At 44.4% G+C, this 72089-nt stretch overlaps 2 protein-coding genes across 8 annotated transcripts in view; both read right to left on the reverse strand.

Moving 5' to 3' along the window:
- Positions 1–673: 673 nt before the first annotated feature.
- LOC308469888 (uncharacterized protein) lies at positions 674–27905 on the reverse strand. Of its 3 annotated transcripts, XM_080992963.1 has the most exons (5): positions 27886–27905; positions 27171–27228; positions 25177–25260; positions 11159–11242; positions 674–4805 (listed from the first exon to the last, which is right to left on the reverse strand). In XM_080992963.1, exon 5 carries the CDS (start codon positions 4690–4692, stop codon positions 3427–3429), a length of 1266 nt encoding a protein of 421 aa, XP_080849089.1. In that variant the 5' UTR covers positions 4693–4805; positions 11159–11242; positions 25177–25260; positions 27171–27228; positions 27886–27905; the 3' UTR covers positions 674–3426. The 3 variants fall into 3 exon arrangements, with proteins under 3 accessions (XP_080849089.1, XP_080849088.1, XP_080849090.1); XM_080992962.1 differs by lacking the exons at positions 25177–25260; positions 27171–27228; positions 27886–27905 and adding an exon at positions 13168–13278; XM_080992964.1 differs by lacking the exons at positions 25177–25260; positions 27171–27228; positions 27886–27905 and adding an exon at positions 12288–12634.
- Positions 27906–57546: 29641 nt separating this feature from the next.
- Positions 57547–72089, reverse strand: part of LOC308469735 (uncharacterized protein) — a gene marked incomplete at its 3' end in the record, with an annotated part of 109947 nt that continues 95404 nt past the window's right edge. For 2 of the 5 annotated variants that reach the window (XM_080992621.1, XM_080992622.1), the window contains 2 exons: positions 70661–70744; positions 57547–59191 (listed from right to left, as the gene is read on the reverse strand). In XM_080992621.1, the coding sequence (XP_080848747.1) occupies positions 57547–59079 (1533 nt within the window). In that variant the 5' untranslated portion in view covers positions 59080–59191; positions 70661–70744. The remainder of the gene's footprint in view (positions 59192–70660; positions 70745–72089) is intronic. The other 3 variants (XM_080992620.1, XM_080992623.1, XM_080992624.1) reach the window with 2 other exon arrangements.

The raw sequence follows: 72089 nt of genomic DNA on the forward strand, positions 1-72089 counted from the left end.
GTTCAACTCAACTAGAACCACTTCTCCCTCAGGCAAATCCTATCCTCCTCCCCAACTCCCACCTCAAAACAATCCCTCTTCATGTTCTCTCATATCAAACTCTCTCCCTCAGTAACAGCTCCTTTTATTTTCCCTCCAAAAGTGCTGTTGTCCAATCAGAGAGAGGTTCCATCCCTCTGGTGGAATTTCAGGGGGACTGAATGACCAGACTCCGGTCCATCTCTGCCGTCCCTCCGTCACTTCTGCCTGACAACAACCAGTACAGGTCAGCAGTAGGAAATTTCTGTCCCTCATCACAACCACCAGACCTACAAAAGGTCAATACTTTGTAAGGAAAACTTCAGGAATCTGGAATCTCCATGTATCTACATCACCTTTGGTTTCACGATATGGCAGTTCTAAGAGCAGAGGTGGGATAAGCAGGAGTTTGCCTGTGAGAGGAAGAGTTTTGGGCTCCTTGTGAAAGGGGATTCCAGGAACCAGGAACAACTTCAGACAAGGCCTTTCCCAGGATGGAAAGAGAGTGAGGGAAATCTGACACTCCCTTATTCCTTTTGAAATAGTTTATTCCAGGCTTTAAGATACGGGGTAAGAATTTCCTTCCAAACCACCGCTCAGTGGTTCATGGCCAGGGGAAGGAATAACACCTCAAAGAAAAACACAGCCAAGAGAGAGGAAAATTCAACGTCCGGAAGGGACCCAGTTTATTGAGAGAGAGATAAACTATTGCAAAAGCTCCAGTGACCCAAAACCAGGGGTTAATTTTAGTACAACTTTGAGAGGGTTTTTTTGGAGAATGGTACAGGCATCAGCTCATAGAAGTTATACATGTAAGGGAAGGTCAGGGAGCTAAAACTGTTCTTCTGCCCATTATTTTGGGTATCCTGGTGTCTTGCTGTCTTAGGATTTACATTTCACTCATTTATTGTCCATCTCCCTGACAACCAGACCTTTAGAAAGTTCCTAGCTTACCACTCCAATGGGCTCCCAACGCCTGGGTAGAAGACTCAAGGGAAGAAGAGTCGGTCACATAAATTTCCTATTTCTAAACATTTTAAACAATAGTTTGAAAGATAAGCGGGTGGAAGTCGGGGTTGAGAAGTCCACATAGCCTAGAAATTATTAGAGCAGAGACATAGCTTCCATCAGAGAAAGTAAGATGAAGGTATAACAAAGGTACATATGTTTCATTCACTGTTACGTTATATGAATTCTATCATATGCTAAATGGGTTAACTAATTTTACAACATAAACACCAGTTCAGTCTCGACCTGAGAGGTTGCAAAACGAGGGGGCAGATACAGAAGGAAGATCCAGCCCCCCCCAAGAGAAACAAGGCTGCAGCTGATCTAGAACACTTTCCATCTAAGCCGTATTAATGGATCCTTCTCTAGGAGGACTTGGAGGAGCCACAGACCCTTGGGAAGGAGAGAGGAGCAAAGGATGCCCCAGAGCCCCTCTGGATAAGTTATTGACAGCACCCCAAACAGAATCACCCACCCAAGACCATGTTTCTCTCTCTCCACCACCTTCTCTTCCCCCAGTTGCTTTTATTCATCTAGAGGAGCGGGGGAGGGGGTCTCTTTCACACACCCTCTGGACACTCCAGGAACCGTGCTTTCTTCATTCCTCTATTCCTCCTGCCACTGGAAATAATGTTTTATCTGAACATTGTGCCCATCAGAGAACCAAGGAAGAGGAAGGGTTGTAACACAATTAGTGTATCAATTATAAAAACTACAGAAGGGTTTTATACACATAAGGAGATGGCCTCACTCTTTCTGTGTCTTCATTGTTCATTTAGTATAATTACAACAATAGGTGTTATATGGTTGTTCGTATACTACTAATATAACGAACCCTGCTTCCAAAGCATCACAACTTTCACCCTGTAATTTCCACAATGCTCTATTAGCAACCCCAAAACACCAACATTTCCAACTCCCTCTACCAAAGACTGAACTTCAGCCAACTCAAAGAGCATCAACATTGACCACCAGCATTGCAGGTTCACGCTCTCTGCAAACTGCAAACAGTTCATGATGTATGATATTGCATTTACTATTGTGAGATCACCTTCATTACTTGAATACATGGGTACAAATTTACATGCAGACACCAGAACTTCTCATGTACTCTATGCATCTAACGGCTGATGTATATTAAAATCTGCACTCCAACTGAAGCTCCTTCCACACTGACTGAAGCTCTTTCCAGATTCCATATATTTACCGTATTTTTCTCTCTATAACACACAGATTTTTTCTCCTAAAAAGGAAGGGGAAATGTCTGTGCGTGTTATTGAGCGAATGTGTGGTCCCTGGAGCCGAAAAATCAGGCAAAAATCAAATCGCGCAGTCACGGAGAAGGGAAACCTGAAAAGAGGAAGCTGCTGCTTTCCTGCATTCTGCCTCAGGGTCTTACTGCCCACCCTTTTCTGTTTCGTTGCTGTGTTTGCTCAAACAGAACAAAGAGCAGGGAAAGCCCCTCCCCTCCAGGCAAGCAGAGGGGAAAGCAGAGTGTCGTTCCTTCCTCTCTGTGCTCCGTTCTTTCCTCTCTGTGCTCCGGTGCTGCTGAAAACATGCAGGTGGGAGAGAGAGAGAGAGAGAGAGAGAGAGAGAGAGAGCTGGCTGGCTTGGGTGGAACTTTTGCCTTCCTTTCCTCCCTCCCGTTATATCCCACTCCTGCATTCTTAGCCAGCTGCTTCTCTGCACACCCCTCTCGTGCTCCTTGTCCCTTCTGTGTTTTTCCTTCCCTCCCCACTTAAAATGTGGTTAAAAAGCATGGATCCACATGGATCCTCAGGATTTTTGCACTGGGTCACCCCAAATTCACCATCAGAGCACATAGCATGTCCATGGCTACAGCCTGCCCCCCAAAAATCATGCACCCACTGTTGCCTGGGGCTGCAATGGTGCAAAAATGTGGTTAAAAAGCATGGATCCACAGGATCTTTGCATTGGGTCACCCCCAAATTCACCACCAGAGAACATAGCATGTCCATGGCTACAGCCTGCCCCCCCCAAATCACGCACCCACTGTTGTCTGGGGCTGCAATGGTGCAAAAACGTGGTTACAAAGCATGGATCCACATGGATCCTCAGGATCTTTGCATTGGGTCAGCCCAAATTCACCATCAGATCACATGTCTGTGGCCACAGCATGAAGCACAAAAATGATACATCCACTGTTTCATTCAGAATGTTTTTTCCCTTGTTTTCCTCCTCTAAAAACGATGTGCATGTTATGGTCAGGTGCGTGTTATAGAGCGAAAAATACGGTAAATGATTTCTCACTATCAGTAAAGTTCTTGCACACACAATCCTCACATTTAAATGCTTTCCCCCCTGCTGTGAATGTTCTCTGGTGTCTTTAAAATGTCCGCTTTGACCGAGGCTCTTTCCACACTCCTTACATTTAAATGGTTATTCTCTGGTGTGAGTTCGCTGGTGTTTCTTAAGGTTTCCACTTTGACTGAAGCTTTTCCCACATTCCATACATTTAAATGGTTTCTCTTTTGTGTGAGTCTGTAGATGCCTTCTAAGGGTTCCACCATTACAGAAGCTCTTTCCACACTCCATACATTTAAATGGTTTCTCCCCTGTGTGAGTTCTTTGGTGGCTTTTATAATTTCCACTTTGACTGAAGCTCTTTCCACAGTCTATACAGTTATATGGGTTCTCCCCTGTGTGAGTTCTTTGGTGCTGTCTAAGGTTTTTGGTTGAAGTGAAGCTCTTTCCACACTCCATACATTTATACGGTTTCTCCCCTGTGTGAGTTCGCTGATGTGTTCTAAAGGTTACACTATGACGAAAATTCTTTCCACACTCCATACATTTAAATGGTTTCTCCCCTGTGTGTGTTCTTTGGTGGCTTTTATAATTTCCACTTTGACTGAAGCTCTTTCCACACTCTTTGCAGTTATATGGGTTCTCCCCTGTGTGAGTTCTTTGGTGCAGTCTAAGGAGTACACTTTGACTGAAGCTCTTTCCACACTCCATACATTTAAATGGTTTCTCCCCTGTGTGAGTTTTCTGATGTGTTCTGAGGTATCCACTTTGACTGAAGCTCTTCCCACATTCCATACATTTAAATGGTTTCTCCCCTGTGTGAGTTTTCTGATGTGTTCTGAGGTATCCACTTTGACTGAAGCTCTTTCCACACTCCATACATTTAAATGGTTTCTCCCCTGTGTGAGTTTTCTGATGTGTTCTGAGGTATCCACTTTGACTGAAGCTCTTTCCACATTCCATACATTTAAATGATTTCTCCCCTGTGTGCGTTTTCTGATGTGTACTAAGGTTTCCACTTTGACTGAAGCTCTTTCCACATTCCATACATTTAAATGGTTTCTCCCCTGTGTGAGTTCGCTGATGTATTCGAAGCGAGCCATTTTTATGGAAGCTCTTTCCACACTCCATACAGTGAAATGGTTTCTCCCCTGTGTGAGTTTTCTGATGTATACTAAGGTTTCCACTTTGACTGAAGTTCTTTCCACATTCCATACATTTAAATGGTTTCTCCCCTGTGTGAGTTCGCTGATGTATTGTAAGGGCATCCCTACGACCAAAGCTCTTTCTACATTCCATACATTTAAATGGTTTCCCTCCCTTGGGCATTTGTTGATGTTTCCTATGAGTTTTGCTCCAGTTCTGCATAGCTTTAGATGGTTTATCTTCTGTTGAGTTCATTATTGTAAACTCAGTGTGCACACAGACAGAAGAACATTATGCACATTTTAACTTTGTCTTCATTATTCTCAATGAAATTGAAGGTGTCTCCTCAGAATTTGGATCGCCTTCTCCTTTGGGGGAAAGAAAACCATTTTAGGGTTTCATGGAAGAGGGAAAAGGAACTTAACACAGTGAGCCTAATTAACACCACCGTCTTTTTTATTTAAAAGCATCTCCTAGATTCTCTCCTCTCTTCTCTATGTCTCCCTGAGGAAGTATGGCCAGGGAATGGACCACCTGATCTCATGCCCGTCTTGTGATATAGAACTATCCTTGTGGAAATTATCTGTCCAGGACTCTCTCACTTTCCTTTCTCCTTTGAGGTGGGTGGTTAAGCAAATATGTGTGACACTGAAAAAGCTGAATTCTAATGGGAAGACTTTCAGAGGAAAATATCCTTTGGAATAATATACCAATTGCATGTAAGCTGTCAATTGGATTACAAAAGTGGATTATGCATTTCCTAAATGTGGCCAAAAGACTGAGACTGATAAATTAGAGGAATAAAGATATGTTTCACCTTAATTAATTAATTAATTAATATAATATATCATTATTCAAACCCCATCCTTAAGGCTGGGTTTTCCAACCCTCTGGGCAGCTCCCAACAGAATATTAAAGACATGCTAAAACATCAAACATCGACTTCCAGTTGGTCCACAGAGCTGAGAAGAGATGGGACTCAGCCCTTAGGGGAGAGTTCAGCTCTTTGCCAAACAAAGGGGGAGTCTGCAGGGGCGCCGCAGCCCCCCCAAACCCTCAAAAGGATTATTTTGAGGCCACCAGCACCATAAGGACGTCTCTCCGGCGCCGAAAACGCTCCCCTTGGAGAGCGGAAAGTGCAGCGAGATCAAGACGCCAGCGCATGACGCCATTAACTACTCGGAGGATTGAAGTCTCGAGTCTATCCTGCACAGCGGCCAGTTCTCGAAGAAAAAGAAACCTGAATCTGGCAAAAGGTTGGTGGAAAATTTTAATTGAGAAAAGTTTCGGAAGACAGCAGGGATAAAAAAAGGAAGTCAGCCCCGACTGTGATTGATTTACGGTACACTGCATGAATTACCTGCAAAACGGAGTAAGATTCTAATCTCCTACAGCGAATAAAAATAATAAATATCCTTTTTTAGTTCTGAAGGTTTGGTTTACTGAAAGGGAGGTGGAAATCCCTAGAAAATAAACTTATTTGAAACCCTTTGGGAGTTGAAGGAGAATGCTGGAGAAGGAGCTTCCGGCTTTCACTTTCAATTTTAATTTAAACTGCGCAATTTGTAAAAAATATGTTTATGGAGCTATTTTTGCGAGTTAAAATACCAGACCAGCAGAGACAAATATAAAAAGACTGCTAAAGTCTGGTACTGTAAGAAATTTGAGGAGATATTTACAGGAAGAGACTTGGGGACACCCTCCCCCTTTTGGTTAATGAGCATGATGGATTTATTTTCTCTCTCTCTTTTAACTTCACCTTTTTCATTGTTAAGACATTATAATTGTAGTGAATACCTTCCTCTTTTCTTTTCTCCTGGAATATAATGCGGTGGAAGTTGGATTAAGCCACCAAGAGGCGGAAGAATTTGTTTTGTTTTGTTTTGTTGGTACTTGGTTTTGATTTCTTCTTTTTCTTGGGACAGGGACACAGTGGAAAGTGCAAAAAATCTGTGGAAGTGGTGGGAGACATTTTTCTCCTGCTTTCTCTTTGTTTTTGTACAAATAATTATTGGATTATTGCAGCATTTACCCTTTGTCCCCCTCTCAGCTATATACATTTGATATAGAACTGGTTGGAGGCAAAAGGGCCACCTAGTGGTGAAAGAGGAAATAACAGTTTAAGAATGACATCATCACAGAAAAAAGGAGGGGAGGGGCAGCATCAGGAGAGACCCGGAGAGGGTCAAAGCAAGAAATGGAAGGGAAAGGAGATGTTGCAAAAATGTTTGCAGAACTGAAGAAAGATATTAAAGATATTAAACAAAGTGAGAAAAATATGGAAAGTAGATGGGAGCAGATGGACAAAAAATTAGATTTAACTGTGAATGAGGTGAAAGCCCAGATAAAAGATGTGAGCAAGAGAACACAAAATTTAGAGGAAAGATTGAAACCTATGCAACGAAAAGTAAGGAATTTAAAAAAGGAGGATGAGAAAAATAAAAGTGCAGTGTCAGAGCTGAATAAGGAACAGGAGGAATTGTGGGATGCAATTGTGGTGCAGGAATTGAAGCAAAGAGAGATACATTTGAGAATCAGATCTCTCCCAGAAACAGCAGGACAGAATATTTTAGAAGAATTAATTATTGAAATTGCACAATGGCTAGGAATTGGAAAAGATGAATTTGCCAATACAGTATTGAATGCATTTAGGATAAAAGTTAAATCAAAAAAAGGAAAAAAGTTTCCAGGAGATTGTTTGATGATAATTAAAGATAAGTAGATGAGAAATTTAATTTTGCTAAAAAAAAAGAGAAAAGAAGCTCTATATTGAGGCGTTCTGGGAAATGATTTATAATGAACTGAAAAAGGTATTTAAGTATACCTTCACTAAGAAACCAGAGGCCTTTCTTTTGGGTATTGTCGGCCAAGGGGTGGTAAAGAAGGATTGGACATTTTTCATGTATGCAACAACAGCGGCAAGGATACTTCTCGCAAAGTACTGGAAAACTCAAGATCTACCCACACTGGAAGAATGGCAGATGCAACTGATAGACTATATGGAACTAGCTGAGATGACTGGCAGAATCCGTGACCTGGGAGAAGAGAGGATGGAGGAGGATTGGAAGAAATTTAAGAACTATTTACAAAAACATTGCAACTTGAGTGAATGCTAAGCAGGATGCTAGATCATAAATAAATTGAGCACCACTAACTTAGATGTCTTAAGAAAATAAGTGAGATTGAGAAAATATAACTCTTTTTGAGAATTATAAGATTATGAATATATAGAAGGGATATAAGAATGCAAATAAGTTAACAAATTGCTGGTAAAAAGTTATAACGCTGAAAGTGGGAGCGGGAGATGTGAGGAAGTCAAAAAAATGTGAAAGTTTGTTAAGATATTTGTTACAATGCCTGTTACATTTATTTTTATTGTAAACTCCAATAAATATTATATTAAAAAAAAAAAAGAAGCTCTATATTGATAGAGCAATGATAATCATATTTAAGGAAATTCCACTTTGTCAGCTGCAATGACGTGATGGATATAAACCTCTGACACAAGTGCTGAGAAAAAACAATATTGATTTTAAATGGGAGTATCTGGAAGGAGTCTCATTCTACTACAAGGAAAAGTTAAACTGAAAAAGATGAAGTAAAAAAATTCCTCCAGAGGTACAGGGAACTGGATAAAGAGGAAGAAGGGGCAGCAGCAGCAGCAGGAACAGATATCATAGACCAAGAATAAGAAGTAGAAGTAGAAGATAATAAATTAGAAGAAGAAGAGGAGGAGGAGGAAGAACTTAGATATTGTTTTTGAGAGACTCATGTTGCAAGAAAACATAGAAGAATTTTGGTAAAAAAGAAATTAGGAAGTGAATTTATTTCATCAGACAGGAGTAAAAAGAGGGGTGGTGTTGTATATAAAAAATAAATATGAAGCGAGACAAATCTTTGTGGATCAAAAAATAATTATGGGGGACCTGAATGGGGAAATTTCATTGGAAATTGATAGAATGAGAAATGGGAATAGACTAGAAAGAAGGTAAACTACCCAAAACTTTCTTCTCTATGGTAGAAAGCTGCAATTTGATTGATGTGTGGAGATTAAAACACCCATTGGAGAAACAATATACAGTGGTACCTCAGGTTAAGAACTTAATTGGTTCTTGAGGTCCATTCCTAACCTGACACTGTTCTTAACCTGAGATACCACTTTAGCTAATGGGGCCTCCCGCTGCTGCTGCTGCGAGATTTCTGTTCTTATCCTGAAGCAAAGTTCTTAACCCCAGGTACTATTTCTGCTGTTTACCAGCTCCATCTGGTATGCAGGCTGAGACCCTATCTTCCCCCGGACTGCTTCGCCAGAGTGGTGCATGCTCTAGTTATCTCCCTCTTGGACTACTGCAATGCGCTCTATGTGGGGCTACCTTTGAAGGTGACCCAGAAACTACAACTAATCCAGAATGCGGCAGCTAGACTGGTGACTGGGAGTGGCCGCCAAGACCACATAACATCGGTCTTGAAAGACCTACATTAGCTCCCAGTACGTTTCCGAGCACAATTCAAAGTAACCTTTAAAGCCCTAAACAGCCTCAGTCCAGTATATCTGTAGGAGCATCTCCACCCCCATCGTTCTACCCGGACACTGAGTTCCAGCACCAAGGACCTTCTGGCGGTTGCCTCACTGCGAGAAGCCAAGTTACAGGGAACCAGGCAGAGGGCCTTCTCGGTAGTGGCACCCGCCCTGTGGAATGCCCTCCCTTCAGATGTCAAAGAGAAAAACAACTACCACACTTTTAGAAGACATCTGAAGGCAGCCCTGTTTGGGGAAGCTTTTAATGTTTGATGCATTACCGTATTTTAATATTTTGTTGGAAGCCGCCCAGAGCGCCTGAGGAAGCCCAGCCAGATGGGTGGGGTAAATAATAAATAAATAAATAAATAAATAAAAGATGGTGATAAAAATTTCAGCTAGACCCTACTGGCACCATTGGAGGAAGTAATGAACAATATTTTGAAAAAAGGAGAAACACCGGAGACTTGGAAAGAAGCATATATTACACTGATACCCAAACCAGACTCAGACTTATGACAGGTTAAAAACTACAGGCCGATTTCTTTGTTGAACAGTGATTTGCAAATATTAAGGTTTTCTTCCTGGCCGCCAGATGAAGGACAATATAAGGAATATTGTGAATATTATTGAATACCTGATGGCCAGGAATGAAAAACAGGCAGCCATAATATTTGTGGATGCTGAGAAGGCCTTTGATAATATATCTAGGGAATTTAAGATTAAAAACTTAGAAAGGATGGAAATGGGACAATTGTTTATGAGAAGTTTAAAAGCAATATTTCAAGTCAAAAGGCAAAAATTATTGAAAATAATGTATTAACAGAAAATATTGAAATTACAAAAGGGACAAGACAAGGGTGTCCACTATCACCATTGTTATTCATATCGGTTCTGGAAGTTCTCCTGAATAATATAAGGTTAGCAGAAGGAATTAAAGGATTACCAGTCAGAAGGAAAGAATATAAAGTAAAAGCCTTTATGGATGACTTGGTAATAACAATTGAACCAATAACAAGTCCGAAGGAAGTACTAGAAAAAACTGAACAGTTTAGACAAGTAGCAGGCTTTAAAGTAAATAAAAATAAAAAGTTTGTTAAAAATATGGACAAAAAGATAGTGGATCAGTTGCAATAATAAACAGAAACAGGGGTGGTAAAGAAAGTGAAATACCTAAGAATATTGTTAACCCCCCAAAATATAAATTTCTATCAAGAAAACCACAACCAGGTATGGAATAAGATTAAGAGAGATTTGGAAGTGTGGGGAAGGATGAAATTGTCACTTTGGGGAAGGATATCGGTTATAAAAATGAATGTGCTACCAAAATTGTTATTTTTGTTTCAGTCAATTGATGGAGTACACAGAATTAGCTAAGATGACCGGGAGAATCCGAGAACAGCGGGACCAAAAATTCCTGAAGGACTGGAGTAAATTTGTGAATTATTTGAAGGGCAATGGTGTTCAACTGAATACGCTTGTAGGATAACAAGAAGTCTTGTGAAAAATGGAGATAAGAAATATTGTTAATAAGAGTTAAAAGATAGGATGTTAAGATTTTGATTATATAAACAGTAGTAAAGAGACAAATTGTCAACAGAAGAGAGATAGGATGAAATCATTAGAAGGGAATGATGGAAGTCACTGGCTAAAAGTAGCCAAGATGTGTAAGAGATGATAAGATGGATGTTTTGTTTGGAAAGTTTATGTTAAAAATCTTTAATAATAGTAATAATAATAATATAAACATCAAACATCAAAAACTTCCCTAAATAGGGCTGCCTTCAGATGAATTGACAATCTGAGAACACTCACAATGGTTGAATGGACTGCTTATAGACGTAGACTTTGTTTGGATAAACAAGGGCTCTGGTGCCTGTTTATGGACTCTGTGCTTATTTGCAACCATTCAGATGTAATTGGCCAGGACTAAGCCATTCCACTTGAAGTCTGGAATGTCATGTGGATTTATAGCTCTTCTTCGTGCTTTGCTTTCCTACGCTCTGAATGCTGCTGTTTGTGTGAACTCTGTGGAGAGGCCAGTTTGGCGAAATGATACTGGACCCAAGTAGTCAGTGAATTATGAGCAGAATACCACAATTCCTTAACATCCTACAGATCTGGAAGGGCTCTTTCTATGTTCCTACACTCTGAAAGGAAACACACAAAGATACAGTCTCACAGAAAAGTGGAAGTACAGACCTCTCAATTTGTCCAGGACATGTCTCCACGATTTTCTTTTTCAATGCAGCTGATGTCAGACTGGTGTATCAGACTCTGTCCTAACTGGAATAAACAAAACAGAAGTGTTATTGATGTCCTATGTGATTGTTAAAAGTATTCAAAAATATTCATCTTTAGAAGTAGAGCTAACAAAGTATCTAGTGGCCCATTAAAGGCTAATAAAGATAAGATGGGCTTTGGTTTTGGGGGGGCACCAGTCCGATGATGTAGACAAGAAAGCTCAAAATTCCAGGATCCCTATAAACTATAATCCCACCAATTTACCTTGTTTCAGTTTGTAGGATTGACAAGTTGACAAACAATAAAAAAATTCCTTCCAGTGTCTCCTTAGAAACCAACTAAGTTTGTTATTGGTATGAGCTTTTGTGTGCTACTGGAAGCATTTTTTAAATTTTGTTTCAACTATGGGAGCCCAACACGGCTACCTACCTGTATCTAGAATTTGACAGACCTTACTTGTAAAACAAGTGGTACCTTGGTTTGCAAGCAGTCTGGTTTGCATATCTTTTGGATTACAAACACTTCAAACCCGAAAGTCCGTGTCCCGGTTTGCAATTTTTTGGGGGATTACAACCATTTTATTTTATTTTTGGATTACGAATATAAACTTTCGAGATGGACAAGACGACCCTCTTGCTAGCTCAATTTGTGCTTAAGCAGGTAACTGTATAGCAAGAACAACAGAACAGGAATAATAAGGAAGACAACTTCTTAGGATAAAGGAACTCAGTGGTCCCACAGTTACTCTGGAGAACTTCCTAAAGGTCCCTGTAAGGTAGTCCAGGTAGAGAAGAGAAGAAAACCCAGGCAAGGGAGGAAATGAAAGAGAAGGGAGAAGGAGGGGAAGGAGACACAGGAGGATTCTGGACATTTGGGTGGGGGAGTCCCAACCCCCAGGACAACCCTTGTTTCTCTGAATCTGATGGTCTCCCCCTCCACAGAGAGTGAAAAGGCCGCAGGAAGAGAAGAGAGGAAAGAGGAGACAGGAGACAAAGGAGGAGAAAGGGAAGAAGAAAGGAAGATCCCTTCCGAAATGGCGTTCCTGACTTTTCTCTTCTGCCCTCCCTGGAGCTCTCATGCAGCTGACCTGGCCAGGGGGTTGCTCTGCCCACCAGGTCTGCCCTCTTGAAATCTGGACCTCTTGCCAGCACAGAGGTGGGCCAGGACCACCCCCACGGGACCCCCCCTCTGCAATAAACTCGAAGCCTGAGCGAGGGGGGAAGTTTCCGGTAACTTAAGGGAGGGGGTTCATCCCAGAATCTTCCTGCCTTTTCTCTCCAGTGGCTGGACTTGGGAGAAAGAAGCATCCTGGAAAGAACTGGGTGGGGAAATGGGACCCCCCTTTTTTTTCAAGGATGCCTCCCTGTCCCAAGATTTCTTGCCAGGAAGGCAAAAGCCAAGGCAGCCCCTCTGGAGATTCCCCCGCTAGCGCCCAAGATGGAGACATCTCTTCCAAAAGGCCCCGGGTCTCTCTCTCTCCCTCCCCCGCAGGGTTCCCCCCTCCCCCGCCAAGGATGCTTCCATTGATCCCCCAGCCCCCCAACTTCCTATGCCCTCCTCCCTCCGTCCCTGAGACGCCCCTGCGCCCGGAAACCCCCCTTGGCTCCGCTCACCCCTCGCCCCCAAATGCGCGTGGCGAGGGTGCTTCCAAGGAGAAGGCGCCACGGAAACCCGGCAGGGGCTTCCTCTGTAGAAAGGACCCCTGCACCCCCGCCCTTGTGCATGTCCCATAGTGTTATTGTGTTTCGGGGGGGGGGTGATCTTTTGTGGGGGAGGGGCTCCAAAGGAGATCGAGCCACGCAAGTCCTGCAGGTCTTGGGTCCCCACTTCGCAGCGGGATTGCATGGATCCAGACTCTCCTGATGGGCCCCAGTAAAGGCGCTTTTGGGGAAGGTGGGGAGATATGGAGGGGTCTTTGTCTTTTCCTCCCCCCTCCCCGCCCCCCTTCCCCATCCCTGCATCTTTACCCCTTTGTCCTCTCTTCTGCCCCTCCGCCTCCCTTGCTCGCTCTTCCGATGTCTTTTCCTGCAACAGAAAGAGCAGGGCGGGAGGAGTTAGTCCAGCGACGCCCCCCCCCCTTTCTAAAGCCCCTCCCGATGCTCCTTTTTCCCGCCTGCCAGGAAAAGTCCGGCCCATAGAGCTACGGGGCAGAGCAGCCCCTGCCGGTGCTCGGATGGGAACCTGCGCTGAGGATTTTCCCAGGGGTTGCATGGGAGGCCTCTCTATCTCTCTCCTCTCTATGATAGAAGGGGGGGCTGTTCTTCCGTGCTCAGTTCTTCCTATACTGGAGGCTCTGGGATCCTGCACCTCAGCCCGCAAGGCCCCTTTTCTGCGCTTATACCAAGCCTGCAAGGCGGTTCTTTGACCACTTCTTCCCTGCCTCTGCTTTACAGAAAGAGCAGCAAACTCTGCACATGACCAGGGAATACTGTATGAACTCCCACCACGCCTTTACAGTACCAGTTTTAGTTTGCCTAGTCCCAAATTAGAGTTTCCAGCATTGCAGGGGGTTGGACTAAATGACCCTTCGGGGTCCCTGGCAACTCTGCATTTGTATGATTAACCACCGGTCAATAATGCAGGGCTCTTTTGCCTCACGTGGATCACAATCCCGCAGCTCTGAAAGGAAGAGCCTCATACTGTACCCACTGAGCTCTCCCACATTCCGCCCCTAAGGGATCTGGGTCCCAGCCAAGCGTTGCCGCGTCCTGAATCTGGTGAGATCCCACGGCGCGATCTAGATCCTTTCCGGTGCCTTACCCACTTTCTCTGTTGTTGTTGTTATTTAGTCGTTTAGTCATGTCTGACTCTTCGTGACCCCCTGACCAGAGCACGCCAGGCACTCCTGTCTTCCACTGCCTCCCACAGTTTGGTCAAACTCATGCTGGTAGCTTCGAAGACACTATCCAACCATCTCATCCTCTGTTGTCCCCTTCTCCTTGTGCCCTCCATCTTTCCCAACATCAGGGTCTTTTCCAGGGAGTCTTCTCTTCTCATGAGGTGGCCAAAGTATTGGAGCCTCAGCTTCACGATCTGTCCTTCCAGTGAGCACTCAGGGCTGATTTCCTTAAGAATGGATAGGTTTGATCTTCTTGCAGTCCATGGGACTCTCAAGAGTCTCCTCCAGCACCATAATTCAAAAGCATCAATTCTTCGGCGATCAGCCTTCTTTGTGGCCCAGCTCTCACTTCCATACATCACTACTGGGAAACCACTTTCTGTACGGGCAGAAATTCCAGAGCAGCGAGGAAACGTAAGGGTTAAGGGGAGAGAGAGAAAAAAGGCCCCTCTCTCCATCACCCCACTTCTCTTTCCGCTTGTTTTGGGAGGCCTCTGGGGTGGCAAGTCCTTTGGGTGAAGGGGAGGCTCTGGGGTGGCTAGGGTGCAGAAAAGGCTGTTGGGGGGCTAAGAGATGAATTGGAGGATCCCCTGGGTGGGTGGGTGGAAAGGAAACCATGGGACCCAAGTCCTTTGAGGTCCTTGCAACCCCCTGCCCAACCCCCACGAACCCGGGGGGGGGGGAGAGCTCTTTAGGGGGCTCAGAAATGGGTGTCCCTTGAGAAGGGGTGAGGACTCCAAGTGGGGAAAGAGGGTGGGCCCCTGTATTTGGCAGATGCTTTCTTTGTGACCCCTGCATTGCGGAGGGGTTGGACTAGATGACCCTGGGGGTCCCTTCGAGCTCCACAGTTTTATGGTTCTGGGGGGTAGAGGACAGATTGAATTAGTATCACCAGAAAACATTTAAAAACGGAGCTCCTTGTGTGACCTGAACTGTGGGTTCTCACATATGTTAATGTCCAAAATACAGCATTCGATTGACGTTGGAGAGACTAAGTTGAGAAATAAGACCAAGGGTAGATATTGATATTGCAATGTATTAGATAAAATGTAAAGAAATATACAATAAGAAGAGTACATTCATTTGTAAAAAAGGAATATACAGTGGTACCTCTGGATGCGAACGGGATCGTGTTCCGTTACTTCCAGGTGCCCGCGGAATTCAACCCGAAAACGCTCAACCCGAAGCTACTTTAACCTGAGGTACGACTGTACAACGGGATAGACAGCAAGTCTGAAGTGTTGGAATATATATGATTTTGGAATAGTTTTTTTGTCCTTATGTCCCCCCTCTCCCTTTAAGTATATAAACTTTGTATACAAGCTGAAAATTACAGTATAATAAGCCTTGTGATATAATATGATTATGTTAACCGATGTAACATAAGAACATTAATAAATAAATAAAACTGGAAGGTCCACCCCCCCAAGTTTATTATTATTGGGCAAAAAAATTCCTGCATTGCAGGGGTTGGACTTGATGACCCTGGGCGGTCCCTTCCAACTCTGTAGTTCTATGATTAACCACCAGTCAATAATGTGGGGGACTCACCCGCTAACTGCCCCCTATTAAATATACAGTGGTACCTCAGGTTACATATGCTTCAGGTACATACGCTTCAGGTTACAGACTCAGGTAATCCAGAAATAGTGCTTCAGGTTAAGAACTTTGCTTCAGGATGAGAACAGAAATCGTGCCACGCGGCGCGGCAGCAGCTGGAGGCCGCATTAGCTAAAATGGTGCTTCAGGTTAAGAACAGTTTCAGGTTAACTACGGACCTCCAGAACGAATTAAGTACTTAACCCGAGGTACGACTGTAGCGCGCACATCTCACTGTGTGCAAACTACAAAAATCCATACAATTTACCAATAGGTCTTACAGGAAAAGGCAAGGGGTGAGAAGGTGAAAAATGGCTTAGTCATGTATAATGAGATAAGATTCTGTAAGACCTATTGCAGTCGTTAAGAGTCGTCAACAGGCTCATCTCAGCTATCTGCCAATCTCCCATTCCCACCATCCTTCTGAGTAATACCCCTCCCCTTCTTCTCACTATATAGAAGGATCTGGCAACTTCTGTTTCAGTGTATCTGAAGAAGTGTGCATGCACACGAAAGCTCATACCAAAAACTAACTTAGTTGGTCTTTAAGGTGCTACTGGAAGGAATTTTTTCCTTTTGAAATAGTTTACTCCAGGCTTTACAATACGGGGTAAGAATTTCCTTCCAAACCACCCCTCAAGGAATAACACCTCAAAGAAAAACACAGTCAAGAGATAGGAAAATTCAACGTCCGGAAGGGACCCAGTTTATTGAGAGATAAGATATTGCAATACCTCCAGCGACACAAAACTTCATTCATTTTAGCACAACTTTGAGAGGGATTTTTTGAGAAAGGTACAGGCATCAGCTCATAGAAGTTATACATGTAAGGGAAAGTCACAGGTCAGGGAGCTAAAACTGTTCTTCTGTTCATTATTTTGGGTATCCTGGTGTCTTGCTGTCTTAGGATTTACATTTCACTCATTTATTGTCCATCTCCCTGACAACCAGACCTTTAGAAAGTCCTTAACTTACCATTCCAATGGCTTCCAACGCCTGGGAGGAAGACTCAAGGGAAGAAGAGTCGGTCTCATAAAAATTCTATTTCTAAACTTTTTAAACAGTTGTTCGAAAGATAAGCGGGTGGAAGTCGGGGTTGAGAAGTCCACGTAGCCTAGAAATTATCAGAGCACTGAGACATAGCTTCCATCAGAGAAAGTAAGATGAAGGTATAACAAAGGTACATATATTTCATTCACTGTTAAGTTAAACAAATTCTATCATATGCTAAATGGGTTAACTAATTCTACAACAGAAACACCAGCTCATTCTCGACTTGAGAGGTTGCAAAACGTGGGGGCAGATCCAGAAGGCAGATCCAGCCCCCCCAAAGAGAAACTGCAGCAGCTAATCTAGAACACTCTTTCCCTCCAAGCCGTATTAATGGATCCTTCTCTAGGAGGACTTGGAGGAGCCACAGACCCTTGGGAAGGAGAGAGGAGCAAAGATGCCCCACAGCCCCTCTGGAGAAGTTATTGAGAGCACCCCAAACAGAATCACCCACCAAAGGCCACGTTTCTCTCTCTCCACCACCTTCTCTTCCCCCAGGGTTGCTTTTATTCATCTAGAGGAGCGGGGGAGGGAGTCTCTTTCACACCCCCTCTGGACACCCCAGGTACCCTGCTTTCTTCATTCCTCTATTCCTGCTGCCACTGGAAATAATCTTTTATCTGAACATTGTGCCCTTCAGAGAACCAAGGAAGAGGAAGGGTTGTAACACAATTAGTGTATCTGTTATAAAAACTACAGAAGGGGTTTATGCACATAAGAAGATGGCCTCACTCTGCGTCTTATCTGCTCATTTAGTATAATTACAACAACAGGTGTTATACGGTTGTTCGTATACTACTAATATAACGAACCCTGCTTCCAAAGCATCACAACTTTCACCCTGCAATTTAAAAAATGCTCTATTAGCAATTCCGAAACACCAATATTTCCAACTCTCTCTACCAAAGACTGAACTTCAGCCGACTCAAAGAGCATCAACATTGACCACCAGCATTGCAGGTTCACGCTCTCTGTAAACAGTTCATGACATATGATACTGCATTTACTATTGTGAGACATCACCTTCATTACTTGAATACATGGGTACAAATTTACATGCAGACACCAGAACTTCGCATGTACTCTATGCATCTAACGGCTGATGTACATTAAGGTCTGCACTCCAACTGAAGCTCCTTCCACAATGACTGAAGCTCTTCCCATATTCCATATATTTAAATGATTTCTCACTATCAGTAAAGCTCTTTGCACACACAATCCTCACATTTAAAAGCTTTTCCCCCTGCTGTGAATGTTCTCTGGTGTCTTTAAAATGTCCGCTTTGACCGAGTCTCTTTCCACACTCCTTACAATTAAATGGCTATTTTCTGGTGTTGAGTTCGCTGATGTATCTTAAGGTTTCCACTTTGACTGAAGCTTTTTCCACATTCCATACATTTAAATGGTTTCTCCTTTGTGTGAGTCTGTAGATGGCTTCTAAGGGTTCCACCATAACGGAAGCTCTTTCCACGCTCCATACATTTAAATGGTTTCTCCCCTGTGTGCGTTCTTTGGTGGCTTTTATAAGTTCCACTTTGACTGCAGCTCTTTCCACAGTCTATACACTTATATGGGTTCTCCCCTGTGTGAGTTCTTTGGTGCAGTCTAAGGTTTTTGGTTGAAGTGAAGCTCTTTCCACACTCCATACATTTATATGGTTTCTCCCCTGTGTGAGTTCGCTGATGTATTCTAAAGGTTCCACTATGACGAAAACTCTTTCCACACTCCATACATTTAAATGGTTTCTCCCCTGTGTGTGTTCTTTGGTGGCTTTTATAATTTCCAATATGACAGAAGCTCTTTCCACACTCTTTACAGTTATATGGGTTCTCCCCTGTGTGAGTTCTTTGGTGCAGTCTGAGTACACTTTGACTGAAGCTCTTTCCACACTCCATACATTTAAATGGTTTCTCCCCAGTGTGAGTTCGCTGATGTGTTCTTAGGTTTCCATTATGAACAAAGCTCTTTCCACACTCCATACATTTGAATGGTTTCTCCCCTGTGTGAGTTTTCTGATGTGTTCTGAGGTATGCACTTTGACTGAAGCTCTTCCCACATTCCATACATTTAAATGGTTTCTCCCCTGTGTGTGTTTTCTGATGTTTACTAAGGTTTCCACTTTGACTGAAGCTCTTCCCACATTCCATACATTTAAATGGTTTCTCCCCCGTGTGAGTTTTCTGATGTGTACTAAGGTTTCCACTTTGACTGAAGTTCTTTCCACATTCCATACATTTAAATGGTTTCATCCCTGTGTGAGTTTGCTGATGTATTGTAAGGGCGTGCCTACGACCAAAGCTGTTTCCACATTCCATGCATTTAAATGGTTTTTCTCCCGTGTGAATTCGCTGGTGTGTTCTAAGGTCCCCACTTTGACTGAAGCTCTTTCCACACTCAACACATTTAAATGGTTTCTCTCCCGTGTGAGTTCGCTGATGTATTGTAAGGGTGTCCCTACGACGAAAGCTCTTTCTACATTCCATACATTTAAATGGTTTCTCTCCCGTGTGAATTCGCTGATGTGTTCTAAGGTCCCCACTTTGTCTGAAGCTCTTTCCACACTCAATACATTTAAATGGTTTTTCCTTTGTGTGAATTCTTTGATGGATTCTAAGTGCTCCACGCTGACTGAAGCTCTTTCCACACTCTATACATTTAATTGGTTTCTCTCCCTTGGGCATTTGTTGATGTTTCCTATGAGTTTTACTCCAGTTCAAGCTCTTTTTGCACTGCATAGCTTTAGATGGTTTATCTTCTGTTGAGTTCATTATTGTAAACTCAGTGTGCACACAGACAGAAGAACATTATGCACATTTTAACTTTGTCTTCATTATTCTCAATGAAATTGAAGGTGTCTCCTCAGAATTTGGATCGCCTTTTCCTTTGGGGGAAAGAAAACCATTTTAGGGTTTCACGGAAGAGGGAAAAGGAACTTAACACAAAGTGAGCCTAATTAACACCACCGTCTTTTTTATTTAAAAGCATCTCCTAGATTCTCTCCTCTCTTCTCTATGTCTCCCTGAGGAAGTATGGCCAGGGAATGGACCACCTGATCTCATGCCCGTCTTGTGATATAGAACTATCCTTGTGGAAATTATCTGTCCAGGACTCTCTCACTTTTCTTTCTCCTTTGGGGTGGGTGGTTAAGCAAATATGTGTGACACTGAAAAAGCTGAATTCTAATGGGAAGACTTTCAGAGGAAAATATCCTTTGGAATAATATACCAATTGCATGTAAGCTGTCAATTGGATTACAAAAGTGGATTATGCATTTCCTAAATGTGGCCAAAAGACTGATACTGATAAATTAGAGGAATAAAGATATGTTTCACCTTAATTCATTAATATAATATATCATCATTCAAACCCCATCCATAAGGCTGGGTTTTCCAAGCCTCTGGGCAGCTCCCAACAGAATATTAAAGACACGCTAAAACATCAAACATCGACTTCCAGTTGGTCCACAGAACTGAGAAGAGATGGGACTCAGCCCTTAGGGGAGAGTTCAGCTCTTTGGGAAACAAAGGGAGAGTCTGCAAGGGCGCCACAGCCCCCCAAACCCTCAAAAGGATTATTTTGAGGCCACCAGCACCATAAGGATGTCTCTCCGGTGCCGAAAACGCTCCCCTTGGAGAGCAGAAAGTGCAGTGAGATCAAGACGCTAGCGCGGGACGCCATCAACTACTCGGAGAAGTGAAGCCTTGAGTCTATCCAGCACAGTGGCTGATTTTCGAACAAAAAGAAACCTGAATCTGGCAAAATGTTGGGAAATTCTAATTGAGAAAGATTTGGAAGATAGAAGGGATAAAAAAGGAGGCCAGCCCTGACTGTGATTGATTTACACTGCATGAATTACCTGCAAAACGGAGTAAGATTCTAATCTCCTACAGCAAATAAAAATAATAAATATCCTTTTTTAGTTCTGAAGGTTTGGTTTACTGAAAGGGAGGTGGAAATCCCTAGAAAATAAACTTATTTGAAACCCTTTGGGAGTTGAAGGAGCCCGCTGGAGAAGGAGCTTCCGGCTTTTACTTTCAATTTTAATTTAAACTGCGCAATTTGTAAAAAATATGTTTATAGAGCTATTTTTGTGAATTAAAATACCAGACCAGCAGAGACAAATATCAAAAGACTGCTAAAGTCTGGTACTGTAAGAAATTTGAGGAGATATTTACAGGAAGAGACTTGGGGACACCCTCCCCCTTTGGGTTAATGAGCATGATGGATTTATTTTCTCTCTCTCTTTTAACTTCACCTTTTTCATTGTGAAGACATTATAATTGTAGTGAATACCTTCCTCTTTTCCTTTCTCCTGGAATATAATGCAGTGGAAGTTGGATTAAGCCACCAAGAGGCGGAAGAATTTGTTTTGTTTTGTTGGTACTTGGTTTTGATTTCTTCTTTTTCTTGGGACGGGGACCCAGTGGAAAGTGCAAAAAATCTGTGGAAGTGGTGGAAGACATTTTTCTCCTGCTTTCTCTTTGTTTTTGTACAAATAATTATTGGATTATTGCAGCATTTACCCTTTGTCCCCCTCTCAGCTATATACATTTGATATAGAACTGGTTGGAGGCAAAAGGGCCACTTAGTGGTCAAAGAGGAAATAACAGTTTAAGAATGACATCATCACAGAAAAAAGGAGGGGAGGGGCAGCATCAGGAGAGACCCGGAGAGGGTCAAAGCAAGAAATGGAAGGGAAAGGAGATGTTGCAAAAATGTTTGCAGAACTGAAGAAAGATATTAAAGATATTAAACAAAGTGAGAAAAATATGGAAAGTAGATGGGAGCAGATGGACAAAAAATTAGATTTAACTGTGAATGAGATGAAAGCCCAGATAAAAGATGTGAGCAAGAGAACACAAAATTTAGAGGAAAGATTGAAACCTATGCAACGAAAAGTAAGGAATTTAAAAAAGGAGGATGAGAAAAATAAAAGTGCAGTGTCAGAGCTGAATAAGGAACAGGAGGAATTGTGGGATGCAATTGTGGTGCAGGAATTGAAGCAAAGAGAGATAAATTTTGAGAATCAGATCTCTCCCAGAAACAGCAGGAAAGAATATTTTAGAAGAATTAATTATTGAAATTGCACAATGGCTAGGAATTGGAAAAGATGAATTTGCCAATACAGTATTGAATGCATTTAGGATAAAAGTTAAATCAAAAAAAGGAAAAAAGATTCCAGGAGATTGTTTGATGATATTTAAAAATAAGTAGATGAGAAATTTAATTTTGCTAAAAAAATAAGAGAAAAGAAGCTCTATATTGATAGAGCAATGATAATCATATTTAAGGAAATTCCACTTTGTCAGCTGAAATGACGTGATGGATATAAACCTCTGACACAAGTGCTGAGAAAAAACAATATTGATTTTAAATGGGAGTATCTGGAAGGAGTCTCCTTCTACTACAAGGAAAAGTTAAACTGAAAAAGTTGAAGTAAAAAAATTCCTCCAGAGGTACAGGGAACTGGATAAAGAGGAAGAAGGGGCAGCAGCAGCAGCAGGAACAGATACCATAGACCAAGAATAAGAAGTAGAAGTAGAAGATAATAAATTAGAAGAAGAAGAGGAGGAGGAGGAGGAGGAGGAAGGATAAGTTTAAAAGACTCTAGTTCACAAATAGTAGCAAAAACAAAACGGCATGAACACTTATGACATGGAGTGTTAATGGTTTGAATAACAAAACTAAAAGAAATAAAGTTGAAAAGATTCTATTAAAAAGAACTTACGATATTATTTGTTTTTGAGAGACTCATGTTGCAAGAAAACATAGAAGAATTTTGGTAAAAAAGAAATTAGGAAGTGAATTTATTTCATCAGACAGGAGTAAAAAGAGGGGTGGTGTTGTATATAAAAAATAAATATGAAGCGAGACAAATCTTTGTGGATCAAAAAATAATTATGGGGGACCTGAATGGGGTAATTTCATTGGAAATTGATAGAATGAGAAATGGGAATAGACTAGAAAGAAGGTAAACTACCCAAAACTTTCTTCTCTATGGTAGAAAGCTGCAATTTGATTGATGTGTGGAGATTAAAACACCCATTGGAGAAACAATATACAGTGGTTCCTCGGGTTAAGAACTTAATTGGTTCTTGAGGTCTGTTCTTAACCTGACACTGTTCTTAACCTGAGATGCCACTTTAGCTAATGGGGCCTCCCGCTGCTGCTGCGAGATTTCTGTTCTTATCCTGAAGCAGAGTTCTTAACCCCAGGTACTATTTCTGCTGTTTACCAGCTCCATCTGGTATGCAGGCTGAGACCCTATCTTCCCCTCGGACTGCTTCGCCAGAGTGGTGCATGCTCTGGTTATCTCTCGCTTGGAGTTCTGCAATGCGCTCTATTTGGGGCTACCTTTGAAGGTGACCCAGAAACTACAACTAATCCAGAATGCGGCAGCTGGACTGGTGACTGGGAGTGGCCATCAAGACCACATAACATCGGTCTTGAAAGACCTACATTAGCTCCCAGTACGTTTCCGAGCACAATTCAAAGTAACCTTTAAAGCCCTAAACAGCCTCAGTCCAGTATATCTGAAGGAGCATCTCCACCCCCATCGTTCTAGCCGGACACTGAGTTCCAGCACCAAGGGCCTTCTGGCGGTTGCCTCACTGCGAGAAGCCAAGTTACAGGAAACCAGGCAGAGGGCCTTCTCGGTAGTGGCACCCGCCCTGTGGAATGCCCTCCCTTCAGATGTCAAAGAGAAAAACAACTACCAGACTTTTAGAAGACATCTGAAGGCAGCCCTGTTTGGGGAAGCTTTTAATGTTTGATGCATTAGCGTATTTTAATATTTTGTTGGAAGCCGCCCAGAGTGCCTGAGGAAGCTCAGCCAGATGGGTGGGGTAAATAATAAATAAATAAATAAATAAAAGATGGTGATAAAAATTTCAGCTAGACCCTACTGGCACCATTGGAGGAAGTAATGAACAATATTTTGAAAAAAGGAGAAACACCAGAGACTTGGAAAGAAGCATATATTACACTGATACCCAAACCAGACTCAGACTTATGACAGGTTAAAAACTACAGGCCGATTTCTTTGTTGAACAGTGATCATAAACTATTTGCAAATATTAAAGTTTTCTTCCTGGCCACCAGATGAAGGACAATATAAGGAATATTGTGAATATTATTGAATACTTGATGGCCAGGAATGAAAAGCAGGCAGCCATAATATTTGTGGATGGTGAGAAGGCCTTAAATTCTAGGGAATTTAAGATTAAAAACTTAGAAAGGATGGAAATGGGTCAATTGTTTATGAGAAGTTTAAAAGCAATATTTCAAGTCAAAAGGCAAAAATTATTGAAAATAATCTATTAACAGAAAATATTGAAATTACAAAAGGGACAAGACAAGGGTGTCCACTATCACCATTGTTATTCATATCGGTTCTGGAAGTTCTCCTGAATAATATAAGGTTAGCAGAAGGAATTAAAGGAATACCAGTCAGAAGGAAAGAATATAAAAGAATATATAACCCCCCAAAATATAAATTTCTATCAAGAAAACCACAACCAGGTATGGAATAAGATTAAGAGAGATTTGGAAGTGTGGGGAAGGATGAAATTGTCACTTTGGGGAAGGATATCGGTTATAAAAATGAATGTGCTACCAAAATTGTTATTTTTGTTTCAGTCAATTGATGGAGTACACAGAATTAGCTAAGATGACCGGGAGAATCCGAGAACAGCGGGACCAAAAATTCCTGAAGGACTGGAGTAAATTATTTGAAGGGCAATGGTGTTCAATTGAATACGCTTGTAGGATAACAAGAAGTCTTGTAAAAAATGGAGATAAGAAATATTGTTAATAAGAGTTAAAATATAGGATGTTAAGATTTTGATTATATAAACAGTAGTAAAGAGACAAATTGTAAACAGAAGAGAGATAGGATGAAATCATTAGAAGGGAATGATGGAAGTCACTGGCTAAAAGTAGCCAAGATGTGTAAGAGATGATAAGATGGATGTTTTGTTTGGAAAGTTTATGTTTAAAATATATAATAATAATAATAATAACAACAACAACAACATCAAACATCAAAACCTTCCCTAAATAGGGCTGCCTTCAGATGAATTGACAATCTGAGAACACTCACAATGGTTGAATGGATTGCTTATAGAAGTAGACTTTGTTTGGATAAACAAGGGCTCTGGTGCCTGTTTATGGACTCTGTGCTTATTTGCAACCATTCAGATGTAATTGGCCAGGACTAAGCCATTCCACTTGAAGTCTGGAATGTCATGTGGATTTATAGCTCTTCTTCGTGCTTTGTTTTCCTACGCTCTGAATGCTGCTGTTTGTGTGAACTCTGTGGAGAGGCCAGTTTGGTGAAATGATACTGGACCCAAGTAGTCAGTGAATTATGAGCAGAATACCATAATTCCTTAACATCCTACAGATCTGGAAGGGCTCTTTCTATGTTCCTACACGCTGAAAGGAAACACACAAAGATACAGTCTCACAGAAAAGTGGAAGTACAGACCTCTCAATTTGTCCAGGACATGTCTCCACGATTTTCTTTTTCAATGCAACTGATGTCAGACTGGTGTATCAGACTCTGTCCTAACTGGAATAAACAAAACAGAAGTGTTATTGATGTCCTATGTGATTGTTAATATCAAAAATATTCATCTTTAGAAGTAGAGCTAACAAAGTATCTAGTGGCCCATTAAAGGCTAATAAAGATAAGATGGGCTTTGGTTTTGGGAGGCACCAGTGCGATGATGTAGACAAGAAAGCTCAAAATTCCAGGATTCCTATAAACTATAATCCCACCAATTTACCTTGTTTCAGTTTGTAGGATTGACAAGTTGACAAACAATAAAAAAATTCCTTCCAGTGGCTCCTTAGAAACCAACTCAGTATGTTATTGGTATGAGCTTTTGTGTGCTACTGGAAGCATTTTTTAAATTTTGTTTCAACTATGGGAGCCCAACACGGCTACCTACCTGTATCTAGAATTTGACAGACCTTACTTGTAAAACAAGTGGTACCTTGGTTTGCAAGCAGTCTGGTTTGCATATCTTTTGGATTACAAACACTTCAAACCCGAAAGTGCGTGTCCCGGTTTGCAAATTTTTGGGGGATTACAACCATTTTATTTTATTTTTGGAATACGAATAAAAACTTTCAAGATGGACAAGACGACCCTCTTGCTAGCTCAATTTGTGCTTAAGCAGGTAACTGTATAGCAAGAACAACAGAACAGGAATAATAAGGAAGACAACTTCTTAGGATAAAGGAACTCAGTGGTCCCACAGTTACTCTGGAGAACTTCCTAAAGGTCCCTGTAAGGTAGTCCAGGTAGAGAAGAGAAGAAAACCCAGGTAGGGAGGAAATGAAAGAGAAGGGAGAAGGAGGGGAAGGAGAGACAGGAGGATTCTGGACATTTGGGTGGGGGTGTCCCAACCCCCAGGACAACCCTTGTTTCTCTGAATCTGATGGTCTCCCCCTCCACAGAGAGTGAAAAGGCCGCAGGAAGAGAAGAGAGGAAAGCGGAGACAGGAGACAAAGGAGGAGAAAGGGAAGAAGAAAGGAAGATCCCTTCCGAAATGGCGTTCCTGACTTTTCTCTTCTGCCCTCCCTGGAGCTCTCATGCAGCTGACCTGGCCAGGGGGTTGCTCTGCCCACCAGGTCTGCCCTCTTGAAATCTGGACCTCCTGCCAGCACAGAGGTGGGCCAGGACCACCCCCACGGGACCCCCCCTCTGCAATAAACTCGAAGCCTGAGCGAGGGAGGAAGTTTTCGGTAACTTAAGGGAGGGGGTTTCTCCCAGGATCTTCCTGCCTTTTCCCTCCAGTGGCTGGACTGGGGAGAAAGAAGCATCCTGGAAAGAACTGGGTGGGGAAATGGGACCCCCCTTTTTTTCAAGGATGCCTCCCTGTCCCAAGATTTCTTGCCAGGAAGGGAAAAGCCAAGGCAGCCCCTCTGGAGATTCCCCCGCCAGCGCCCAAGATGGAGATATCTCTTCCAAAAGGCCCCGGGTCTCTCCCTCTCCCCCCCCCCCAGGGTTCCCCCCTCCCCCGCCAAGGATGCTTCCATTGATCCCCCAGCCCCCCAACTTCCTATGCCCTCCTCCCTCCGTCCCTGAGACGCCCCTGCGCCCGGAAACCCCCCTTGGCTCCGCTCACCCCTCGCCCCCAAATGCGCGTGGCGAGGGTGCTTCCAAGGAGAAGGCGCCACGGAAACCCGGCAGGGGCTTCCTCTGTAGAAAGGACCCCTGCACCCCCGCCCTTGTGCATGTCCCATAGTGTTGTTATGGGGGGGTGATCTTTTGTGGGGGAGGGGCTCCAAAGGAGATCGAGCCACGCAAGTCCTGCAGGTCTTGGGTCCCCACTTCGCAGCGGGATTGCATGGATCCAGACCCTCCTGATGGGCCCCAGTAAAGGCGCTTTTGGGGAGGGTGGGGAGATATGGAGGGGTCTTTGTCCTTTCCTCCCCCCTCCCCGCCCCCCTTGCCCATCCCTGCATCTTTACCCCTTTGTCCTCTCTTCTGCCCCTCCGCCTCCCTTGCTCGCTCTTCCGATGTCTTTTCCTGCAACAGAAAGAGCAGGGTGGGAGGAGTTAGTCCAGCTACGCCCCCCCCCTTTCTCAAGCCCCTCCCGATGCTCCTTTTTCCCGCCTGCCAGGAAAAGTCCGGCCCATAGAGCTATGGGGCAGAGCAGCCCCTGCCGGTGCTCGGATGGGAACCTGCGCTGAGGATTTTCCCAGGGGTTGCATGGGAGGCCTCTCTATCTCTCTCCTCTCTATGATGGGGGGGCTGTTCTTCCCTGCTCAGTTCCCCTGGGATCCTGCATCTCAGCCCCTTTTCTGTGGTTAGACCAAGCCTGCAGGGCGGTTCTTTGGCCACTGCTTCCCTGCCTCTTGTATAGAGAAAAATAATAATAAAAAAAAAATTCCTTCCAGTAGCACCTTAAAGACCAACTAAGTTAGTTCTTGGTATGAGCTTTCGTGTGCATGCACACTTCTTCAGATACTTGTATCTGAATACTTGTATCTTGTATAGAGAGAGCAGCAAACTCTGCACATGCCCAGAGAATACTGTACGAACTCCCACCACACCGTTTTCACTTTTAGTTTGCCACTAAACGAACCACCAGTCAATAATGCAGGGCTGTTTTGCCCCACCTGGATCATGAACCCGCAACCCTGAAAGGAGGGGCCTCATGCTGTGCCCACTGAGCTCTCCCACCTTTCGCCCCTAAGGGACCGGGGCCCCTAGGAGTTGGCCCCTATGGATGCACCTTTCTCAGCCCGGGAGCCTAGCCGAGCGTTGCCACGTCCAGAATCTGGTGGGATCCCATGGCGGGATCCGGATCCCTCCCGGAGGGGTTGGACTGGATGACCCTGGGGGTCCCTTCGAGCTCCACAGTTTTATGGTTCTGGGGGGTAGAGGACAGATTGAATTAGTATCACCAGAAAACATTTAAAAACGGAGCTCCTTGTGTGACCTGAACTGTGGGTTCTCACATATGTTAATGTCCAAAATACAGCATTCGATTGACGTTGGAGAGACTAAGTTGAGAAATAAGACCAAGGGTAGATAGTTGATATTGCAACTTCCGGAGGCGGCGCGAAACGGCAATGGCGGTCCTCTTCAGCTGCTGAAGAGGGGCTCCGCGGAAAAGGGTCGTGCGCTGCGGCACAGCGACGACCCACTTAGAAAAACCACGGGTAGAGTGAGCCCGTGGCCGTGGGATTCGGCGGGCACCAGGAGCGACCTCCGAAACGAAGAAGGGACCCCGTAAGGAGCCCCGGAACGTGGAGGGGGTAGCGGTGCTGTGAATCCATCGCTCTTTCCGCGGAAGTGAAGCCGCGCGGCTGCTGCTGATGAGCGCTGACCTTTCTTCTTTCAACATTTGATTCTGAAACTACTTACTCGTGAGTAAGAAATCTGAGACTCTATTTGAACTCAAATTTGTAAATTTTGGCTGAAAGCGGGAGACGCTAAAAAGGAAGTCAGTCTTCCGTCTTTGTTTAAAGTATCAAGCAAAGTTCTTTTTAAAACTGAAGCTTGGAAAGGAGCTTAAAAGAAGTTGGAATATACCCTGCAAATTCGGACTTGATTGGATAAAAGTAAAAGAAAAGTTAAAACTATATTATAAGTGGACAGAGACTGTGATTTTTCTCTCTACTTTTTGTGGATTACAAAGTTACGAACTCAGCTCTCGGGCTGCCTGGACACAAAGTAACATCAGACAGCGGTAACTGTATATGAGGCATTAAAGTTACATTGGGCTACTTTGTAAATTACAAGAAAGGAACTGTGGTGTGCACCTTTGTAAAGAACTTTTATTTCTGCAGTTTAAAGTGAACCCAGAGGGCTCTTTCCCTTGTTTTGGTTTTTATTCAATTTTTATTTGGGAACTTAATGGTGGAAAATTTCTATCCTTCTCCCTAATTTTTTGGGGAGCCCCCCCTGCTGGATTGTGGAACTATTTGTCTCTGAGAACTGCTGCCTGCCTTGGAATTTTTTTGTGTTTGGATGTTTACTTTCTAGATTGCTTTTCCCATGGGATTTACAATTTGACCTTGAAACTTGGACAGCTGTGGAATGAGTGGTGCAGCAAAAACAAGGGCTGCTAAGAAAGCAAAACAAACTGAACTGTTGCAATCAACTCTGCCAGTGCAGGTACGTAGGTCATCTGTTCCAATTGTGACAGGTCTACAAGAAGGCCAATCTAGACAGCCAGCTTTTGGGGATATGGCTGCAGGAGGGCTAGACCCTGTTTCTAAAGAAATATTGGACCAGCTGGCGGCATTAAACAAGAAAGCAGATGAACAAGCGACCAAATTTGACCAGGTGACAGCTACAATAAATAGATTGACAGACCAAGTTGCCCAAAATACACAGGCAATAGGAAATTTTGAAAAAAGTATAACAGAAAATCGAAAATTAGCTGAGGAAGCAAGTACAAAAGCAGACCTTAATAAAAAAAGGATAGAGGAACTTAGTGGGGAAGTAAGACCACTGAGTAGACAGGTTACCGAACAGCAAGCGTATCTGTCGATGGCAGAATTGAAAAATAGGGAAAGCAATCTTAGGCTTAGAAATATCCCAGAACTAGAAAAAGAAGATTTGATTGGCTATTTGACAGCAGAAATATCTAAGTTCTGGGGTTTGGCAGAAGAGAAGGATTTTAAAATTGTCACCGCTTTTAGATTGGGAAGAGTGGTCAAAAAGGACAAACCAAGAGACTGCTTGATCATTTTGAGATATAAGCAAGAAAAAGAGAACATACTCGGCCTACATTTTAAAAATCCATTGGTGATACAGGGAAAGACAGCAGAAATCTTTAGAGATATACCAAAACAGTTGTTGGATTTAAGAACTACATATAAAGACTTGGCAAGCTTGCTGAGAAACAACTCAATCCGATACAGGTGGGAATTCCCTCAAGGACTATCTTTTAGTGTGAAAGGGAAGAAGGTAAAAATTAGAACAGCAGAAGAGCAGGAAAAGTTCCTAAACGACTACGGGGAGGACCTTCGGAAAGGAACAATAGGTACTTGGCCACCCCCCACGCCTGGTGCAAAACCAGATCCACCTCTGGATATAGACGACAAGGGAGACAACCCCATTGGTTGACAAATTGAGCCAGGATGTCTTTACAGCTTTTTAGTTGGAATATTAATGGCGCAAATTCCCCCGAGAAAAGGAAGAGAATTTTTCATATATTGAGGAAAGAACAATTAGACGTCATTTGCCTTCAAGAAACTCATGTAACTAGGCTCCATAGAAGAGTATTAACTAACAAGAGACTAGGCCAAGAATTTACATCATTAGATAAAGTCAAAAAAAGAGGAGTGGTGATATATGCAAAGGAGAGCCTAGTACCAAAATTTGTGTTTAAAGATGAACAAGGAAGAATTTTGGCGATTGAAATACAATCACAAGGAGAAAAATTTCTGATAGTAGGAATTTATGCACCAAACGAGGGGAAATCGGAATTCTATAAAAAGCTGCATGAGATAATGCTGGAATACATTGACTATACTAACATCATTTTGATGGGAGATATGAATGGGGTTGTCTCCACACATATGGATAAGTCACAAAACCAAAATTTGACTAAAGTTGGCAGACTACCTAAGACTTTTTTTGAACTTACAGACAATATGGACTTGATTGATATTTGGAGGACAAAAAACCCTCTAGGTAAAGAGGGAACATTCTTTTCTGAAGCCCACCTATCTTGGACAAGAATCGACCAAATCTGGATATCTAGAGGACTGGCTCCTAAGACTAAAAAAATAGAGATCTGCCCTAAAACTTGCTCCGACCATAATGCTTTGAAAATAGATTTAAGACTTACACCAGCTGGATCCTTCAGATGGAGAATGAATGACTCCCTGTTTAGAGATCAGGAAATTGTGAAGAAGGCCCAAAAAACGATGAAAGATTATTTTGAAATAAATTTGAACACTTCGGTGGAAAAGAAAACAATCTGGGACGCGAGTAAAGCTGTTATGAGAGGGTTCCTGATACAACAGAATACTATAAAGAAAAAACTCTGGAATGGTAAAAAGGACAAGATTTTGGAGAAGATAAGAGACGGAGAGAAAAAGTTGAGACTTAATCCAAAATCAAAAGAGGTTTTAAGAGAAATAAAGTTCCATCAAGCACAATATGTGAAATTGACAAATCAAGAAATTGAATGGAAAATTAAACAGATGAAACAAAGATCATTTGAGTCGGCTAATAAATGTGGGAAGCTGCTGGCATGGCAGCTGAAAAAGAGACAAAAATTGAACTTTGTTACCAATCTAGAGGTTGAAGGAGAATGTATTCAGAAACCAGAAGAAATTAGAAAGTGTTTCCAGAGATACTTTAAAAAATTGTTCACCCAAGGACCCCAAGTGGAGATGGAGATAAATAAATTTTTAAAAAGTCATGGCCTGCAAAAACTTACACAAGATAAACAAACAGCCCTGAATTACAAAATATCACAACAGGAAATTGAAAGTGCCATTCAGAACATGCAGTTGGGCAAATCCCCAGGCCCAGATGGACTTACCTCCAAATATTATAAGACATTGAAGGAATATTTGGTTCAACCATTAATGGAGGTATGTAACCAAATTATGGAAGGGAAGGGGGCACCAGAATCGTGGAAAGAGGCATTTATCACCTTGATACCAAAATTGGAATCTGAAAAGACTCAACTTAAGAATTACCGTCCCATCTCACTCCTAAACGTGGATTACAAAATTTTTGCTGATATCTTGGCAAATAGACTGAAAAAAGTTTTAAAAGAAGTAATTCATAAAGACCAAGCAGGCTTTCTCCCCGGCAGGCATTTGTCTGACAACACCAGGAATATTGTTGATGTTTTGGAGTTATTGCAGACAAATTTGAATACGAAAGCAGCTTTGATTTTTATAGATGCGGAGAAGGCCTTTGATAATATATCTTGGAAGTTTATGAAGAAAAATTTGGAAGGGATGGGAGTGGGAAGGGCGTTTCAAAATGGTATTGAAGCAATCTATTCAGAGCAAAAAGCTAAATTGATAGTAAATAATGTGGTGACAGAGGAGTTTAAAATTGAAAAAGGAACACGACAGGGGTGCCCCTTATCACCCTTGCTATTTATTTCTGTCCTGGAGGTGCTGCTTAACTTGATCAGGAAGGATCAGCAGGTGGAAGGAATACAGGTCGGAGGAAAACAATATAAACTGAAGGCTTTTGCAGACGATTTGGTTTTGACATTACAGGAGCCAGAATCTAGCACAAAAAGAGCTTTAGAACTAATTTCTGAGTTTGGTCGGGTGGCGGGATTTAGATTAAACAAACAAAAAACTAAGGTTTTGGTAAAAAATTTGACACCTTCAGAAATAGATGGGTTTCAAAAGGAAACAGAATTAAATGTGGTTAAAAAAGTGAAATACCTGGGGGTTAACTTGACCGGGAAAAATTTGAATCTATTTAAAGACAATTATGTAAAATGTTGGACAGAAATCAAAAAGGACCTAGAAATTTGGTCAAGATTGAAACTTTCCTTGTTGGGAAGAATTGCTGCCGTTAAGATGAATGTATTGCCAAGAATGCTGTTTCTGTTTCAAGCCCTGCAGATCGTGGACAGAGTGGAGTGTTTTGGAAAGTGGCAGAGGGACATTATGAAGTTTGTCTGGCAGGGCAAAAAGCCCAGAATAAAATTTAAAATATTAACAGATGCAAAGGAAAGAGGGGGATTTGCCCTGCCGGACTTAAGGTTGTACTATGAAGCTGCATCCTTCTGCTGGATGAAAGATTGGTTTTTGTTAGAAAACACTGATGTCCTAGATCTGGAAGGGTTTAACAATGCTTTTGGATGGCATGCATATTTGTGGTACGACAAGGTGAAGTCTCATAAGATGTTTAAAAACCATATTGTCAGGAAATCTTTGTTCATTGTCTGGACTAAATACAAGGACTTAATTGAAAATAAGACTCCGAGGTGGCTATCACCGATGGAGGCTAAGGCCACAAAAATACTTAATATGGGGGGTGGCTGGGCAAAATATTGTGAAATAATAGAAAGAGAAGGTGACACTTGGAGGTTGCAGAGTTTTGAAAAATTGAAAGGAAAGGTGCGAGACTGGTTGCATTATGCCCAAATTTTAGAGATCTTTAAAAAAGATAAAAAAATCGGCTTCCAGGTGGAAAAATCAGAATTAGAGTTGGAATTACTTGAACCTAAGACGAAAGTGCTTTCAAGAATGTATAACTTGTTGCTTAAATGGAATACTCAAGATGAGATGGTTAAATCAGCCATGATTAAATGGGCACAAGACATTGGATACAACATTATGTTTGAAGACTGGGAAAGGTTATGGACCACCGGTATGAAATATACGGCATGTAGTGCCTTAAAAGAAAACATTATGAAAATGATATACAGGTGGTACATGACCCCAGTCAAACTTGCAAAGATATACCATTTGTCAGACAATAAATGTTGGAAATGTAAGGAGGCTGAAGGAACATTCTTTCACCTCTGGTGGACATGTCCGAGAGTGAAGGCTTTTTGGGAAATGATTTATAACGAGTTGAAAAAGGTATTTAGGTATACCTTTAATAAGAAACCAGAAGCCTTCCTCCTGGGCATTGTGGGCCAGAGAGTGTTAAAGAAAGATAGAACTTTCTTTTTATATGCAACTACAGCAGCAAGAATTCTTATAGCTAAATATTGGAAGACACAGGAGCTACCCACACTGGAAGAGTGGCACACGCAACTGATGGACTACATGGAATTAGCCGAAATGACGGGCAGAATCCGAGACCTGGGAGAAGAGGCAGTGGAAGAGGACTGGAAAAAATTTAAGGACTATCTACAAAAACATTATAAGCTATATGAAAGTTGAGAATTTGCTAAGTTTTGAGGAAAACATGCTTCAGTATTGGAAATTGAAAATGATTGAAACTAAGTTATAACGGTGAAAAGTTTTAATTTAGAATATATAAACAGATGAAAGTACAAAAACATATGAAACAAGGTATTAATTTGCTGTATAATACTCTTTTATTGTAAAGAATGCAGGGATGGAAGATTTGGGGAAGTCCAGTTGAATATGAAAAAAGATGTGGTTTCTTTGTAAAACTGCTTTTGTTGTGTAAATTGATGATGGATTTTGACTTTGGAAAATAAGCAATAAAAAATATTATTAAAAAAAAAAAAAAAAAAAAAGATATTGCAATGAATTAGATAAAATGTAAAGAAATATACAATAAGAAGAGTATATTCATTTGTAAAAAAGGAATATACAGTGGTACCTCTGGATGCGAACGGGATCGTGTTCCGTTACTTCCAGGTGCCCGCGGAATTCAACCCGAGAACGCTCAACCCGAAGCTACTTTAACCTGAGGTACGACTGTACAACGGGATAGACAGTAAGTCTGAAGTGTTGGAATATATATGATTTTGGAATAGTTTTTTGTCCTTGTGTCCCCCCCCCCTTTAAGTATATAAACTTTGTATACAAGCTGAAAATTACAGTATAATAAGCCTTGTGTTATAATATGATTATGTTAACCGATGTAACATAAGAACATTAATAAATAAATAAAACTGGAAGGTCCACCCCCCAAGTTTATTATTATTGGGCAAAAAAATTTCTGCATTGCAGGGGTTGGACTTGATGACCCTAGGGGGTCCCTTCCAACTCTGTAGTTCTATGATTAACCACCAGTCAATAATGTGGGGGACTCACCCGCTAACTGCCCCCTATTAAATATACAGTGGTACCTCGGGTTACATATTCTTCAGGTACATACGCTTCAGGTTACAGACTCAGCTAACCCAAAAATAGTGCTTCAGCTTAAGAACTTTGCTTCAGGATGAGAACAGAAATCGTGCCACGCGGCACGGCAGCAGCTGGAGACCCCATTAGCTAAAATGGTGCTTCAGGTTAAGAACAGTTTCAGGTTAAGTACGGACCTCCAGAACGAATTAAGTACTTAACCCGAGGTACCACTGTAGCGCGCACATCTCACTGTGTGCAAACTACAAAAATCCATACAATTTACCACAGTTTATCTTGTAGTGAGTGAATATTGTCTCAGGCAGAAGTTGAACAAACAACCAGGAGAGTTTTATTAATAAAAAGAAGCTTTTGAAAGAAAGTGGGTCAGGAAATGTGTTCTCCTAGGTAGAAGTCAACTTATTTACTTAAACGTTAAGATGTCTCAGGCTTAAACACAGGATTACAGTCAAAGCTTCTCTTAAATTCTCTTCACTAAAAAAAAGTTGTTATACTTCATTTTCTGTTACTTAGTTATGACAGGTGGTTCAGTTAAATACAGCACATCTTACTTCCCCAATCAATACCCTGGTTCATGAGCGAGGGGCACTTTTCCCCAGCTCCCCCTCTAAGCAACCCCACTGCTGAGGTAATTCCAAAATGGCGTAACAGACCCAGGGGTCCCCCTCCCCCCTTGTGACTGGCTTGGGGGGGGGTCTTCTCTCCCTAGAAGAACTACCCCCTCCTGACTGGAAAGGGACCCAGGGGAGCCTGAATCCCCCCAGGATCTGCTTCTCCTGCCTCAAGAGTCAGCCCTCCCAGGACACCTCTGTTTGTCGACCTCCCCCAGACCCACAACTGGGTCTCCCTCTCTAGGCTGGGAGGGTCTTTCCTCTCTCAGGGAGGGTGTTCAACTCAAACCAGAACCAGTTCTCCCTAAGGCAAATCCTATCCTCCTCCCCAACTCCCACCTCAAAACAATCCCTCTTCATCTTCTCTCATATCAAACCCTATCTCTCTCCCGCAGAAATGGCTCCTTTATTTTCCCTCCTTCCGTTACTTCCAGGTGCCCACGGAATTCAACCCGAAAACGCGCAACTTGAAGCTACTTTAACCTGAGGTACGACTGTACAACGGGATAGACAGTAAGTCTGAAGTGTTGGAATATATATGATTTTGGAATAGTTTTTTGTCCTTGTGTCCCCCCCCTTTAAGTACTGTCGCTGGAACCCCCCCCCATCTCTCATTGACACGTGTATTGCACAAGCACCACACTCACACATACACGCATCTCCCCTTCCTGACCCTGGAGATGTCCCTTTAGAGGGCCATCCCCTAAAAGCCTTCCGTAAATAAGGAAGCGCTAGCCTGACAGCTTCCCGCTATAGCTCCCCGCACAGCCCTATCTTTATTGAGAGTAGACCGGCCGACCGAACTCTGGGTCAATAAGCGGCCGCCTCAGCCAATCAGCGTTAGCGAACAGCGCCCCTTGCGGCGGCCACGCAGGTACTGCAGGCTGCAGGCGCTCTTTTCCCTTGCCTTTGACAGCTCTCAATACAAAGTTTCCGAGTTCAATTGACCGTGACTGATCTAATCAAAATGTAGCAAGCTGCTTCCGGAAGGCGAAAGTACTTTGAACTTCAAGGACAATATTCTTTATAAATTCACCAAAAATCAGCCGTACTTCGGATTTTCACCGGACCACTTTTATTCTGCTGGATATTACAAAGACTATCAAAGGGGGGTGGCTTGATGTCAAGCGGCCATAATCCTTTGACCAAGCAGTCACGTACCCTGCGCTCCCTCCAGGTAAACGTGACAACCTTGATAGCCATCGTGATGGGTTCAGACAGAAGGCTATCAAGGATACAATGGACTGCCTGCTCTAGTGTATTCCGCACGGACTTTCACAAAGGAACTGTGACCGGATTCCCCTCAGGGGGCAGGAAAACTTCGCCTTCCTCCTTTGTCTTAACATGACTCATGCGGGGAGGGGGGAGGAGGCTCCGGCCAGGTGTCAGGACACTCAGATTACCTGTGCAACCCCTCCCCGACTCCTCCTATTTTTAATATAATCATGATGTAAATATGATGTAATTCTGAGGGTGTAGCTTAGGGGATTAGCAACTAATAAAAGTTAGGGTCTCCCTTTGTTCTGGGCTTCCATCTTGCTTCACCTCGTGGACGGTGGGAGCCCTGTCGCGACAGTCTTCTTCAAAATAAAGACCAAGCCTACTGGCTGCTGTTTTGCTCTGAATTGCTCTGGTCGGTGTCTTCATTTGTCCAAGGGAGCCCTCGGATTTTCCGGTAACAGTATTGGCGACCGTGCTCAGGGACACTTGGTTCTCCTGCGAAGGTGAGGGGGGAGATAGAGGGGATCAGGCGCCACTGGGCAACCTTAGCCCAGGAATCCTTATTCCTCTCCTTGCCTCCTCTTTGCGGGCGGTAATCAACCGTCACCAGAAGCCCGACCAGAGAGAGCAAAGGCGAGGTAAAAGCCGGCTAAAAGAAAAGGATCCCGGGATCTGCGGGGGACATCTTCGAACGTGAGTATGGTTTGAAGTAAAACACATTGGGAGGGGGGGTTGGAGAAGCAGTGTCCCCACGACAGCCAGACTTTCCTTCTTTCATTTCTGACGTTACCCCTCGGAGTCGCCCGCGTACGTTAAAAAATTCTGTCCTTTTCTACCCCGATTCTCCCCTTTCGGAAAGTGGCCAGGGAAATCGCGGAGCTTTACTGTCTGACGTTACCCCTCGGAGTCGTCTAGGAACGTCAAAACCTTTCTTTGTCTCTCCCCTCAATTTCTTACGCGGAGTGTGTCCGGGGAAATTGTGGTACTTTTGCTGTTTTCCGGCGTTACCCCTCGGAGTCGTCCGGGTACGCCTTAATCTATCTGTCCTTTTCTCCCCCGTTTCCCGTCTTGGAATTGAGTCCGGGGAAGCGTGGCCCTTCATTGTCTTTTTCTCTGACGTTCCTCTCTCGGAGTCGTCCAGAGGCGTCCGTCCAAACATTTCTCTCTCTCTCTCTTTCTCGTCTAATTATGCAAACGAAGCCGCCCCTCCTGCCCGGCGACCTTTGTTAGGGATGACCCGGGTACGTGAGAACGCAAGGTCGTTTGTTTCCTTTCCAAACTCTCATTTTCTCGGACCTTGATCTGGCACTGCATTGCGCAAGCGTCCAGTAGGGGTTCCGAACTTAGTCTCAAAGGCTAGGCAGGAGGCTGTCGTGGAGGGTAGAAGGGGTGGCTCACGGATTGGGGCCCCACACTAGGACCAGTTGTGTAGGCAGTACTGCAGTAGAATTTGAGGACTTTGTTTGTGCATCGGGTAGAGAGAGAGACCCGTGAGTTCAAGGCTGATGTTTGAGAATTATTGATGATAGGTTAGTTACGGTTCGATAGCAGGCAGGATTAAGTTCAGTAGGAATAAACTGAGGTACCTAAATTACTGAAAGAACACTATTTTTTTATCTTCTCCCCTTGTCTTTGTGTTTTCCCCTCGTCTGTCCGTCTTTTTGTCTGTAGTGCACATCGTCCGCAAAACCCCGTTCTTGTAGAATAGAGTAATGGGAGCCCACGCTTCTCAATACTCTGACTGGACTCCTCCTGGCGACAAGGCTTCGAGGAAGCCTTGCCGCTCTGAAGAGGACTCCGATACCCCTCTGCAATTTGTCCTCCTCAATTGGAAGGAGTTGAGAGGGAGAAGGGGACTCTCAAAATCCAAACTAAGGGATCTCTGTAACATCTCGTGGGTCGCTCTTACCCACCACCTGGAACCACCTTCCCAATGGCCGCCTCATGGTTCCTTTAACCTCATAAGAATGCAAGCACTTAAGTCCCATCTAGCCGACGAGAAGCCCCGACAACTATACTACCTAAATGTTTTCGTTGAAGCCCGCGAACTATTTCACCGGCAGCAAGCCCAAATTGCCCGTCAGATGGCTGTTTTAAAACCAACCAGATCCCCTCCATATGACGAGATTAGAGCCCAAGAAGAACAATTGGATAGGACTCTCGTTCCCTTCTATTACCCCGAACCACGGGCTCCCCGACTGCCAGAACCCGGGACAGGGAACAGAACAGGAACTGGTGAAGGGGGTGCGGGACCGACAGGAAGCGTTACAAATCCACCCGCTGCTGCCCCTTCTCAAAACATACCGAATTCCTCACTGCCCGACCCATCCTTAAGTACACCCATCTTAGGGGAAAACCAAGTAGACTTGGATCTCGGACCCTTACTTAACGGGCAACTTTTAAACGGAGAAAGAGAGGGACCCGTCTCCAGCAGAACTAGAAACAGAGATAATCTGCAGAACGGGGAAATAGAAGGCGCTTTCCCTCTGCGAGCACTACCCATACCCCCAGTCAGGGCAGGAGACCCACCTCGCATGGTTTTTACTCATCAGCCCTTCCTTACTTCGGATTTGATGAATTGGTCCGATAAGATGCCCTCTTTAAGGGACGACCCTGACAAATGCCACCGCCAGGTGGCCACCATTTTCTCTACTCACAACCCTACATGGGCAGATGTGCATATGTTACTTGGGGCCCTCTTTAACGAGGCAGAAAAGAGAGAAATACTAGCAAAGGCGGGGGAGGCTCTAACCCGAGAAGGCTACCAACCAAATCGTCCCGCCTCGATGACCCCACTGACCGCACAGACGATACTTAATGACCCTGACTGGGACTATAACACAGACAATGGCATATGGGGCTTAAAAATTTTCAAAAAGGCCATCTTAGATGGAATCAAAGCTGCTGGTCAGCGAACTGTAAACTGGACAAAAGTCCAAGCTGTCCTCCAAGGGCCTGAAGAACACCCGTCCGACTATTACACCCGCTTAGTCTCTGCTATCAAAACCTGGGGCGGGATAGACCCGGAGAGTCCTCAACATGAAGTCATAGTTAAAGGCTTCTTCAAGGACCAAGCAACTGCAGATATAAGGAAAGCCCTAAACTCACACCTGGGTTACGACGGAAAGACTATAACCGAAATTCTTTCCATCGCCAAGTCAGTCTTTAATTCCAGAGACGAGCGGAGGAAGAAAGATCAGAAACCCGACTCTCCGCGAGTATTAGCTTATGCAGGAGCGGCTCCCCCTTACAAAGACAAAAGCAAACCAAAGGGACCCGACTCTCAAGACCGGCGCGCTTGTTACAATTGCGAGGAAATAGGGCACATAAGAAGATTTTGCCCCCTCCTACCAGAAATTCCTAGGCCTGACTATAGAGACTTTAAAACTTACAGGCCAGATTATCAGGAACCCCTACACCCGAAACCCAGGGAATCCAACTTTCCATATGGACACCCTCAACCCATGACCCAGACGCAATATCGTGCGGGTCCTCCCCCTCCACAACCAAGACCCAGGAACCCCACTCCAGATCCTCAGAATCCCTTTAAAACAGCCACCCGCACCATTAATACAGCCCATGAAATGGTAATGGACGAATACCAACCGCATTGACAATCAGAAGCAGATCCCGCCTCCTTTTCTTTCCTCTGCCCGGTTTTACAACTGTCTTCTTCCGATCCCATCTGCACTATGCAAATTGATGGGCAATCCTATAATTGCCTTTTGGATACCGGAGCCACATACTCCACCCTCATGAACAGCCATTTAGCCCCCGGGGAAGAGACCAGAACTGTAATGGGACTGGACGGAATTCCTCGGAGTTGTCCTCTTTCTAAACCCGCAAATGTCTCCGTTGGACCTCTATCCGTAAAACACACTTTCCTGCTAACTTCTAGCCCCGTCAACCTCTTGGGGAGGGATCTGCTCTGCAAATTAAATGCCACTATACAATGTGGTCAGGAAGGTATTTATTTACACATGCCGAATGAGTCCATCTTTAATTTCCAAGGAGTTCTACAGGAAGCCCAAAATACCAACATTGATCTTCCACCCGAACTCATACACAATGTCTCCCCTTCCTTATGGGGAACCGAATCTACCTCGGTAGGACTTTTAAAATCTGCAACCCCGGTGAAAGTAAACTACAGGCACGATTTGCCCTTCCCTTGCACTAAACAATACCCGCTTCCCCCAGAGGCGATAGAAGGACTCACCCCGATGATCGACGAATTCTTGAGAATGGGAGTTCTAGTCCCATGTGCCTCCCCTTGCAATACCCCCCTACTTCCCGTCAAGAAGCCTAATACCAATCCAGTTAAATGGCGCTTGGTGCAGGATCTTCGACTCATCAACTCCTTTGTTATTCCGAGGCATACCGTTGTTGCCAACCCCCACCATCTCCTCAGCACCATTCCGGAGGGAACTGTGGTGTACTCTGTCATAGATCTATGCTCTGCCTTCTTCAGCATCCCCGTACATTCCGAAAGCCAATTCCTCTTCGCCTTCACTTGGCAGACAGGGCAACTAACGTGGACCCGGTTACCCCAAGGGTATGTAGAATCCCCAGCAATTTTTTCGTCCATACTACATCAAGATTTAGCAGATGTGACCCTGCCAGGAGGTTCTGCTCTGAGGCTCTACGTAGACGACATCCTACTCTGTGGGCGTGACCTAGAATCCTGCAAAAATGACACCATAGCTCTCCTAAACATACTAGCACACAAGGGACATAAGGTATCCCCAAAAAAGATACAATATTGCAAAAAGGAGGTCAAGTACCTTGGTCACATACTGGGAGAGGGCACCCGCGCTTTAACTACGGATCGGATTGAGGCAATAACAAAACTACCCTTACCTAAAACAAAAAGGCAGCTCCGAGGATTCATAGGGATGAGCGGATTCTGCCGGGCGTGGATCCCCCGCTATGGAGAATTCGCCCGCCCCCTTACAGCAATGACACATGATAACTCCCCAGACCAACTACAATGGTCCGCTGAGGCACTCGAAGCCTTTGAATCTATTAAAAGAGAACTAAGATCCTCGCCCGCCCTCGGACTCCCTGACTATAGACTACCCTTCTCTTTGTATGTACATGAGAACAAGGGAGTAGCTTCGGGTGTCCTTACCCAACCGTTCCAGGGGAGGAACAGGCCTGTGGCTTATTACAGCCTTCAACTTGACACTACAGTACTGGGAAACGTGGGATGCTTGAGAGCTGTAGCAGCGGCGGCCCAACTTTTAGAAAAGGCGCAAGAAACAGTCCTGGGACACGACTTAACTGTGAACGTTCCCCACGCTGTGGCTACCTTACTTAGCTTACAAGGGTGCCAACGCTTCACGATACAACGCCTAAACAAATACGAAGCCATTCTCCTCAGTCCGTCCAACGTCACCATCAAGAGAGTAAACTCCCTGAATCCCGCGACCCTTCTGCCCCTCCCCGACGATGGCACACCGCATCATGACTGCTCTCAAATAGTTCGTCACCTCGAAAAACCCAGAGAAGACCTCGATTATCTCCCTTTAACGAACCCTGACCTCATCTTATACACTGATGGGAGCTCCAAAGTCGTGGGAGGGCAACGGAAAAGTGGGTACGCCGTAGTTACTCATAATGACATTCTAGAGGCACGACCTGTCAATGCAAAATACAGCGCACAAGCGGCTGAACTTATCGCTTTGATCAGAGCTTGCGAACTAGGGGCTGGCAAAAGGATCACTATCTACACAGATTCGAAGTATTGTTTCGGGTTGGTGCATGCCACCGGACAAATCTGGTTGCAGAGAGGGTTTCTGACTGCTGCAGGTACCCAAATCGCACACGCATCCCTAGTGCAGCGCCTTATGAACTCCATCCATCTCCCTGAGGCTATTGCAGTAGTACACTGCAAGGCACATACGAAGGGCAGGGACCCGGTCTCAACTGGGAACCGAAGTGCTGACAGCGCAGCACAAGAAGCAGCCCTCCAGCCCCTCTCTACAGACAATGAGTTCCAGGGACCACAAGTTCTATCCGATATAAATTTTACTGAGATGTACCAAACTGCAACCCCAGAAGAAGTTAAAGTATGGGAAGAACAGGGGGCCCACTTGGAAAATGGCATTTGGTATTATCCGGATAAAAGACTCATAATGCCCAAGCTATGGGTACCTAAACATTTGAGAGTTCTCCATCAACGTACCCACTGGGGAAGGGAGAAACTTATCGACACGATGCAACGCTGTTGGTATGCCCCAGGTCTTACACTTGCCGCTAAGGCAGCCGTAAAGAATTGTCATACTTGCCAGAGTTTTAACCCAAAACATACCGCCAGATGCCCGCCAGGGGCCAGACCATGGGCTTTTGTTCCATTCGAAAGCCTTCAAATAGATTTCATAGACCTACCCCCGTGCCAAGCCTACAAACATGCTTTAGTAATCATAGACCAGTTGACTGGGTGGGTAGAATGTTTCCCTACTCGCAGGGCAACTGCGCACATTGTTGCAAAAATTCTGATACAAGAAATCATACCTCGCTTTGGAGTCCCCAGGCACATAGACAGCGACAGGGGTTCACATTTCACATCAGATATAATCCAACAAATTGCTACTGCCCTCGGAATCAAATGGAAATTACATACCCCATACCATCCTCCTTCCTCCGGACAAGTCGAAAGAATGAACCAGCAGCTTAAATCGCAGCTGGGAAAGCTTTGCAAAGAATCCGGCATCAAATGGGTAAATGCCCTTCCATTAGTCCTCCATAATTTAAGAGCATGCCCCCGCGGAAATCTCAAACTATCTCCCTACGAATTACTATTCGGACGGCCTTCCCCAGTATATAACACCCAGTTTCCAACATCAGAACTAGAGGTGGGCGAGTCAGAGTTAACTAGATACGTAATACAACTCCAAAAACAACTCATTGCTCTTCACAGATACGCAGCCTCAGGTCAAAACATTCCTCTAGATGAAAACATCCACCCGTACCAACCAGGCGATTGGATACTAGCGAAAACTTACCATAAGGTACCCCTACAGCCCACTTGGGAGGGCCCTTACCAAGTACTTTTAACCACTCCAACTTCCGTTAAGGTAGCAGAGAAGACAGCCTGGTTACATCACACCCGCTGCAAACCCGCTTCACCACCCGAACCTCCCTCTGACGACCCACCATACTGCACCCCAGACCGACCGACACCGATACAGAGGACGACCAACAGACCGGACCAGACCGGGGCACGAATCGAGCCCAACAGACCGGACCAGACCGGGGCACGAATCGAGCCCAACAGACCGGACCAGATCGGGGCACATATCGGGCCCAACAGACCGGACCGGACCGACCACATTCATCAACCACTTGGACCTCCGAAATCATCCCGGCAGCCAACCAGGACGACCAACCCCCAATTTGTCTCAAACTCCGTAAAACACACGCAGTTTGACAGCTCCACATTTGACAGCTCGGCAGTTTGACAGCTCCACATTTGACAGCTCGGCAGTTTGACAGCTCCACATTTGACAGCTCGGCAGTTTGACAGCTCCGCTTCACACCGCCTCATTTCGACACCTCCACCGCCAAATAACCCCCGCTATTCACAATGACAGCAACTATACCCACCTTCCTCATCCTCTCTATCACCTCTGCCCTTTCTCAACACACCATAACCACGCACATCTCATGCCCTGGATTACAAACGGAATACAAATATCTGGACTTTGGAATCGTTGATATGGTGAAAAGAGGGACACCAGACCGCCTAGGAGATTTTGACTTCTGCTTACCCGAAACCCGCGTTCTCCTTCGACATTCCATACTACCGACCCTCGCCACTCACAAAAACTGGGAACTTTTTATTCGCTCGCCCTCCTACACCCCACTTGGCAGACTCACCCTCACCAGAGATGGCCCTTGGAACAGAGCCCACTGCCTCAATGGATCTTACGTACTCTTTTCTGATGGCACACTCGAACAAACTCTGAACTGGACACTTCTAGACAACGGGGGCGGTGACTCAGTTTATACTGACCGAAATCACCCCACAGACCACCTAATTCATGGATTTTACTGCCAACGAGTAGACTCCGCTCCCCGCCAAACCATCCTACAAGGAGTTTGCCTCCGGAGGTACTGCTGCGTCTGGGACATCGGACTCGCCTCCGCTTGGGACGGGAAAGCGTACCTCGAGGGCTGGCATTACTCCGTTATGCCTCCAGCAGAATGGGACACTACCGGACCCCAAAGGTGCGGGGGCCTCACCACAAACCTCACCTACCTACTCCGTCAAGACCCCCTTCACCCCCCCGGTACCGCACCTCGACAAAGGGGGGAACTGTCAATATCCGAAAACCCTCAAAATAATGACTTTCTGTCCACTTGGCATTCCAACACCTACGTAAAACTGATCTCTCAAATTGCAAAACAGACAGCAACCAAAGAGTGCTGGATCTGCGCCAATGCCCCCTCACACCTCCACAGTGGCATACCATTTCTTGGAGTACCTCTCACCCTACAACAACATCTCTCTGCTAACGTGCAATCCTGGAACCTGACTGCGGTGAATTTGACCCACCAGTACATCTACCTAACCGGACCCACAACAGGCGACCTTTGCCGGAAATTCAGCGGGAACGACAAGGTCATCGGCGAGAGCACCTGTAAGTACACCATTGACATTGCTTTAAACGGGAGGATTACCCTGTGGCACCAAGGTAACCCCTCTATCCAACCCAGCTTAATGTCTGCATGGAAACGCGTTATGACCTTACCCGACTCCTGGAGCCCCTCCCCGGTCTCCCAGTGTTTCTTCCGTACCTTCCTCACCGGGCGTATAGACTCGTGCCTACAGGGGTTGTTCTGGGTTTGCGGCCACCGTGGCTATGTATGGGCCAGCCCCCACTCCCGCGGCACTTGTTATCTCGGTCTAATCTTGCCTGGAGTCCGGGTCACCCAAGATCTACCCTCCGGAAGGAGGCGCAATAAGAGGGCAAAAGACTTGTCACAACTCTCCGACGTAGCAGCCAATAGTGAAACTTATGGCCGGGCTCTCTTTCCCGCGTATGGGGCCGGCTCCAACCACGTCGATATCCTTAAATTAACGGACATCCTGTTAAACTTCATGGAGGAGTCCAATGCGGCTACCCAAGCTATCCTGACAGAGTTAACGGAAGTCAGGCAGACTTCGATACAGAACCGCCTTGCTTTGGACTACGTTCTCGCCTCGACGGGAGGCGTTTGTGCCCTTGTCGGGACTGAATGCTGCACGCACGTATCTGATCAAACCCTTAATATTACCGGACATCTTAACAACATCCATAAACTAGCGGACGGACTTAAAGACATCCAACATGAAGGACTCTCAGATATCCAGTTGTGGAGCTGGCTGCCTGGGTCTGGCTGGATAAAACAACTCCTAGGGAACGGACTTTTGATCCTCATTACTCTGACAATCTGTATTGCTGTTTTCTGCTGCGCGATCCACTGCTTCCCGATGTGCTGTCAAGCTTGCGACTCTTGCCTTCCAACCCCTCGCCCGCGGTCGACTATCACCTACAGACCACCGGCACGAGGAACCCAGACGAACCCCATCGAAATGGGGCCCTTAAAAGACTTCCAGAATCTGGACTCTAGGTATGGCATGTCAAACTTTTATTGATTTGTGCGGAGAAAAGGATTGCGCGGCTTCCCTGCCTTCGCAATCTTATCTCCGAAGGGGGGAACTGTCGCCGGAACCCCCCCCATCTCTCATTGACACGTGTATTGCACAAGCACCACACTCACACATACACGCATCTCCCCTTCCTGACCCTGGAGATGTCCCTTTAGAGGGCCATCCCCTAAAAGCCTTCCGTAAATAAGGAAGCGCTAGCCTGACAGCTTCCCGCTATAGCTCCCCGCACAGCCCTATCTTTATTGAGAGTAGACCGGCTGACCGAACTCTGGGTCAATAAGCGGCCGCCTCAGCCAATCAGCGTTAGCGAACAGCGCCCCTTGCGGCGGCCACGCAGGTACTGCAGGCGCTCTTTTCCCTTGCCTTTGACAGCTCTCAATACAAAGTTTCCGAGTTCAATTGACCGTGACTGATCTAATCAAAATGTAGCAAGCTGCTTCCGGAAGGCGAAAGTACTTTGAACTTCAAGGACAATATTCTTTATAAATTCACCAAAAATCAGCCGTACTTCGGATTTTCACCGGACCACTTTTATTCTGCTGGATATTACAAAGACTATCAAAGGGGGGTGGCTTGATGTCAAGCGGCCATAATCCTTTGACCAAGCAGTCACGTACCCTGCGCTCCCTCCAGGTAAACGTGACAACCTTGATAGCCATCGTGATGGGTTCAGACAGAAGGCTATCAAGGATACAATGGACTGCCTGCTCTAGTGTATTCCGCACGGACTTTCACAAAGGAACTGTGACCGGATTCCCCTCAGGGGGCAGGAAAACTTCGCCTTCCTCCTTTGTCTTAACATGACTCATGCGGGGAGGGGGGAGGAGGCTCCGGCCAGGTGTCAGGACACTCAGATTACCTGTGCAACCCCTCCCCGACTCCTCCTATTTTTAATATAATCATGATGTAAATATGATGTAATTCTGAGGGTGTAGCTTAGGGGATTAGCAACTAATAAAAGTTAGGGTCTCCCTTTGTTCTGGGCTTCCATCTTGCTTCACCTCGTGGACGGTGGGAGCCCTGTCGCGACAGTCTTCTTCAAAATAAAGACCAAGCCTACTGGCTGCTGTTTTGCTCTGAATTGCTCTGGTCGGTGTCTTCATTTGTCCAAGGGAGCCCTCGGATTTTCCGGTAACAGTATATAAACTTTGTATACAAGCTGAAAATTACAGTATAATAAGCCTTGTGATATAATATGATTATGTTAACCGATGTAACATAAGAACATTAATAAATAAATAAAACTGGAAGGCCCACCCCCCAAGTTTATTATTATTATTGGCCAAAAAGATTCCTGCATTGCAGGGGTTGGACTTGATGACCCTGGGCGGTCCCTTCCAACTCTGTAGTTCTATGATTAACCACCAGTCAATAATGTGGGGGACTCACCCGCTAACTGCCCCCTATTAAATATACAGTGGTACCTCGGGTTACATATGCTTCAGGTACATACGCTTCAGGTTACAGACTCAGCTAACCCAGAAATAGTGCTTCAGGTTAAGAACTTTGCTTCAGGATGAGAACAGAAATCGTGCCACGCGGCACGGCAGCAGCTGGAGGCCCCATTAGCTAAAATGGTGCTTCAGGTTAAGAACAGTTTCAGGTTAAGTACGGACCTCCAGAATGAATTAAGTACTTAACCCGAGGTACCACTGTAGCGCGCACATCTCACTGTGTGCAAACTACAAAAATCCATACAATTTACCACAGTTTATCTTGTAGTGAGTGAATATTGTCTCGGGCAGAAGTTGAACAAACAACCAGGAGAGTTTTATTAATAAAAAGAAGCTTTTGAAAGAAAGTGGGTCAGGAAATGTGTTCTCCTAGGTAGAAGTCAACTTATTTACTTAAACGTTAAGATGTCCCAGGCTTAAACACAGGATTACAGTCAAAGCTTCTCTTAAGCTCTCTTCACTAAAAAAAAAGTTTTTATACTTCATTTTCTGTTACTTACTTATGACAGATGGTTCAGTTAAATACAGCACATCTTACTTCCCCGATCAATACCCTGGTTCATGAGCAAGGGGCACTTTTTCCCAGCTCCCCCTCTAAGCAACCCCACTGCTGAGGTAATTCCAAAATGGCGTAACAGGCCCAGGGGTCCCCCTCCCCCCTTGTGACTGGCTTGGGTGGTCTTCTCTCCCTAGAACTGCCCCCTCCTGACTGGAAGGAGACCCAGGGGAGCCTGAATCCCCCCAGGATCTGCTTCTTCAGCCTCAAGAGTCAGCCCTCCCAGGACACCACTTTGTAGATCTTCCCCAGACCCCCTAACAGGTCTTCCCTCTCCAGGCTGGGAGGGTTTTTCCTCTCTCAGGGAGGGTGTTCAACTCAAACCAGAACCAGTTCTCCCTCAGGCAAATCCTATCCTGCTCCCCAACTCCCACCTCAAAACAATCCCTCTTCATCTTCTCTCATATCAAACCCTATCTAACTCTCTCCCTCAGAAATGGCTCCTTTTAGTTTCCCTCCAAAAGTGCTGTTGTCCAATCAGAGAGAGGTTCCATCCCTCTGGTGGAATTTCTGGGGGACTGAATGACCAGACTCTGGTCATCCATCACACTTCTGCCTGACAACAACCAGTACAGGTCAGCAGTAGGAAATTTCTGTCCCTCATCACAACCTCCAGACCTACTAAAGGTCAATACTTTGTAAGGAAAACTTCAGGAACCTGGAATCTCCATGTATCTACATCACCTTTGGTTTCACGATATGGCAGTTCTAAGAGCAGAGGTTGGATAAGCAGGAGTTTGCCTGTGAGAGGAAGAGTTTTGGGCTCCTTGTGAAAGGGGATTCCAGGAACCAGGAACCACTTCAGACAAGGCCTTTCACAGGATGGAAAGGAAGTGAGGGAAATCTGACACTCCCTTATTCCTTTTGAAATAGTTTATTCCAGGCTTTACAATACGGGGTAACAATTTCTTTCCAAACTACCCCTCAATGGCCCATGGCCAGGGGAAGGAATAACACCTCAAAGAAAAACACAGTCAAGAGATAGGAAAATTCAACGTCCGGAAGGGACCCAGTTTATTGAGAGATATTGCAATACCTCCAGCGACACAAAACCCGAGGTTCATTTTAGCACAACTTTGTTTTGTTTTTTTTTATATAATCTTTATTAATTTTCCAAAAAAGATTACATTAAGAATCAAAGCTCAGGAACATAGAAACATACATCCAAAAAAAGAAAAAAAGGAAAAAGAAAAAGAGGTTCACCTCTTTACACTTATTTTCAGTAACTTCTTTTCAGGACTTCCCCACGTCTCCTCCTATTGTTTCCCAACTCCAGTTTATTTATTCTAGCAAGTTTTTCCCCTAAACATCCTGTACCTTATTTTATTAAAATTACTTAACCCTAGTTTGATTAAATTCATTTTAATTATAAAATTATACTTCAATTCATTTGTTGTGCTAACATTTTATTAACGTATACCCCTTAATCCTCTGTATAAGAGTAAAAGAACAGAAAAAAGATATAAGCATGTTTCTAAAAAAGAAAAAAAAAATACCTTTCCTAAAATTGCCACCCTTTCCCCCCCACGGATTCCCCATTCTTATAGAATATTCTTTATTCTATAAAAATTAAAAGGTAGAAAACAAAAGAAAAACTTCAACCCCCTTCGGACTGTTAAGTCCCACCCTTCTCCCCCGGCTTCAATCCTTAATCAAAGTACATTTAGTCCATCTTTCTAGCCTGGTGATCTCACGTCCGAGGCGCGCAAGTCTCTCACAGTTCCTTTCAGCCGATTTCTTCGAAAGTCTCTCACGCTTAACTCCCAGGATCGAAGACTTATTTTCTCAATGTTGGCGATGATTCTTTCAGTTAAACCTGTTTGCTTGTATCCCATATTCCAACATTGTTTCATAAATCTATATGTCCCAAATAGTCCTGTTTTCACCTTAGTCAGTTTAGATTTCTTCTTAGCAAATCTTGGTCTCTCCTCTCCTTTATGTGGTGTCTCAGCCTTCCCTTTCTTCAGCTCCTTTTGCTTGGCAGGTGTCTTTTCCTCCTCAATCTTGGGTTCTTTCCCTTGTCCAGCTGCCTGTGTTTCAAACGATGAGTCCCTTTCCAAATCAGTTAGTGTATTTTCAGATAACTTCGGGTCTGGTGGGCTCATAGACAAAACAAGGCCTTTCTCATTCCTCTGTATCAAATTTCCCACAAGAGAGATCAGCTCTTTCAAACCAGCACGTATTTCCTGTATTCCTTGTTTTAGTTCCATTCTTGCAATGTCCAAGAGTCCCCTCTAGAGGGATTCTGGTTTTAATGATCTTTCCCTCTCCGATCCAAAAGTCAGACTTGTTTGTGTCGATCTTTCCTTATTTGTAATAATTTGTAGCAATTTAATCGGTTAAAGTTTCAATTTTCAGTTCTTTCAACTTTGACAGCTAATTTGACAGCTGTCAAAAGTATCTATGTCTCAGCAGGCTCTTAGCTCGGATTGCTCCCGGGCTTGAGTAGGGTGATACTTAATTTCAAACAAAGTAATCTCTTGTCCTCCAGCACCTTAACTTAGATCTTTTAAATCCGTGAGGTCTGTATTTTTTATCCAGTCTCACAAGTTTTCCCGCAACTTTAGTTGTCAAATCCTTGCTTGCACTGTTAACAATATGGAGGAGGCGGACTTCCCTTTTTTTTCATCTCCTCCGTTCGTACCAAATCCAATCCGAAAAATTTATAATCCAATTTTCAAATTACTCACGGGTTGTTGCTCTTAGTTTTGAGTCCAAATTTAGCAGGAAGAAGTTAGCGCTGACTGAAGAATGGCATGCGGCTTCGCTCGGCAGGGGTAGCAGAAGACTCACAGCACCACGCCGCTCCCAGGCACCCGATCCTTAGCCTTTAAAAAGGCTCTTTCACGGGTCGGGGGGGCGCTTACGATGCCCGCCGAGTCACCATGTCCACGTACCCCGTGTACGTGGTTTGTGAGGGTCCCCGTGTCGCCGGCACGGTAAGACCCGATCCCCTGCTGAGCCGATTCCCTCCGGAGCTCGGAGGGAATCCGCCATTAGACAGACGCGCCAACCCGGAAGTCTCCCATTTTAGCACAACTTTGAGGGGTTTTTTTGAGAAAGGTACAGGCATTAGCTCACGGAAGTTATACATGTAAGGGAAAGTCACAGGTCAGGGAGCTAAAACTGTTCTTTGGTTCATTATTTTGGGTATCCTGGTGTCTTGCTGTCTTAGGATTTACATTTCACTCATTTATTGTCCATCTCCCTGACAACCAGACCTTTAGAAAGTCCTTAGCTTACCATTCCAATGGCTCCCAACACCTGGGAAGAAGACTCAAGGGAAGAAGAGTCGGTTCTATTTCTAAATGTTTTAATAAAAAAATTCCTTCCAGTAGCACCTTAAAGACCAACTAAGTTATTTCTTGGTATGAGCTTTCGTGTGCATGCACACTTCTTCAGATACCAACTAAGTTATTTCTTGGTATGAGCTTTCGTGTGCATGCACACTTCTTCAGATACCAACTAAGTTATTTCTTGGTATGAGCTTTCGTGTGCATGCACACTTCTTCAGATACACTGAAAAGTGTATCTGAAGAAGTGTGCATGCACACGAAAGCTCATACCAAGAACTAACTTAGTTGGTCTTTAAGGTGCTACTGGAAGGAATTTTTTTATTTTGACTATGGCAGACCAACACAGCTACCTACCTGTAAATGTTTTAAGCAATAGTTTGAAAGATAATTGGGTGGAAGTCGGGGTTGAGAAGTCCACGTAGCCTAGAAATTATCAGAGCACTGAGACATAGCTTCCATCAGAGAAAGATGAAGGTATAACAAAGGTACATATGTTTCATTCACTGTTAAGTTATACAAATTCTATCATATGCTAAATGGGTTAACTAATTTTACAACAGAAACACCAGTTCATTCTCGACTTGAGAGGTTGCAAAACGGGGCAGATCCAGAAGGCAGATCCAGCCCCCCAAGGGAAACTGCAGCAGCTGATTTAGAACACTCTTTCCCTCCAAGCGGTATTAATGGATCCTTCTCTAGGAGGACTTGGAGGAGCCACAGACCCTTGGGAAGGAGAGAGTAGCAAAGGATGCCCCAGAGCCCCTCTGGAGAAGTTATTGACAGCACCCAAAACAGAATCACCCACCAAAGGCCATGTTTCTCTTTCTCCACCACCTTCTCTTCCCCCAGGGTTGCTTTTATTCATCTAGAGGATCGGGGGAGGGAGTCTATTTCACACCCCCTCTGGACACCCCAGGAACCGTGCTTTCTTCATTCCTCTATTCCTGCTGCCACTGGAAATAATGTTTTATCTGAACATTGTGCCCCTCAGAGAACCAAAGAAGAGGAAGGGTTGTAACACAATTAGTGTATCTATTATAAAAACTACAAAAGGGGTTTATGCACATAAGAAGATGGCCTCACTCTGTGTCTTATTTGTTCATTTAGTATAATTACAACAACAGGTGTTATACGGTTGTTCGTATACTACTAATTTAACGAACCCTGCTTCCAAAGCATCACAACTTTCACCCTGTAATTTCCACAATGCTCTATTAGCAACCCCAAAACACCAACAATTCCAACTCTCTCCACCAAAGACTGAACTTCAGCCGACTCAAAGAGCATCAACACTGACCACCAGCATTGCAGGTTCACGCTCTCAGCAAACTGCAAACAGTTCATGACATATGATATTGCATTTACTATTGTGAAACATCACCTTCATTACTTAAATACATGGGTAAAAATTTACATGCAGACACCAGAACTGTTGATTTCTATTTCCCTCACTGAGCAGCAAATGCATGTCACAAGACAATGTTTACATTCCACAGTTCAAGTTACTGTTGGATTCCCATGGAAAAGGGAGACTGGATGTGACGTAGACTGGTTTCCTGTTTCTTTGTTCTGTCGTTTCTTTGTTGAGAGTTGCTCTCTGCTCTCACAGAGGCAAGATGTACGTTTGTGTGTTCTCGGTATAGAAATAAAAATTAGCATGTAGCACAATACCTGCTTATCGTTTCGTTGTGGACTAAGAGATTACACTCTGCTGTATCAGCTCCAGATGGGCCGGAGCTGATCAAACATAACATTTTTGGTTCCGGGCCCAGAAGTCGGAATCGGAATGACGAATGGCGACAGGCAGAGGAACGGAACGGAGATATCTGCTCTGCGTGTCAAGAAGATTGATGAGAGGTATGTACTCTTGCTACGGGAAGCCTGCCAGTTCCTAATTAATGGCTTTAAGGCTGGACTTTGAACTTTTAAGCCAAAGCAGCCGTTTGCTGCGGCAGGCTCGGCAGAGGCTTGAAAATGAAAGTGCTTTTGGAAGCAGCGGTACACAGACGCAGCTTGCTTTAAAGCAGCAGAGATGGCTAATGCAAGGCTAGCAGACACTTTTGGAATTCCAAAGCTCAATAAAAAGAATTTCGCGGAATGGTGTTGTATGCAGAGGCCCTGCTACGAAAAGAGGGTCTGTTCAATGTTATTACAGATGCCCCCCCCCCCCAGCTCTGGTGTCGGATGAATGGGCAGCTAAGGATTCCAAAGCAAGGGGAACTCTTACGCTGTTTGTATCCCCAGAAGAGCTATGTCTTTTGCGTGATAAGACCTCAGCCAAAGAGATCTGGGACTCTTTAAGAGACGCTCATTTGAGAACAGAGGCTGGTGCTTCTTTGTTCTACTATGCCAAGTTGCATGATATGGCACTTGCTGAAGGTGCAGATGTGCCTGGAGATGCAGAATCTGAGACATGAGCTGCAACAGAGAGGAATCACCTTTCCAGAGGCTGTGTGTTCCTTCATGATACTACATTCTTTGCGTTCAAGTTGGGAATCCATTGCCACTCAGACTGCTGTTTTGCCAACTGCTCAGCTCACGGTAGCGCATGTTACTGCTGTTGTTCAGAACGAAGCAGACCACTGTAGTGCTAGCTGCATCGGTAAGGGAGAGTCTTCACAGACGTCATCCCAGAATGCAGTGGAACCACTAGATGGCGCCAAAGCTTTGAAGGCAGTGAAATGCTACTCGTGTGGACGTCTAGGCCACATGAAAAGGGAATGCAAGTATCCCAACAAGGCCAAGACAGAGCAGCGTAGCGAAAGCTCAATGCATGGAAAAGGCAAAGGCAAAGGTCCGGTGTCCAGGACAACGCAGCACAAAGCGATGGTCTCACACTTCACTCCAAAGGTTGTAAAGGTCCAGAAGACATCTAGATCATTCTTCGTTGTTGATTCAGGAGCCACGAGACACATTTGCAACGACAAAAGACTGTTTGTGTCTTTTACACCAGTGTGAGAGCCAGTGTGGTGTAGTGGTTAAGAGCGGTAGTCTCCTAATCTGGGGAACCGGGTTCGCGTCTCCGCTCCTCCACCTGCAGCTGCTGGGTGACCTTGGGCCAGTCACACTTCCTTGAAGTCTCTCAGCCCCACTCACCTCACAGAGTGTTTGTTGTGGGGGAGGAAGGGAAAGGAGAATGTTAGCCGCTTTGAGACTCCTTAAAGGGAGTGAAAGGCGGGATATCAAATCCAAACTCTTCTTCTACACCGCAGGAAGGTGCGATTCACCAGGCGGATGACCACACGATCTCCAGTCAAGGCTATGTAACTGTTGTTCTTCACAGTTTGGACTTGTTGATACATGACGTTCTCTACGTTCCAGATGCTGCACACAATCTACTCAGCGTCGCGCAGCTGAATGAACGGAACACTGACGTTTCCTTCAAGAACAAGAAGTGCACCATCACAAAGAAAAACGATTATGTATTGCATGCTGAATATGTTGATCGTTTGTTTGTATTGTATTTTGATGAAGTTGTGCAGGATGAAACTTGTTGCATTGCAGGTTCTAACAAAATTTGCATGCAGGATGTATTCATGATTTTCACAGAAAATTTGGTCATTTACACTTTGAGGCAGTTTCCAAAATGCCTGCCTTGGTTGAAGGTATGACTATTAAACCCTGCAGGTACCACATGAAGTGTAAGGCATGCGCAGCAAACAAGGTAAAAATGGCTGCAGAAGGTAAGATGTCTAGTAGGCAAGCTACAGAACCATACCAGGTAATGCATGCTGATTTAGTTGATCCACTATCGCCCTCTTTGGGTGGAAACAGGTACTTCATGGTTCTCATTGACTCATTTTCCAGGTATATTTATGTGTTCAATCTCAAGCAGAAATCAGAGGCATTTCCAAGGTTCCAGAGGTTTTTCACAGGTACTATCACGAGACCTACTCACCCACTGTGAGGTATGAGAGCATTAGGCTTATGCTCAAGCTTGTTGCTGAAGAGAATCTTCACATTTCTCACCACGACGTGAATACAGCATTTTTATACGGATCTCTAGGTGAATCACTTTATATGCTTCCACCTGATGGCGTACAGGTAAAACAGGGATTTGTTTGTTCTCCGAAGAAATCACTTTATGGTCTCAAACAGAGTGCACGATGTTGGCATACTAAACTCACAGAAGTATTGTTTTCTCTAGGTTTTCAGCAAGGGAAAGCTGATCCATGTGTATTTGTCAAAGAGGAAGGGCAAAAGAAGCTGTATTGTTTATTTTATGTTGATGATATACTTTTCTTTTGGGAAGATGTTAAAATGTACAATAATGCCCTAGCTCAACTGAAAGAGCACTTTGACATGAAAGATCTTGGTGAGGTAACCAACTACCTATCTCTGGAAATAGAGAGAGATCAGGATGGTAACATTCTAGTACACCAGTCACGGAAAATTGCTGATGTGTTAAGCAGACTAAACCTGATGGATGCTAACCCTGTAGACACACCAATGACAACAGGTTATCAGGTAGATGACACTGAAGGAGCATTTTCTGACACTACACTGTACAGAAGTGTGCTAGGCAAACTAAACTTCATTGCCAGATGTTCAAGACCTGACATTGCTGTTAGCTGTAATTTGCTAAGCAGACAAGTCAACAATCCTACTGTTAAGGATTGGAAAGCTCTGAAACGCATAGCTCGCTATTTGAAAGGCACTATGCATTACAGACAGGTTTAACAATCAGAAGTCTGGTGGTCTTGAGATATTTGCAGATGCAAGTTTTGGAAGTGACACTACAGACAGTAAAAGTACGTCTGGAGTTTGCTACATGTACAATCAGGGTCTATTTGATTGGTCATGCAAGAAGCAGACAACAGTTAATTTAAGTACTTGTGAAACTGAACTGAATGGACTGTCTTATTCACTTAAGGATTGTGAATGGTTGTTACAATTGTGCAAAGACATGAACGTTCCTGTCAAATGTCCAATACAGGTTTACCAGGACAACAAAGCATGTTTGGCTTTGCTGAATTCTGAAGGTTGTAAGCAAAGCACGAAGCACTTACAATTGAAGTTGCAACATGCTAGGGAATGTGTACAGAAGGGACTCGTAATGGTGTCCTATATGCCAGGTAATGAAATTCCTGCTGATGTATTGTCCAAGATTGTTCCAAGGGATCAACACTGTACCTATGTACAAAAGTTGGGTTTGTACTGCTACTGTACGAACACGCTGCCCAGTGATGTTCACAGAAAGGGGGAGGATGTTGGTTTCTATTTCCCTCACTGAGCAGCAAATGCATGTCACAAGACAATGTTTACATTCCACAGTTCAAGTTACTGTTGGATTCCCACGGGAAAGGGAGACTGGATGTGACGTACACTGGTTTCCTGTTTCTTTGTTCTGTCATTTCTTTGTTGAGAGTTGCTCTCTGCTCTCACAGAGGCAAGATGTACGTTTGTGTGTTCTCGGTATAGAAATAAAAATTAGCATGTAGCACAATACCTGCTTATCCTTTTGTTGCAGACTAAGAGATTACACTCTGCTGTATCAGCTCCAGATGGGCCGGAGCTGATCAAACATAACAAGAACTTCGCATATACTCTATGCATCTAATGGCTGATGTATATTAAGATCTGCACTCCAACTGAAGCTCCTTCCACACTGACTGAAGCTCTTTCCACATTCCATATATTTAAATGATTTCTCACTGGTGTATGGCTGTTGATGTTTTCTATGTGCTCCACAATCAGTAAAGCTCTTTGCACACACAATCCTCACATTTAAATGCTCCCCCCCAGTGTGAATGTTCTCTGGTGTCTTTAACATGTCTGCTTTGACCGAGGCTCTTTCCACACTCCTTACATTTAAATGGTTATTCTCTGGTGTGAGTTCGCCGATGTCTCTTAAGGTTTCCACTTTGACTGAAGCTTTTTCCACATTCCATACATTTAAATGGTTTCTCCTTTGTGTGAGTCTGTAGATGGCTTCTAAGGGTTCCACCATTACGGAAGCTCTTTCCACAGTCCATACATTTAAATGGTTTCTCCCCTGTGTGTGTTCTTTGATGGCTTTTATAATTTCCACTTTGACTGAAGCTCTTTCCACACTCTATACAGTTATATGGGTTCTCCCCTGTGTGAGTTCTTTGGTGCAGTCTAAGGTTTTTGGTTGAAGTGAAGCTCTTTCCACACTCCATACATTTATATGGTTTCTCCCCTGTGTGAGTTCGCTGATGTATTCTAAAGGTTACACTATGACGAAAACTCTTTCCACATTCCATACATTTAAATGGCTTCTCCCCTGTGTGAGTTCTTTGGTGTCTTTTATAATTTCCACTTTGACTGAAGCTCTTTCCACACTCTATACAGTTATATGGGTTCTCCCCTGTGTGAGTTCTTTGGTGCAGTCTAAGGTATCCACTTTGACTGAAGCTCTTTCCACACTCCATACATTTAAATGATTTCTCCCCTGTGTGAGTTTTCTGATGTGTTCTGAGGTTTCCACTTTGACTGAAGCTCTTCCCACATTCCATACATTTAAATGGTTTCTTCCCTGTGTGAGTTTGCTGATGTATTTGAAGGGCCCCACTTTGATGGAAGCTCTTTCCACACTCCATACAGTGGAATGGTTTCTCCCCTGTGTGTGTTTTCTGATGTTTACTAAGGTTTGCACTTTGACTGAAGTTCTTTCCACATTCGATACATTTAAATGGTTTCATCCCTGTGTGAGTTCGCTGATGTATTGTAAGGGCGTCCCTACGACCAAAGCTCTTTCCACATTCCATACATTTAAATGGTTTCTCTCCCGTGTGAATTCGCTGATGTGTTCTAAGGTCCCCACTTTGACTGAAGCTCTTTCCACACTCAACGCATTTAAATGGTTTCTCCCCTGTGTGAGTTTTTTTATGAATTCTATAATTTCCAATTTGACTGAAGCTCTTTCCACACTCCATACATTTAAATGGTTTCTCCCCAGTGTGAGTTCGCTGATGGGTTCTTAGGTTTCCATTATGAACAAAGCTCTTTCCACACTCCATACATTTGAATGGTTTTTCTCCAGTGTGAATTTGCTGATGTGTTCTAAGCTGTCCACTTTGACTGAAGCTCTTTCCACACTCAATACATTTAAATGGTTTCTCTCCCGTGTGAATTCGCTGATGTGTTCTAAGGTCCCCACTTTGACTGAAGCTCTTTCCACACTCAATACATTTAAATGGTTTCTCCCTTGTGTGAATTCTTTGATGGATTCTAAGTGCTCCACACTGACTGAAGCTCTTTCCACACTCCATGCATTTAATTGGTTTCTCTCCCTTGGGAGTTTGTTGATGTTTCCTATGAGTTTTGCTCCAGTTCAAGCTCTTTTTGCACTGCATAGCTTTAGATGGTTTCTCTTCTGTTGAGTTCATTATGGTAAACTCAGTGTGCACACTGACAGAAGAACATTATGTACATTTTAACTTTGCCTTCATATTCTCAATGAAATTGAAGATGTCTCCTCAGAATTTGGATCGCCTTCTCCTTTGGGGGGAAAGAAAACCATTTTAGGGTTTCACAGAAGAGGGAAAAGGAACTTAACACAAAGTGAGCCTAATTAACACCACCGTCTTTTTTTAAAAAAAGCATCTCCTAGATTCTCCCCTCTCTTCTCTATGTCTCCCTGAGGAAGTATGGCCAGGGAATGGACCACCTGATCTCATGCCCGTCTTATGATATACAACTATCCTTGTGGAAATTATCTGTCCAGGACTTTCTCACTTTCCTTTCTCCTTTGGGGTGGGTGGTTAAGCAAATATGTGTGACACTGAAAAAGCTGAATTCTAATGGGAAGACTTTCAGAGGAAAATATCCTTTGGAATAATATACCAATTTCATGTAAACTGTCAATTGGATTACAGAAGCGGATTATGCATTTCCTAAATGTGGCCAAAAGACTGATACTGATAAATTAGAGGAATAAAGATATGTTTCCCCTTAATTAAATATTATTATTATTATTATTATTAATTTATATTATTCAAACCCCGGCCATCCGGCTGGGTTTCCCCAGTCCTCTGGGCAGCACCGAACAAAATATTAAAAACATGATAAAATAGCAAACATTGATTTCCGGTTGGTCCACAGAGCTGAGAAGAGACGGGACTCAGCCCTTAGGGGAGAGTTCAGCTCCTTGCGAGACAAAGGGGGAGTCTGCAAGGGTGCCGCAGCCCCCTCAAAACACTCAAAAAAGGATTATTTTGAGGCCAGCTGCGCCATAAGGATGGGATGCAGGCAAGGCAGTCATGAGAGGATTCTTTATTCAACAGAATAGATTATATAGAAGATTCAGAGAAAAGAAAATGATGGAAATTTTAAATGAGATAACGGAAAATTAAAAAAAGCTAGCTAAAAAGCCAAATGATATTATGATTAATCAAAATATTAAGATATTACAAAGTCAATTTTCAACAATTGTGAATCAGGAAGTAGAATGGAAAATTAAAATGATGAAACAAAAGAACTTTGAAAACGCAAATAAACCAGGAAAATGGCTAGCATGGCAGATAAATAAAAGAAAATCTCAAAAGACAATTAATAAAATGAAAATTGGAGAGAAAGAACTAGAGAATCCGAAAGAAATATGAAAATGATTTGTAAACTTCCTGAGTGAGTGCCTGAGGGCCCTGCTCCTTCCTGCCACTTACCACCTGGCCCAGGGCGGGGCCTGACAGGCCTCACTAGGACAGTTGTTACTGCCAGAGGGGCACAGAGTGTTTTTAAAATGTTTTTAAAAATTTTCTTTGGATTTTTTGTATGTGGGGGGTGGGGGTGGGATGGATGTTTGGTTGGGTTTGGGGAATTATTATTTTTTTATTTTGATGTTTTTTGTAATTTTTACAATTTTTTGTTTGTATTGTTTTATTGGTTTTGTTTGTTTGTTTAAGGTGTTATTTTGTTCTTAGGGGGAGGGGTCAGGGCTGCCGGGGAGTGGGCCCCAGCCCACAAAATGGCTGGGCATGTTCCACAGGGGGGGATGCACTGGGACAACTGATCTCAGTGATCACGGGTAGGAGGAGGAGTTACGCTAAGACCAGACCATGTCATTACAGAGGAGGCAGGTTTAGTCGTTGTCTGAGGACTATTCCTGCCTCCGGGTCTGGTCCTGACCGGATGGATACTAGAATCAGCAAGGGATACCCACATGACCTGAAGGTGCTGCTGTGCAATGCCAGGTCAATGATTCATAAGACCACTGCCATCCATGACGTGATCGTGGATGGAGGACTTGACCTGGCATGTGTGACAGAGACTTGGTTGGATGAAGCAGATGGGCCTGTCCTTGCCGCTGCTTGTCCACCAGGTTTCTCTTACGCACAGCAACCCTGGTCATGTGGGCGGGGAGGGGGGGTTGCAGTGATTTTTAGGAAGTCATTAGTTTGCACCAGGCGTCCTATTGGGAAGACCCAGTTTTCTGAGTGCATGTTCTGGAAGTTGGGCAATAGGGGCAGTACAGGATTCCTTTTGGTGTACCGACCTCCCCGCTGCACCAAGGATTCCCTGCCTGAGCTGCTTCAGGTCATGGCGGATGTTCTCCTGGAGACACCTAGCTTGGTCATCCTAGGGGATTTTAACATCCATGCCGACACGACCTTACAAGGGGCCGCTCGGGACTTCGTGGAAAGCATGGCCTCCATGGGGCTGTCCCTGAATAAGTCTGGCCCAACCCATAGCCGCGGACATGCCTTGGACCTGGTGTTTACCTCTATGGATGTTGGTGATCTGACACTAAGTAAAAGTGAAACGAAAGAAGTGCCATGATCAGATCACTTCCTGGTGCAACTGGACTTCTCTGTGACCCATCCCCTCTGCAGGGAGGTGGGACCAATTCGGATGGTCCGCCCCCGCCACTTAATGGATCCAAATGGTTTCCAGAGAGTGGTAGGGGATGCTTTATCCCATGTTGATGGCCTTTCAGCTGATTCCCTGGTGGCCCGCTGGAATGTGGAGTTAACCAGGGCTATTGACTGTTTGGCTCCGAAGCGCCCTCTCCGATTGCATGGAGCCCGGACAGCCCTGTGGTTTTCCACGGATCTGAGGGCAATGAAACAATCGTTGAGACGGCTAGAGCGCCGGTGGCGGATAACTCATTCCGAATCTGACCGGACACAGGTTAGAGCTCAACGTCGAGCCTACCAAGTGGCAATAGCGACGGCGAAGAAGAATTTCTTCACCGCCTCTATTGCATCTGCAGAAAACAGCAGCAGGAGACTTTTTCAGGTGGTTCACAATTTAGCGGAACCACCTGCAACATCGGGGCCCAGTACGGGCCACATGTTCTCCTGCAATGATTTTGCAAAGTTTTTTGCAGATAAAATCGCTCAGATTTGGGAAGAAGTAGACTCCACCGTGGGAGCAGGACCGGGGCAGGAGAGTGCTAGAGTTCTGTCTAGTCAAGTTGAGTGGGATCAATTCCAATCTGTTACCTCCGAGGATGTGGACAGGCTGCTTGGACGAGTGAAACCAACCACCTGTCTCCTGGATCCTTGCCCATCCTGGCTTATAAAAGCTAGCCGGGAAGGACTGGGCGATGGGCTTCGTGGGGTGGTGAATGCCTCCCTCCGTGAGGGAGCCTTCCCAGACCCGCTGAAAGAGGCGGTTATTAAACCGCTTCTTAAAAAACCATCTTTAGATGCGGCCACGATGGCCAACTATCGTCCAGTCTCAAATCTTCCATTCCTGGGCAAGGTGATTGAGTGAGCGGTTGCCGAACAACTCCAGGCACGCCTGGAAGAAGCGGACCATTTGGATCCCTTCCAGTCGGGATTCAGGCCTCATCATGGGACTGAAACTGCCTTGGTCGCACTGGTTGATGATCTCCGGCGGGCTAGGGACAAAGGTGAGAGCTGTTTCCTAGCTCTGCTGGATCTCTCAGCGGCGTTTGATACCATCGACCATAGCATCCTTCTGGACCGTCTTGAGGGGCTGGGAGCTGTGGGCACTGTTATACAGTGGTTCCGCTCCTTCCTCCTGGGCCGTGTTCAGAAAGTGGTGGTGGGGGATGAGTGTTCAGACCCCTAGGCTCTCACTTGTGGGGTGCCTCAGGGTTCTGTCCTCTCCCCCATGCTTTTCAACATTTACATGCAGCCACTGGGAGAGATCATCAGGAGGTTTGGGCTGGGTGTTCATCAGTATGCGGGTGATACCCAGCTCTACCTCTCTTTTAAATCAGAACCAGTGAAGGCGGTGAAGGTCCTGCGTGAGTGTCTGGAGGCGGTTGGAGGATGGATGGCGGCTAACAGATTGAGGTTGAATCCTGACAAGACAGAAGTACTGTTTTTGGGGGACAGGAGGCGGGCAGGTGTGGAGGATTCCCTGGTCTTGAATGGGGTAACTGTGCCCCTGAAGGACCAGGTGCGCAGCCTGGGAGTCATTTTGGACTCACAGCTGTCCATGGAGGCACAGGTCAAATCTGTGTCCAGGGCAGCTGTTTACCAGCTCCATCTGGTACGTAGGCTGAGACCCTATCTGCCTGCGGACTGTCTCGCCAGAGTGGTGCATGCTCTGGTTATCTCCCGCTTGGACTACTGCAATGCACTCTACGTGGGGCTACCTTTGAAGGTGACTCGGAAACTACAACTAATCCAGAATGCGGCAGCTAGACTGGTGACTGGGGGCGGCCGCCGAGACCATATAACACCGGTCTTGAAAGACCTACATTGGCTCCCAGTACGTTTCCGAGCACAATTCAAAGTGTTGGTGCTGACCTTTAAATCCCTAAACGGCCTCGGTCCAGTATACCTGAAGGAGCGTCTCCACCCCCATCATTCTGCCCGGACGCTGAGGTCCAGCGCCGAGGGCCTTCTGGCGGTTCCCTCATTGCGAGAAGCAAAGCTACAGGGAACCAGGCAGAGGGCCTTCTCGGTAGTGGCGCCCGCCCTGTGGAACGCCCTTCCAGCAGATGTCAAAGCGATAAACAACTACCTGACATTCAGAAGACATCTTAAGGCAGCCCTGTTCAGGGAAGTTTTTAACGTGTGATATTTTACTGTATTTTTGTTTTTTATGGAAGCCGCCCAGAGTGGCTGGGGAGGCCCAGCCAGATGGGCGGGGTATAAATAAATTATTATTATTATTATTATTATTATTACCGACAATTGTATAAAAACGGTGGAAAAGAGAACATAGTCAAAATAGAAGAATTTTTAAAGAAGAATGGATTGCAACAAATCCCACAGAAAAGGACAGACTGAATGAATTAATAGAAGGAAAAGAAATTTTGAGAGCAAGAAAAGACTTAAAATCAGGAAAAGCACTAGGACTGGATGAATACTTGACAGCCATGAATGAAAAGCAGGCAGCCATAATATTTGTGGAAGCTGAGAAGGCCTTTGATAATATATTTGGGAATTTATGATTAAAAACTTAGAAATGATGGAAATGGGTCAATTGTTTATGAGCAGTTTAAAAGCAATATATTCAAGTCAAAAGGCAAAACCTATTGTGGATAATGTATTAACAGAAAATATTGAAATTACAAAAGGGACAAGACAAGGGTGTCCACTATCACCGTTGTTATTCATATCGCTTCTGGAATTCTTCTGAATAATATAAGGCTAGCAGAAGGAATTAAAGGAATATCAGTCAGAAGGAAAGAATATAAAGTAAAAGCCTTTATGGATGACTTAGTAATAACAATTGAACCAATAACAAGTCTGAAGGAAGTACTAGAAAAAAGTGAATAGTTTAGACAAGTAAATAAAAATAAAAAGTTTGTTAAAAATTTGAACAATAAGATGGTGGACCAGTTGCAACAACAAACAGAAATAGGGGTGGTAAAGAAAATGAAATACCTAAGAATATTGTTAACCCCCCAAAATATAAATTGATATCAAGACAACCACAACCAGGTATGGAATAAGATTAAGAGAGATTTGGAAGGGTGGGGAAGGATGAAATTATCACTTTGGGGAAGGATTATCAGTTATAAAAATGATTTTGTGCTATCGAAAATGTTATTTTTCTTTCAGTCAATTGATGGAGTACAGAGTATTAGCTAAGATGACCGGGAGAATTGGAGAACAGCAGGACCAAAAATTCCTGAAGGACTGGAGTAAATTTGTGAATTATTTGTAGGACAATGGTATTCAGTTGAATACGCTTGTAGGATAACAAGAAGTCTTGTGAAAAATGGAGATAAGAAATATTGTTAATCAAGGTTAAAAGATAGGATGTTAACATTTTGATTATATAAACAGTAGTAAAGACACAAATTGTAAACAGAAGAGAGAGATAGGGTGAAACCATTAGAAGGGAATGATGTAAGTCACTGGCTAAAAATAGCCCAGATGTGTAAGAGATGATAAGATGGATGTTTTGTTTGGAAAGTTTATGTTAAAAATCATTAATAATAATAATAATAATAATAATAATAATAATAACATCAAACATCGAAAAATTCCCTAAACAGAGCTGCCTTCAGATCGATTGATGATATGACAACACAACGCTTGAATGGATTGCTTATAGACGTAGACTTTGTTCGGATAAACAGAATGACATGTGGAATAAGTTCATAGAGAATATAGTAGATATCTAATAAACATATGTACAGTATGAAAATATTTAATATTATGGTATTATTTGAACTTTTTTCTCTTCTCTCTCTTTTATCTGTTCTCACTTTATTTTCTATAACTGAAATTATTTCAGTCAGTTACCGTATTTTTCGCTCCATAGGACGCACCTGACCAAAAGACGCACCAAGTTTTTAGAGCAGGAAAATAAGAAAAAAAAATCTGACTCAAATGTTGTACTAAACTATTTAAAACAGCAAAGTGGGTGGCTCCTGTCCACTTTGCTGCTTTAAAGCGAGACATGGTATGAAGAGATTGGAAAAAGGACAGACATTCCATTATAATGTAGCTGTTTTCATTATCACTGGGAAGTCAGTATTGGCAGCAGTCACAAAAATTAAAATTTGAGCATTTTACTGTTATTAATCAAGAATATTAATAGTCAGGGAGAGAAACCAGGGCTGTGCAAATGAGAAGTGCTTTCTCAAAACAGGCATGGTTGTTTTGAAAGGAAGATTCAAAATGGGGTGACTCAGCAAAGAACTGAGGAGGAAAAGAGGGCAAATAAATAGCTCCCATTCAATAACAAGAGAACACAATGTTTTTGGTTTGGTATAGGTGGACTGTACTTGTAAGAATTTGTATAATGAATTATAGATTTGGAGTGGAATATCAGTGCCTCTTTTCAGCAATAAAGATTAGCTGCTAGGAACATGGTCCACACATAAACACACAGGATGTCTGGTTATAGTTGTGCAGTTTAATCTGTTCCTGAGCCAGATGCCTGCTCGGTTTTAGCTGAGCTCACTATTGCTGGTTTGTGGAGATGCTTTGCATGCATTTATGACTATTTCTGCAAAACTGCTACTTGAAGAAATCCCCAAACTTAATATTTTTAAACTTCAAATGGAGCTCAGAATCCAGTTAGGCAATCCTTTGCAGTTGAATTAGGAGGCACTGAGAGACAGCAATTTGCTGCTCCCCCCCACCCCCACGAGCATCCCAGGAACACACAGCCTTCCCTCTGCTTGCAAACCTTGCCGGGGCTTCAGGGGAAAGCAAAGGCTGTAGGCAGAGAGGTGTGGCTCCTCCCCCCACCCCCACAAGCATCCCAGGAACACACAGCCTTCCCTCTGCTTGCAAACCTTGCCGGGGCTTCAGGGGAAAGCAAAAGCTATAGGCAGAGCAATCTGGCTCCCCCCCCCCCCCAAAGAGCAGCCCAGGAACACACAGCCTTCCCGCTGCTTGCAAACCTTGTCGGGGCTTCAGGGGAAAGCAGAGGCTGCCGGCAGAGCCGCGTGGCTCCTCCCCCCACCCCCAAAGAGCAGCCCAGGAGCGCACAGCCTTCCCGCTGCTTGCAAACGTTGCCGGGGCTTCAGGGGAAAGCGGAGGCTGCCGGCAGAGCACCGTGGCTCCTCCCCCCATCCCCGAAGAGCACCCCAGCAGCGCAGGGCAACAGCGATTTGGCTCCAGGGACCACACATTCGCTCCATAAGACGCACAGACATTTTCCCTTCCTTTTTAGGAGGAAAAAAGTGCGTCCAATGGTGCGAAAAATACGGTAGTTCCCAACAACCAGCATTCTTCTCCTTCCACCTTCAGAGGTATTATTCATCTGAATCCCAGGAGATGGGAATCACGGCTGGGAAGGGAGATTTTGCCCTCAGGCCCTGCTGGTGAGTTTCTCCTTGGCTGGTGTCATGGTATTGCCAGAGAATGAAGGGGAGGAGCAGAGACAGGTAGGAAGGGGGGCAGGAAGTAGAGACTGAGGAAAGAAGGGAAAGCCAGGAGGTGGAACGGCTCACAGATGTTGAACCAGAGCCTCAACACCGTACCGGAAGTTCTGGCACAGACAGTGAAACAATGCCTATTCCGTCTGCCAAAGAAAGGAGAGTGTTAAAGAGGAGGGAACAGAAGCATCACGGGAAACTTCCCCGCTTTTCTGTTGGAGAGGGGCGGGCATAAGTCACTTCCAGAATCTGAGTCGGAGGATTCGGATACCTGATTGTAACGTGCTGCTTCTACATATGTAAAATAAAGACTGTATATATGTATCTGTTTAGGGAAGCTTTTAATGTTTGATGTATCACAGTATTTTAATATTCTTTTGGAAGCCGCCCAAAGTGGCTGGGGAAACCCAGCCAGATGGGCGGGGTATAAATAATAAATTATTATTATTATTATTATTATTATTATTATTGTTATTATTGTTATTATTGTTATTATTGTTGTTATTATTATTATTATTATTATTATTATTATTATATCTCTGAGTGAGCAGAGGCATTTCTTGCGAAGAGCATTCACAAGTCATCACAGCTGGTCACTCTGAGAACAGGATGCTGGAAAAGAGGGGCCCTCCTGTGTTGGGAATTAGTGTAAAAACTGGGCCAGTTGATCTCAAAAGACCGCTATCTTTGTTCATTATCTGCATGAGGAGAGTTTTGGGGAGTTGCCCACCACCTGCAAGGTCAAAGAAATGAAGTCATTGACCTGCACAGTTTTCCTGGAAATGGGAATGTGTGAAACTGAATTTCAGAGGAGATTCTGTGGACTGTGGCTTGCTCACTCGCACTTTCCATCTGGATTGTGACTGTTTCGGGACTGAGAGTGAAAGATTCTCTCTAAGGATTGCCTTCACAAGGGCTCTGGTGCATGTTTATGGACTCTGTGCTTATTTGCAACCATTGAGATGTGACTGGCCAGGACTAAGCCATTCCACTTGAAGTCTGGAATGTCATGTGGATCAGTGGCGTAGCGTGGGTTGTCAGCACCCGGGGCAAGGCAAGTAATTTGCGCCCCCTAACCCGTGGATTTTAGCACTCGAGTGCGAGCGCGCCCTCGGATTTTTCCGGTAACACTTGACTTTATAGAATCATAGAATCGTAGAGTCGGAAGGGACCCGATGGTCATCTAGTCCAACCCCCTGTGGTGGTGATGATGATGATGATGATACATTTTATTTATATCCCGCCCTCCCCAGCCAGAGCCGGGCTCAGGGCGGCTAACACCGGTAAAATTACAATAGAAACATAATGGGGGAGGGACCAATTTAAAATACAGGTTAAAATGCAATTTGAAAAGCAGCCTCATTTTAAAAGTAGCCCACAAATCAAAACTGTAAGGGGAGGGAAGACATAAGGGTCCCACTGAGTCCAAACCAAAGGCCAGGTGGAACAGCTCTGTCTTGCAGGCCCTGAGGAAAGATGCAGGACCACGCAGCTGTCCCGTGCGGGGATCGAACCTGCAACCTTGACATCCCTATTTCCATAGGGTTCGGGTTTCCGAGTGGCTAGCGAAACCAAGCTGCATGGGGAGGGGAAGCCACAAACATGAGTCTGACCAAACTGCGGGAAGCAGTGGAAGACAGGAGTGCCTGGCGTGCTCTGGTCCAGGGGGTCACGAAGAGTCAGACACGACTAAATGACTAAACAACAACAACAACAATAATAATAATGTATGAAGTTACATTGAAAGACCTACATTGGCTCCCTGTACGTTTCTGAGCACAATTCAAAGTGTTGGTGTTGACCTTTAAAGCCCTAAACGGCCTCGGCCCAGTAGACCTGAAGGAGCGTCTCCACCCCCATCATTCTGCCCGGACACTGAGGTCCAGCGCCGAGGGCCTTCTGGCGGTTCCCTCCCTGCAAGAAGTGAGGTTACAGGGAAGCAGGCAGAGGGCCTTCTCAGTAGTGGCACCTACCCTGTGGAACGCCCTCCCACCAGATGTCAAAGAGAAGAACAACTACCAGACTTTTAGAAGACATCCGAAGGCAGCCCTGTTTAGGGAAGCTTTTAATGTTTGACGTATTAATATTTTTTTGGAAGCCGCCCAGAGTGGCTGGGGAAGCCCAGCCAGATGGGCAGGGTATAAATAATTTATATTTATTTTTATTAGACACCCCCAAGCCAAGGAGATAAGTAACTCTACAACTTCAGAAGTCATCTGAAGGGAAGTTTTTTTAAATGTTTCATGTTTTATTATATTTTTATCCAAGGTGACTGGGGCAGCCCAGTCAGATGGGAAGGGTATAAATAATAAAATTATTACTATTATTATTATTATGGAATAGGGCGTCTCAATTTTCTTTGATGAAATGTTGCAAGGTATTCTGATTAATGCTTTTTATAGGATATTGGACACGGTGCGAGTTTATGGCTGCCAAGTATTGGACTGAAAGGAAGAGCAGCCGGCGTCAGGGAACTGCTGGAGGATGGAGCTTGCAAGTGTTAGAATGCAAAACGCGGACAGGTTCAGGCACGCAAGAAGGTGGGGGAAAGGGGAGCCCGGATGGCTCAGTTTAAGAGCACGGCGCTGATAAGGCCAAGGTTGCAGGTTCGATCCCTTGTAGGGGGGCAGCGGCGTATTACTGCATTGCAGTGGGTGGGACTAGATGACCCTCGGCTCCCTTCCAGCTCGACAGATTCTATGAAAGCGCATGGAGCGTGGAAGTTGCATTGCAAGTAGTACGCAAGGGGGGGGGCGCAAGGGTTGCAGAGAGAGAGGGGGCAGGGAGGGGGGAACTGGCCCTCCGCTGGACAACTGACCCGGCCGGGCTCTGTTTCCCAGGGAAGCAGGAAGTTGCAATCCAAAGTTGCAGAAGCGCCCTGCTCCTTCTTCCGCGGAGGGAAACGCTCCTGCGGAGGCGAGAGGCAGCGAGGAGGTGACGAGGTGAGGCTTTTGTGAGGTAGGGAGAGGAAAGACGGGGGAGGGAACCCAAGGAGGATTTGCACGAGAGGGAATGAAGGGGAAACGCGCCTCCCACGCGGAGCACTTTTCCCCGGGAAATGCACGGGGTGGGGTCGTGGCTGATCCGTGCTGCGCGCTCGCGTCGTGCGGCCCAAAGTGCTGCAGGATCACCAATGCATGACCCCCTTTTAAAACCTCCCCCTCCCCCAGCTCTGGAAAAAAGGGGGAAGGGGATGGCGTTGGCGTCGGGGTGCAGAGGCTGCACGTGCCCGGCCAGGCGTCGGTGGCGGCGTCAGCGCTGCTGCAGCGGCTGCTCCTCCTGCGAGCAGTGAGTGGAGCGCAGCCGCAGCGGCGGCGGGGGGCGCGCGCGCTAGGGCGCAAGGCTGGCGGCGGCGGCGGCGGGGAGCCCGGCCGAGGAAGGAACTTGTCCCTTCCCTCTGGACTCGCGCCCCCCGCAGATGTTGCGCCCGGTGCGGCTGGCACCCCTGGCACCCCCCACGCTACGCCACTGATGTGGATTTATAGCTCTTCTTCGTGCTTTGCTTTCCTACGCTCTGAATGCTGCTGTTTGTGTGAACTCTGTGGAGAGGCCAGTTTGGCGAAATGATATTGGACCCAAGCAGTCAGTGAATTATGAGCAGAATACCACAATTCCTTAATATCCTACAGATCTGGAAGGGCTCTTTCTATGTTCCCACACACTGAAATGAGACACAAAAAGATACAGTCTCACAGAAAAGTACAGACCTCTCAATTTCTCCAGGACTCGTCTCTGTGTTTTTCTGCTTCAACGGAGATGAGGTCAGACTGGTGTATCAGACTCTGTCCTAACTGGAATAAATAAAACAGAAGTGATATCGATGTCCTATATGATTGTTGAAAGTATTCAAAAATATTCATCTTTAGAAGCAGAGCTAACAAAGTATTTATTAGTTAAAGGCTAATAAAGATAAGATGGGCTTTGGTTTTTGTGGGCACCAGTCAGATGATGTAGACAAGAAAGCTCAAAATTACAGGATTCCTATAAATTATAATCCCACCAATTTACTATGTTTCACAGTTTGTAGAATTGACAAGTTGACAAACAATTAAAAAAATCCTTCCAGTAGCACCTTAGAAACCAACGATGTTTGTTATTGGTATGAGCTTTCGTGTGCATGCACACTTCTTCAGATACACAGTGTGCATGCACATGAAAGCTCATACCAATAGCAAACTTAGTTGGTCTCTGAAAACATTTTTTAAATTTTGTTTCAACTATGGCAGCCCAACACGGCTATCTACCTGTATCTAGAATTTGACACACCTTACTTGTAATACAAGTGGTACCTTGGTTTGCAAACAGTCTGGTTTGCATATGTTATGGATTACAAACAAGTCAAACCCGGACGTGCGTGTCCCGGTGGCGAAAATGCACCTTGTGTTACAACCTGTTTTGGTTTGCAAATGGAGCTCTGGAACGGATTATGGTTGTAAACCAAGGCACCACTGCACTGGCAATCCTTGTCCTGCAATCCAGTCAGATAGAAGGCATATAATGAATGTATTGCCTAGAATGTTGTTTTTGTTTCAAACATTGCAAATTGTGGACAAAATGGACTGTTTTAAGAAGTGGCAGAGAGATATTTCCAGATTTGTCTGGCAGGGCAAGAAGCCTAGAATAAAATTTAAAATACTAACAGATGCAAAGGAAAGAGGTGGATTTGCCATGCCAGACTTGAAACTTTACTATGAATCAGCAGCTTTTTGCTGGTTGAAAGAATGGCTGCTTCTTGAAAACGCTGACATTTTGGATTTAGAAGGTTTTAACAATGTATTTGGATGGCATGCATATTTATGGTATGATAAGGTCAAAGCGCACAAAGCATTTAAAAACCATATTGTCAGGAAAGCATTGTTTAATGTTTGGATAAGATACAAGGACTTACTGGAAAATAAAACCCCAAGGTGGCTGTCACCGATTGAGGTGAAAGCTCTGAAAAAGCTCAATATGGAGGTCAAATGGCCGAAATATTGGGAAATTTTGGAACAAGATGGAGATAGATTGAAATTGCAGAGTTTTGAAAAACTAAAAAACAAAGTGCATGATTGGCTTCATTATTATCAGATAATGGAGGCATACAATTTGGACAAAAAAATCGGCTTCCAGGTGGAAAAATCAAAATTGGAAACAGAA

Source organism: Podarcis pityusensis (assembly GCF_964106645.2).
Source record: "Podarcis pityusensis genome assembly, chromosome: 2".
Taxonomy (NCBI): Eukaryota; Metazoa; Chordata; class Lepidosauria; order Squamata; family Lacertidae; genus Podarcis; species Podarcis pityusensis.

Excerpts from the sequence above, each read along its gene's own strand:
- LOC308469888 (XM_080992963.1), bottom strand. The coding sequence starts at position 4,692 with ATGAACTCAACAGAAGATAAACCATCTAAAGCTATGCAGAACTGGAGC.